At 53.7% G+C, this 59,123-nt stretch overlaps 2 protein-coding genes across 5 annotated transcripts in view; both read left to right on the top strand.

Moving 5' to 3' along the window:
* TOP3B (DNA topoisomerase III beta) overlaps positions 1-8,116 on the top strand; it is a 22,532-nt gene extending 14,416 nt beyond the window's left edge. For 3 of the 4 annotated variants that reach the window (XM_044921151.1, XM_044921148.1, XM_044921150.1), the window contains 9 exons: positions 1,418-1,572; positions 1,704-1,809; positions 2,541-2,687; positions 2,834-3,007; positions 4,282-4,410; positions 4,894-5,043; positions 5,415-5,515; positions 6,323-6,524; positions 7,488-8,053. In XM_044921151.1, the coding sequence (XP_044777086.1) occupies positions 1,418-1,572; positions 1,704-1,809; positions 2,541-2,687; positions 2,834-3,007; positions 4,282-4,410; positions 4,894-5,043; positions 5,415-5,515; positions 6,323-6,524; positions 7,488-7,969 (1,646 nt within the window). In that variant the 3' untranslated portion in view covers positions 7,970-8,053. Of the gene's footprint in view, positions 1-1,417; positions 1,573-1,703; positions 1,810-2,540; positions 2,688-2,833; positions 3,008-4,281; positions 4,411-4,893; positions 5,044-5,414; positions 5,516-6,322; positions 6,525-7,487 lie in introns of all 4 variants that reach the window. The other variant, XM_044921149.1, reaches the window with a different exon arrangement.
* Positions 8,117-13,153: 5,037 nt separating this feature from the next.
* Positions 13,154-36,679, top strand: PPM1F (protein phosphatase, Mg2+/Mn2+ dependent 1F). The gene is made up of 9 exons (XM_021687926.1): positions 13,154-13,187; positions 15,527-15,638; positions 19,872-20,118; positions 25,200-25,351; positions 30,272-30,474; positions 31,095-31,283; positions 33,142-33,285; positions 34,956-35,049; positions 36,212-36,679. Exons 2-9 carry the CDS (start codon positions 15,530-15,532, stop codon positions 36,562-36,564), a joined length of 1,491 nt encoding a protein of 496 aa, XP_021543601.1. The 5' UTR covers positions 13,154-13,187; positions 15,527-15,529; the 3' UTR covers positions 36,565-36,679.
* The last annotated feature ends 22,444 nt before the right edge of the window (positions 36,680-59,123 follow it).

Genomic DNA, 59,123 nt, shown 5'->3' with positions numbered 1-59,123 from the left:
CCCTTGCTCTGTGCTCACCTGTGCCGAGTGCCCCCTGCTCTGTGCTCACCTGTGCCGAGCGCCCCCACTCTTCGCTCACCTGTGACGAGGCCCCTTGCTCTGTGCTCACCTGTGACGAGTAACTCCCTCTGTGCTCACCTGTGCCAAGGAACAGCCTACCTGCAGTGTCTTGTAAGGCTTAGTGAGAATCTGAGCCTCATGCAGCGTTCATTTCTCTTAAATTCCAGAGTGAAAATAACTAATAAACTAACAAACACGCGAGAGGATCCCATTTCAGAGGATAATTGGTTAATATTCAACAGCTTCTTTGAATTTATGTGGGGAAAACTCAGACCATTTTGTATTACTAGACATCCATGCAGCTGCTGCCTGGGCTGTACATGGAAGGCCATGGTCAGGGACCCCCTGTGGGGGCTCAGTGGAGTCCCCTCAGAGGCATTAGACCATGGAGGTCCAGCTCCAGACCCAAACTCTGGTCCGATCTCAGCTTGGCTACTTTCTTTCTTGTCCTGGAGCCTCAGTTTCCTCACAGGAACACAGGGCGACCATCACTGGAGTTGGTTGTTCTGAGGATGAAATGATTGAAATGTGCATCCTCACAAGAGCAGAGGCAATCCACTCCCCGACAGGGGCAGCCTGGCGTTAGCATCCCACAGCAGCTTCCCTGGTGCAGGGAGAGGCCAAGAGTGGGAGGTTGGCGCTCCAGGCCCGTCTCCTGCAGGGGCAAGTGTGACCAGTGTTGACGTAACCTCTCTGAGCCTTGTTTCCACAGTAGTGAGAAGGTGGGGACTGGAAAGTTGGCCTTCTCTGACAGCTGTTGCCCTCAAGGTATTGGTGGCCTCTGCGGCCCCAGGAAGCTGGGCAGTGTCCTCGCAGGGTGTCACCTTCAGGGATCCTCAGAGGACAACGATGACACCGAGTGACCGACAGCTGAGGGCCAGCCTCTGCTGGTCAGGGGAAGCAGGAGGACAAGCCCTCCCTCAGTGGTCCCGGAGTGCCATAAGGACAGAAACACCCAGGGGATTCAGAATGGGGGGGGGCGTGTGCTAATTCTGCTCTCATAGTGGGACATCAGCCAACCCTGAGGCAGACCTCATGCGCACCATGGCCAGAGTGTGTGACATCGGCACTCTGCAGGCCACATTTAATCGGCATAGCCATGTCATGAGGGTGACACTGTGGTGTGTCCCCATCCTGGGTCCACCTCACCGGTTCAGGACCTCGGCCTTGGAGGATGCTGCCCGGGCACAGGTGCCTGGCCAGCAGCTCCGTGCGCTCGCGGTGCCCACCCAGAGCCTTCCTCACCTACCAGGAGGCCCTGGCCGCCTTTGGTGGGGAGCCTGAGTGCCCAGGCCCCTGGGCAGGGACCTGGCCATCCCCAGCATTCTGGTCCAGCTGAGCCTGCCCTCTGTCGCAGGCATGGGGCCACAGCATGCCATGCAGACCGCCGAGCGGCTCTACACACAAGGTTACATCAGCTACCCGCGGACTGAGACCACCCACTACCCCGAGAACTTTGACCTGAAGGGCCCTCTGCGGCAGCAGGCCAACCACCCCTACTGGGCCGACACGGTGAGCAGAGCCACTGGGCACACTTGTTGCCAGGGTCTTGGGACCCAGCCCAGGCTCTTTGGCCAAACCCAAAACTGGTGCTGGCTCCCTCCGCAGACAGGACTCACACCACCTTGTCTTCTCTCCCTCAGGTAAAGCGCTTGTTAGCAGAAGGTATCAATCGGCCACGGAAGGGCCATGACGCTGGCGACCATCCCCCCATCACCCCCATGAGGTCTGCCACAGAGGCCGAATTAGGTATTGGGCACTCCCCCCAACACATACATACACACACACGCACAAGCACACGCACACACACACTCTCTCCAAGCTTCTGGGTGGGAAGCTACATGGCACCTTTGGATGGTGTCAGGCCCCGTTGGCAATATGGAAGCTCCCTCCCTCCCCCACCTGCCCCTGGCTGTGGCAGAGGGGGTCACCTGAAAGTTGTGTTCTGTGGCCGAGGGACAGGACAGAAGTGAAGTGGCGGCAGTTGTGTGGTGGCGTGCCTGAGTGCAGGGTGCAGGAGGCTGCTCGCAGGAGGCGAGTGGGAAGGTGAGACAGATGGGCAAGGACGGAGCAGGACAGGACCAAGCGAGACAGGGAGTGCTAGGGCCCAGCCTGCTTCCCACCTGATTAAGGCTGGGGGAGGAGTCAGGGAAGGGGAGAGGTAGAGACAGGAGCCACTGGGGACAGCCCAAGTTTGAAGTGACGGTGGCAAGTCCCTAGCTGCGGACTGGCCAGGCCCTGAAGAGCAGTCCCACCTCAAAGCAGGGGTGGGAGGTGGGGGGTGGGAGCCGTAGCTGTGAAGGAACTGCCACGGCCCGGGAGACTCACTTTCCCCTCCTCCTCTCTCGAGCTTCGGTGCAGGCCAGCCCTGGCATCCCGTGCCAACAGCTAGGGCCCTGCTGCTGGAGTGAGAGCGCTGGCCGGGGGGCGGTCCTCAGAGCCAGTCCCCGGCCGGTGACCAGCTTCCGTGTCCGTTGCAGGGAGCGAGGCTTGGCGGCTGTATGAGTACATCACCAGACACTTCATCGCCACGGTTAGCTACGACTGCAGGTACCTCCAGAGCACCATTTCCTTCCGAATCGGGCCCGAGCACTTCACCTGCACAGGGAAAACCGTCATGTCTCCAGGTAGAACTGCAGGTCCCAGTGTGGCTCCTCCCACACCTCCACAGACGGACAGAATGTTCTCCATCGGACCTGGGGAGGGGGTCTCGGTGTCTTGGACCTGGGCTGCCTGGGATGGGACCCTGAGTGACAGCACCCTGTGTCTCCAGGCTTCACGGAGATCATGCCCTGGCAGAGCATACCACTGGAGGAGAGCCTGCCCACCTGCCAGAGGGGCGATATCTTTCCCGTGAGTGAGATGAAGATGCTGGAGAAGCAGACGAGCCCGCCCAACTACCTGACGGAGGCTGAGCTCATCACACTCATGGAGAAGCACGGCATCGGTGGGTGCACCCGCCCTCCCGCCTGCCCAGGCCCCGGGCCCAAGGGTCCCCATCCCAGGACCGGGGTCCAGGAGACGGTGCTTCCAGAGCTGCTCTGTGACCCCTCCGTGCCCAGCACCTGGTAATCGGGGCCCAGGGTGTGGCCAGCTCCCCAGGCACTGATCACTCTGATGGGAACTGCCTGTTCCCTGATGTGCTGCACCAGCTGACCAGGCTCTAGAAGGCTGCGAACAGTCCAGGTTGCTGTACCTGGTTTCGGCTCTATCACTAACAGTCGTGACAGGTGATGTCTCACCTGAGGCTAGGCTTCTAGTGACAGTGGTGGCCTCAGCTGGAGAGCTGAGCCTGCTTCTTCCAGGGGCCTGGGTGCCTGCGGTGGGTGCTGCCCTGAGTCCTCAGGTATAGATGCTGTGGGGTGGGGGTGCTGCTCCCCCAGCATCCTCTCTCCTTCCCTGTTGACAAGACATCCATGTCTCCCTAGACCCCATGACCAAAATGAATTTGTGTCCTCAAAGAGGGCTCATGTGACCTTCTGAACATGACAGTGCCGCTGTTGACCGGGCGCCCCCAGGGCTGCGTGAAGACGCTTTCCCCGGGGGAAGGGGGTGCCACTCCAGGGGTGGCAGGAATGCAGTGGGCACGGCGGGTAGTGTGCTGGTTCAGATCCCAGTCCCAGCATCATCCTTCAAGTGTGGTACCTCGGTGGTCCCAGCCTCTGAGCACCTCTAAGGAGGCTCCTCAGCACGGCGAAGCAGTAAGGGCAGCATCCCTAAGGTCTCCGGGGGAGGTGCCGCCCCGGAAACTGACCACGAGGGACCTAGGAGCCAGAAAGTGGGCAATACTGAGCAGGTTTCAGAGGGGACGATTTGGCAGCGAGCATGGGAGTTCCTCCATGTTCAGGGGTCTTGAGCCCTGGTTCTAGAAGGGTCGAGTGTCTCAGCATCGAGGCAGGAGAGGCCGAGGAGGTCACATTTCCCAGGTGTGAGGGGCAGGTAGAATGAGCTCCCATGATGTTGGCAGAGTTCCTTAATCTCTATGAGCCCCTGTTGTCCGTAGAGGGGGATTAAGCACCGAGCGCTGGCGCTGGGAGGACCATTTTTTGATTCATAAGACCATTCTCGAAACACACACTGTGGTGTCCCGCACAGTGCTGGCCAAAAACAGAGGGGAAAGGGCTGAGAACCAGGGCCTGCGTGGTGGGTGGGGGCAGACATGGAGCCTGCAGCGTGACGGGCGCAGCCCGAGGAAGCCCGGGGCCTTGCCATGTGTTTCAGGGACGGACGCCAGCATCCCCGTGCACATCAACAACATCTGTCAGCGCAACTATGTCACTGTGGAGAGTGGGCGCCGGCTCAGACCCACCAACCTGGGCATCGTCCTGGTGCACGGCTACTACAAGATCGGTGAGTCTGGCTGAGCTGTGGCGCTGCGTTTATCGGCCCACAGCCTCTGCCGGGCCAATAAACTCGCACTGCGAGGGTGCTACACGGCCCCTCTGAGGACGTGCCCCAGTAGGGGCTCTGTGTGGTTGATGCATGAATGGTCATGTGCAAAGGATCCAAAAGGGGGGGTGCGGGGGGCTCTTCCCCACAGACCGGCTCCTGGTGGGGCCCAGGTCCTCCTTGTGGAGCTGTCTGCTCTGTCCCCGAGAGGTTCCCAGGGGACCAGGGGAGATGTCAGAGCACAGGCCTGGCCCGAGGACTCCCAGGAACTGTGACACCGTCCTAGAGACAGGATGTCCCTGGCCACTCCACGCAGGATTTTCTGGGTAGGAGATCAGGAAAGGCCTGGGGTCACAGGACTCCAGCCTGCTCTGGCCAGGGGGCGGCCACAGCCCCTCAGTGCGAGTGCTCACAGTGGCACCTAACCCCCCCCTCCCCCCGCAGATGCGGAGCTGGTGCTCCCCACCATCCGCAGTGCGGTCGAGAAGCAGCTGAACCTGATCGCCCAGGGCAAGGCCGACTACCGCCAGGTCCTGGGCCACACACTGGACGTCTTCAAGAGGAAGTTCCACTACTTCGTGGACTCTATCGCCGGTGAGGCCTGCCTCTTCCCTACCCCTGGGCCAGGGCCGCCATGGCCGTGCGGGACCAGCATCCAGATCTGGGCTCCAGGCTCTGGGGCTCCGTTGGGAGGACGAGGCAGTGGCGCCTCACTGCTGGGCCATCCTCATCATCATGGGGGTTAAAGAGTGGGCATCTCAACAACACACGCGAGGTACCTGGCTCAGGTGACCAATGCGGCTGCAGCTCTGCCTTCCCATGATCCCTGCACCCTTGGGGATAGAGACGCGCTCACTCCGATCCTTGCCCACTCACGGGGGCCTCCCCTCCACCCACCTGTCCAAGGTGGAGGTGGGCTGCCGGGCCCGGAGGATGTGACTCTTCCCTGCACTGCTTGCCCTCAGGCATGGACGAGCTGATGGAGGTGTCTTTTTCGCCCCTGGCGGCCACGGGCAAGCCCCTGTCCCGCTGCGGGAAGTGCCACCGGTTCATGAAGTACATTCAGGTAAGTGGGGTGAAGGGCTGTGGCCGCCCCTTCTGGCCTCTGGCACCATTGTGCGCAGGCTTGGGCAAGTCTTGTCACCTCTGGAGGCCTCTGCTTTATCTTCAGTCCTACAGGAATAATAGTCTTGGTCCTGGTGGTCACACACGCTTGAGAGGCCTACCGCAGCCTTGCCCACAAACACCCACAGTGTGCCCCTGACCCCAGGAGCATGTAAGCTGTGAGGCCGCTTAAACGCATTGTCCATTCTTTCCCAACAACACCTTATTTGCTGTCCTGGATGTTCATATACACACGGGGAATTTAGAACTGCTTTTCTTCACGCGTGCAGCAGGTGTCCTGAGACTCGTGGCCAGGGGTCCTTGCCTGAGAGGTTGTTGCCTGGCAGCGCGTTCCACGTTATGCATTATGTATTATGTGTTACGCGTTACAGATTACATGTGACACGTGTATCACATAGGTCTGTATTCTGCCATTATCTGCGGAGGTATACATAGGTATTATGCATTATGCGTTAGTATTTTGTGTTACATAGTATTCGTGTGTTGTATAAACAGTGTATTAGGCTGTGTATATGGTATACATGTGTCATGTATTATGTATTACATGTTACATTTTCTGTATCACATACCATGTTATGCATGACTCGTTACATGTTCCATAGTCTGTGTTGTGTAGCATATGTTACAGGTTACGTGTTACATGCGTTACGTATCACGTTACTGGTTACTTCGGTATTATGAGAGTGAGGGTGGACAGGAGAGTTGGTGGCCTCGGTGACCCCGAACCCCCTCCCTGGTGTTACTGCAGGCCAAGCCGAGCCGCCTGCACTGCTCGCACTGTGACGAGACCTACACCCTCCCCCAGAACGGCACCATCAAGCTCTACAAGGAGCTCCGGTGCCCGCTGGATGACTTCGAGCTGGTCCTGTGGTCATCGGGCTCTCGGGGCAAGAGCTACCCACTGTGCCCCTACTGCTCCAACCACCCGCCCTTCCGAGACATGAAGAAAGGTGAGTGCCGTGTCTCTGGGCCTCGGCTGCTCCCTCCGGAGACAGGCCCTGCCCCTGCCCCACACCATGCTGGCCTCTGAGGGGCCCCTCCCTGGCCCCGGCCCCCTCGCCGGCGTGGGGGTAGGAGACCTGGGGTGGATTTGGGCCCTGCTGAGGCGGAGCCAGCCGTCTGCCCCTCTCCATGCTGGTCAGAATCAAGTGGGCACCTACAGTCAGCTCATTCGGGATCTGGGCAGTAGGCGTGCTGTGCCCCCTCCCAGGCTAGGGTGAGTGAGAGGATGCAGCAGGCTGGGGGACCCCTCCTGGCAAGGGGTGCGCCCTCAGTCAGCGTCCACCACTGTTCTCTCTCCTCACGGTTATTACTGGAGAAAGGAGAGCATGTGTCCAGGTGGGACCGAGAGTCTAGAGGGGGCCCAGGGCCCAGCACACTCACCCTGGCCTGTGCCGTCTCTTTTACACCCCATGCTATAGACAGGAGCGAGGCACAGCGAGAGGCATCTACCCACTTTCATCTGGGGGTCTCGGGAGCCCTCAGGGGTCTCAATTCACCTCTCCTGACTCAAGTCTCACCTGTGAGGCAGGGACAGTCTGCCTTTGAGCTGCTGGGGTCACTGAGGTCCTTCCCTGCCCTCCAGCAGCTTCCAGGGAAGCCGACGGCCCCGTGTGACTCAGTGGCATAATGAGCTGTGGAAACAAAGTGAAGGGGAGATTGAACCTGGCTGGAGGCCACCAGGAAGGCCTTCTGGAAATGATTGGGGGGTTGGCACTCAGAGGTTGAGGAGGTTTTAGATAAGCAGAGAAGCAGGGGCAGTGGCAGCAGGGGAATCCAGAGCCAGGGTGTACAAGGCCGAGAGGAACGCTTTCTGCTGGGATGAGGGGTCTGGACCGTGAGGCCCTGGAGAAGGCCCCTGGGGGCGGTGGGCGGGGCTGGGGGTGCGCATCAGGCTGCCCTTTCCCCACCAGGCATGGGCTGCAATGAGTGCACGCACCCCACCTGCCAGCACTCGCTGAGCATGCTGGGCATCGGCCAGTGTGTGGAATGCGAGAGCGGCGTGCTGGTGCTGGACCCCACCTCAGGCCCCAAGTGGAAGGTGGCCTGCAACAAGTGCAATGTGGTGGCGCACTGCTTCGAGAACGCCTACCGAGTGCGCGTGTCGGCCGACACCTGCGGCAGCTGCGAGGCTGCCCTGCTTGCTGTGGACTTCAACAAGGCCAAGTCCCCGCTCCCGGGCAACGAGACCCAGCACACGGGCTGTGTCTTCTGCGACCCCATCTTCCAGGAGCTCGTGGAGCTGAAGCACGCGGCCTCCTGCCACCCCATGCACCGCGGTGGGCCAGGGAGGAGGCAGGGCCGAGGGCGGGCCCGGGGCCGGCGGCCCCCCGGGAGGCCCAGCGCCAGGCGGCCCAAGGACAAGATGTCAGCCCTGGCTGCCTACTTTGTATGATGGCCCCGCAGTCCCTCACCAGGCTCCACCCAGGTGTCCCATGGGCCATGGAAATCATTAAAATGCATTTTGTCTTCTCCAAAGCAAACAGCTCAGGACCTTTCACTGGAGCCAGAGGGTTATGGTGTCCTCCCTGCCCTTCCCAGTCTCCCTACCCCACCTCTCCCTCCATTCTGCACACACCACCTGAGTGCCCTTGCTCAGCCCACACCACGGTGCTGCCTGTTGGGAGGCCACCAAGTGTAGGAAGGGGGATTGAGCCCTGTCCAAGGCTCACACCTTTCTTCAGTATGTGTGGGACAGCACAGTAGCTGTGTGCGCAAGCAGGAGGCGTCCCGACGTCTGCAAGGCAAGGAAGAAAGGAAGGCCCCAACCGCCTGTCATCCCAGGCAGATGTCATAGGAGGGCGGCCTGTGGGAGGAGGCAGGGCTGAAAGAAGTCTTCACTGGACCTTGGCCATCCCCGCAGCCCACTGCTTGGGGTCAGAGGGCGGCTCTGAGCAGGTCTGTGTGTGGTGCATGCGACTCTGGCGCCCTCCCAGGGCCTGTCCTGATTCCTGTTCTCCCACGAGCCCTTATTGTCCCAGACAGAGGCAGGCCAGCCACTTCCTCGAAGGAGCTGGGCCAGGGTGCCATGCTGAGCCGCAGGGAGCCCCACGGAAGCCGTCTGCATGCCCGATTTAGAAGAGAATCATTCAGCCAGACGGCCCTGTGGGCTGCACTGCACCTGCCACCCTTCCCACTCTGGCCTTCGCGGGCTGGTGGTAAAACAGCTTTCCAAGCAGTGTGGCGCCACACCTCTGTGAGGGGCAGGTCAGAGACGTTTTGCACGAGGACTCCCCATCTGGGTAGCAGGTACTGGAATGTTTGAGGCTCTGAGAAGAGCTTCCATCAATAAATCTGTGACCACCCAGCATTCCAAGCAGGCACAGCACCCTCCAGTCTCCCTCTTCTGGGAGGCCCCAGCAAACCAACCTGGGTGTCCCTGGAACACTGTGGAAGCACTCTAGAAGTTCAAAGAAAATATGCAGTGAGCTGGGGAGGTGACGATGTGACCTGAGGGCAGGCTCCTGGGAAGCTGCTGGGATGGTGTCCCTGGGGAAGGGGGGCCCTCAGATGCTTGTGTTCCTGCCCCCCCCGCCCCTCTCGCTAGGACCAGACTCAGGGGCATTGGCAAGGCCACATCTGCCAGTGAAGAGTGTCCCTGGCACGGGGCTGTGCCTGCTCTGCCACCCCATCCATAGCGAGTGGCCCCAGGGTCTTCTCCATGGGAGGGTGACCCAACTCCATTCTGCTCTGAGATACACACACATGCACACACACGCACACACACATGCAGCCCAGGTGGATGGCCAGAGGGGCTTGGGGGCAGAGACTACCTTAGGCTTTAAATCCAAACTACCTATTCCTTACCAGGATTCTGCACTGAGGTTTCAGCCCCAAGCAGGACTAATCATAAAGGGTTCATTCATTTTTCTCTGCAACTGTCCCTTGTGTATGAATGTCCTTGGCATTCAAAGCTGGAGTCCACCTTCTGGGCCCCTTCATCTCGTATCCCCAACAGCATACAACTCTTCCAACGTGGCTGCCGGAGCCAGGAGGACAGCAAGACACTAGGCCCATTCTGGCCGGAACAGCCTTCCGTGCTCCTTAGGACGTCACCTTCTGCCCTTGAGGTCAGGGAGGTCCGTAGCTTCAGGCTGTCCTGTTCTGGAGGAGCAGGGGACAGAACTCCTGCAGACCAGGCCTTTGTGCGTGACCCACAGAAGCAGGTCCTGGTTGTCCGGCTGAATTGGCTGGACACAGACCATTGCCCTGGACAACGCCTATTCCGGTCACTTCGAGACTCTGGTGCACATCGCCACTAGGTGCCTCATGTGCATTTGCTCGGTTGAGTGTGGCACCCCTTCTGGAGCTGCTAGACAGGAGAAGGCACCGTAGATTTGCAGTTAGGACCCTACTCCCCCTCCACCATGGATCAGTCAGACCCCTGAAGACCTGCAGATACCAGCAGCCAAGGAAGCTCTACGGGCCCCCTTCAAGAAAGCAGCGCAGCCGGCAACAGGAAGCTAAGCGGGAGTCCCGGAAGTCAGGGGTGAGGGTTTCTACCTTCCTTGCAAGGTCACAGCATCGCTGATGGTTTGAAACCCAAGAGCAAGGCTACCCCACCTCTGCAATGAGTCTGGCAATGTGAGAAGGGGTGGGGCGGGAAGATAGGAAGAGGTAGGTGTGACCACCCGCAGACGCAGGAGGTCCTATGGCGGGGGAGTAGAGGGTTGCAGGTGGGGGATCTGGAATAATGGACATGTGGGGACCAGGAGAGGGTTCAGTCAGAGGGGGCAGAGGTGGGAGGGAAACCCAGGTTGAACGCTTTGGGAGTTCCATGAGCTCGGCTCACCAACACCAGGGGCGCAGCCTGGGAAGAGAGGCAGAGCTGGAAGTCAGTGGCTGGGTGGGGTGGATGACGTTGAAAGCTTCCTTTCACGAGGGTGAAAGCCAAGAGCCAGAAGCTGAGGCATGGTGGAATGCAGACGGGGAGGGGTTGACAGAAGCCACAGGGCCCAAGTCATCTCAAAGGCAATGCCTTGGCCTAGTGCCCCTAAGGGGCCAGCTCGTGGCCAAGTGGCAGTGCCTCACTTTGCTGTCATCTCTAAGCCTTGAATGGAATCTTGAGTGCAATCAGTGCTTCAAAGAGTTGAATGTGGGCCCTCACTGAAGAGGCCTACAGGTGTCCCAGCTTTCACAGGCACCCCACTTCATGGTGTGGGAGGCCCTGTGCCAAGCACCGCTTCACCTGTGCCCTGGTTCTCAAACTTCACCCCACGGTCACCCTGATGCCGGCATTCTGGACAGACTTTGAGAAACACTGATGCAGGGTCTCACAACGACCCCATGAGATAGCTTGGTTGCTATAGTCCCCATTTTTCTGGTAAGGAAACAGGCCCAGATGAGCTAAGGAACATGTATGTCCAAGGTAGGACAAGTTATAAGAAGTAACCTGAAGCCGGGCGCCTGGGTGGCTCAGTCGTTAAGCGTCTGCCTTCGGCTCAGGTCATGATCCCAGGGTCCTGGGATCGAGCCCCGCATCGGGCTCCCTGCTCAGCGGGAAGCCTGCTTCTCCCTCTCCCACTCCCCCTGCTTGTGTTCCTGTTCTCGCTGTCTCTCTCTCTGTCAAATAAATAAATAAAATCTTTAAAAAAAAAAAAAAAGTAACCTGAAGCCTTGCTTGGGGTCACCACACTGACAGGGGCCTATAGGATCCAGGAAGGTGTAAGTAGGAGAATGGCATGAGCCAGCGCCCCTCTCCCACCCTGCTTTCTCTGCCTAAATACCTCCTACCCTCCAGGCTCACGTCTACCCAAAATGGTTTCTTTTCATATCAGCCAACTGCTAGTTCTCCAAGGTTTCTTGCTTCACTGAATCCCTCCTATTAGTGAAGCATCCTAGAGACCGTGATTCCTGGAAAGGACAGAGGCCCATATGTGGGCCTGAAAGTCAAGGAGGTGGGGCTGCAGTAAGGCTGTTGAAGGCCCTTCTTCCATAAAAATGTTTTTTAATTTTTTTAAATTATACTGTACAACTGCATTAATATAAAGATGAATATATTAATATATATTAAAACTTTTTTATCTAAAAGTTCATTTATTTCTTCTAGCTTGAAAAGAAAATGTTTGGGCGCCTGGGTGGCTCAGTTGGTTGGGCGGCTGCCTTCGGCTCGGGTCATGATCCTGGAGTCCTGGGATCGAGTCCCGCATCGGGCTCCCTGCTCGGCGGGGAGTCTGCTTCTCCCTCTGGCCCTCCCCCTCTCATGCTCTCTCTCTCTCATTCTCTCTCTCAAATAAATAAATAAAATCTTTAAAAAAAAAAAAAAAAGAGAAAATGTTTTCATGGGCCTCTATAGTGGCAGAAAAATGCCCCCTCCAAAGATGTCCATGTCTTCATACCTGGAACCTGTGTTAGATTACATGGCAAAAGAGAATCAGGGTTGCAGACAGAATGTAGATTTCGCATCTCCCTTTTTTTTTTAAGATTTATCCATTTGAGAGAGAGAGAGAGCCCATGGGTGTGTGGGGGAGGGGCAGAGGAAGCGGGGAGAGAGAGAGAATCTTCAACAGACTCCCTGTGGGGCTGGATCCCAGGACCCCTAGATCATGACCTGAGCCAAAACCAAGAGTCTGCTGCTCAACCCACTGAGCCACTCTGGCACCCCATCATCTAACTTTGTAATACTGAGATTATCCTGTCTCATCCGGGCAGCCCAATGGCATCACAAGAGTTTTTAAAAAATGGAACAGGGAGGGGCGCCTGAGTGGCTCAGTCGTTAAGCGTCTGCCTTCCGCTCAGGTCATGATTCCAGGGTCCTGAGATGGAGCCCGGCGTCAGGCTCTCTGCTCCGCGGGAAGCCTGCTTCTCCCTCTCCCACTCACCCTGCTTGTGTTCCCTCTGTCACTGTGTCTCTCTCTGTCAAATAAATAAAATCTTAAAAAATAAAATAAAATAAAAAGTAACAGGGAATCCGAGGAGGCAGCGCGAGGACTCGTCTGGATGTTCCTGGCTTTGAAGATAGTCTTGAGAGGGTGCAAGCCAAGGAATGGGCAGTCTTTAGGAGTGGGTAAAGCAAGGGAACGGATTCCCTGCTAGAGCACCCTACCGACACTTTAAACTTAGAGCCCATTTGAGACCTTCCGGGCTTCTGACCTCCAGAATTGTAAATAATAAATTTGTGTAAGTTTGTGGTAATTGTCATAGCAGCAATAAGAAACCAACACAACCGCTAAAAGTATGCTGGGCCCCAGGTACTGTGCCTCCTTGCCTGACGGCCCGCGGGCTCTGGGGCAGTCTGGGTCTGCATCCCTGCTCCGCGGCTCACCAGCTCCCTACAGCACATGTTGCTTAATGTCTGGGCGCTGTGAGGTAGGGATTGCTGTCCCCATCTACCAACCACCCAAGGCTCGAGAAGCGAGGCAATTCGCCAGTGATCACGGGTTTTGCTCCAGAACCCAGGATGTGGGCCGCGATGCCGAGCGACCCTTGGGGTGGAGCGCAGCTCTTCTCCACCTGTAATGGAAAGGCCGCGAGGCCGCCAGGGGGCAGCAGAGGCCCGACCCCGCCCGCCCGCGGTCCGACTGCGCCTGCGCGGAGCCCGCGGTGGCGGGGGACGGGAAGTGGGCGGGGCTGGCCGGGAGCGGCTCGAGGGGCCCGGAGTGGCGGAGTAGCAGGTGAGGCCCTGGGGCTCCCGGGGGTGAGGAAGCCCGGGGCATGGGACCGGGGGGCTGACCGCGCTGGAGTGAGGCTCAGGTGGAGACCTGAGGCGTATAGGGGGGAAACGGGGCGCTGAGGAACCGGAGGGTGTGGAAAAGGGGGGCTGGGGAGGCAGGGAGGCCGAGATGGGAAGACCCAAGGGATTCAGGGGCCGAGTGGGGGGCTGAAGAGCGGAGGGGAGCAATTGAAGACCTGAGGAACCCGAGGCAGAGAATTGAAGGGCCAGGGAGGCAAGGGTGCAGACCTGGGGGGCCAGGGGGCGGCGGGGGTGTGGCCAAGCCGAAGGCCAGGTGGGAACGGAGGGCGGTGAAGCAGAATGGATGCTGAGGGGTGACGTGCCCCCATTTGCCCGTGGCCGAGCCCCTGTTCTTAGGAGCATCTGGGCCGGGCCCACTGTCCTGACCCCTACCCCACCAGCCCCTGCACCTTTGCCGGTCCACATCTCTGCCCACGTGCCCTTACCCCATGGCCTGCCCCCATCCGTGGCCCTCGTCCAAGTGATTTAAAGCGAGTGTTTTAGTGAAAGCGAATGCTTGGGCTGCCGCACTTTAAGCCCTAGGTGTGTGAGATAGAAATCTCAGGCAGGGAGGTGATAGACTCCACCACTGGGAGCTGTGTGACTTCGGGCAAGCCTCTTAACCTCTCTGCAGTAGGGAGGGAGAAAAGGCACCTGATGGTAGAGATTTTAATGCAGGGCCTAACACATAGCCAGGACTAGTTGATGGTGATGGACTCCTCCCCCACAGCCTTCCACCCAGCGGGACACATGGCCTGAGTGACACATGTCCTCATGGTATTTCCTGGGGCAAGTCCTGTGGGCTGAGCTGTACTCCCACCATGGGAGATAGAATGTAAGGCCAGCCCTCTGAGGTCACACTTCTGGCCTTTTTTTTTTTTTAAAGATTTATTTATTTCAGAGAGAGAGAGAGAAACCCCAGCAGACTCCCCGCTGAGCATAGAACCCGGCTTGGATCTCACAACCCCCGAGATCACGACCCCAGCCGAAACCAAGAGTCGGTCGCTCGACCGACTGCGCCACAAGGCGCCCCTCACTCCTGGCCTTTATGCCCATATCTGGCCTATTGTCACATCTCAGTCTTTTCCTCCTATAACCAAACTGGAAATGACAAAAGGCATCAGAAGACCTCATGTGAGTCCGGCTTTGCCATTTCCTACCTTTGTGACCCTAGGCGGGTAGCTTACCCTCCCCGAGCCTATTTCTTCATCAGCAATGTGGCCTGACAGCCTGTACTTCTTGGAATTGTTGTGCAAGAGGTAACAAAACAAATGCCACTTTGAATACCACTTTGAAGGCTGTAAAGCTCCATACAAGTTCATTTGTAGAATTCCTTTGAGATATTGCCTGCGGCCATCGCTGTGTTTAAAACCTTTCTTCTCTGATCACTGTTCTCCACAGGCTATCTTAACTTCCTCTTGGAAGGTGCCAGGCCTCAGGCTGCTTATCTCAGCCACACCACCCACTGGCAGGGGCAGAAGGCAGCCCCCGTCTTCCCTCCACCATCTCACTGGCCAGACACCATATGCACAGAGGGCCGGGCTAATGCCTGAGAGGACAGGGGTGGGCTTCCTGACTCGGAGCATCTAGTGAGAAAGTCAAGCCTGTAGACTTGCACCCAACCACAGCAATGTGAATGTACTTAATGCCACAGAACTGGAGATGGAAAAATGGGCAGAACGATAAATGACGTGTCCCATGTATTTTGCCCTATTTTTTTTTTTAAAGAAAAAAGATACGTGTGTAGGAAAAGCTCTGGAAAATTGACGCCATATTCTTCCCAGTGGTTACTTATGAACAAATAAGATTCTCCATTTACAGAGAAGTTTTTAAGAAGGAAGGCAACACTGTTGTAATGATGATGCAGTTTCCTTTCTTAAGGATTACTGTTTTTTGCTGTACTCCTGGGTTCTGAAGTCGAGCAGGACTCTCAACAAGTATTTTGTCCCTACCATCTAGAACAAGGCAGGTGGGGTGCCCAGGTGGCTCAGTCAGTTAAGCAGCCAACTCTGGATTTTGGCTCGGGTCATGATCTCAGTCCTGGGATCTAGCCCTGGGTTGGGCTCTGCACTCAGTGGGGAGACTGCTTGAGGATTCTCTCTCACTCTCTCCCTCTCCCCCTCCACCCGCTCATGCACGTGCTCGCTCTCTCTCAAGTAAATAAATGAATCTTTTTTAAAAAATCAAGAAAAAGGCAGTTGTACAAATGTGCGTTAGTTGAGCTTATGAGTCAAAACTGATAAACTAGAAGAAAATAAATATTTTTTCTTTGGAATCTAGCACATGGAAGACAGTGTGCTGGACCGCAGAGGTGTGACAGCTCAGCAGAGCTTGGATCGGAGTGGGGGGGCCCAAAATGGAATGCCACAAGGCAAGGCACAGGAGCACAGAGGTGAGGAGCAGGAACAGGGTGATGGGTGTAGAGATGAAAGAAGAGGCCACAAGAGACTGAATCCCCAAGCTGGTGACCAGTGGGGGGTGGGCGGTGACTCCCCAGCAGGCGTGAACCCCACCAAGGGACTTTGAACAAGTTGCTTGGTTCTTTTGCTGTTACCCGCCGCCCCCACCTGTCGTGACCACCACGTGGGGATAATGACAACAAGTTGCCGGGAGGTGGAAAGAGAAGCAGCAGGAAGAGTGCCGTGGGCACTGGCAGCCGAGGGCCCCTGGCGGGTATTGCCTGGCAGCTGAGGAGCAGTGCAGAGAGGCAGCATTCCAGGAGCCGGGAGGCCCCGGGCCCTGGGCCACATTTGGCCTGTCTGGTGGAGGCAGGTGACAAGGGGGCTGGCAGCCCAGTGTTCCTCCCCTGCCCACCCCCGGTCCTTGATGACTCACCCAGACTCAACGAGTCCCCCTTCCCAGCACCCCTCAGCACTGCATCCAGCTGGACACCCTGCACCCAGCTCTGCCTCATCTCCCACCGCCTTATCCTGCTTTCTAGCCCTGAGACCCTGTCCGCCCCTAGTGGGCCGGCAAGAGCTCAGGATCACGGCACAGTCCCCTGCCCCTCCTGGCACCGGGGCTGTCTTGTGGGGGGGCCCCTTTTGCCTTGGGAATCCCTCCCTCCTGCCCACTTCCTGCCTTCATCTGTAGGCCCCGGGCTCCTGGGAGCGAGATTGTTTTGCTCCTCTCTGTATGGCCTATATCACAGATTCAGAGTTTGTTGGAAAAAAGAAGGGCAAAGAAGGAACTTACTCTTTTTTTTTTTTTTTTAAGATTTTATTTATTTATTTGAGAGAGAGAGAAAGCACATGAGAGGGGGGAGGATCAGAGAGAGAAGCAGACTCCCTGCTGAGCTGGGAGCTGGATGCGGGACTCAATCCTGGGACTCCAGGATCAAGACCTGAGCCAAAGGCAGTCTCTTACACAACTGAGCCACCTAGGCACCCTGGAAGGAACTTACTCTTGTCTTTTTCCCCAGCTGGGCCCCAGAGAAGGAAAGCCATGACCTGGTTCCTCTCCTTGCCCCTCGCCTCAGCCTGCTGATGTAGAAACCAGCCTGTTTGGTCCTCAGCCGGCAGGATGGCTCTGGGCCACCCGCCTGTCTAGCAGAGGGCGGCTGGCGCAGGCCCTGAGGATAAGGCAGCCCGCACCCGGGCAGATGCAGGCCAAGCATGCACACAAGCACTGTCACGCCCGCGCTGCCTGCCCTCTCCCTTCCCACCCCCGTGCCCCCCTCCCCCGACCCTATTCAGCAGGCATGTCACAGGCTGCCCTCAGGGCCTGTGCCCAATTCTGGGCACGGGTCAGTGGGCACAGGGCAGAGTACCAAGGCAGCAATGCGGAGAGGAGGGGCCCCGACCCCCAGGGAAAGGGGCAGACTTGGGGGTTGGGGGGAGCTCCAGGCACAGAAAACAGCATCCCCCCCCCACAAAAAAACAGCATCCTGAGGAGGTACCCGCATTCCAAAATGCCGAGGAGGTACCCTCATTCCAAAATGCCGAGCAGACGCCACCAGCAAGTGAGGAGGCAGGCGAAGGGTCTCGCATTCTGTGCTTTATGCTGGGGGCCAGGGTTTCTCAAGCAGGGCCCTCCTGTGCACTCTGGGGAGGTCGGTGAGCCAGCCCTCCTCTCATTTAGGTCCTGATCATAGACTGAACATGGGAGCGCGTGCACCGCCGAAGATTTCAGTGCCTGTAGAGCATTGTTTCTGGGCTCAGATGGGCTCAGGACTTGCAGGGAGCCAGGCAGCATTTCCCGACCCCAGGGCGCCGGGTGTTGCTTGAGGGCGGCTCTGCATTATTCACATTTCTCTCCCCTAAGCAACAGGCCGGAGCTGTTCCCTAGCAGAGGAGGTGGCTTGGCCTCTTTCTCTGCCGAAGGGTGTCGGAGCCTGCTGGGAAATTCACACCATCTTCTTCTTTTTCTCTGGCTTGCTTCTTGGGCAGCCTGCCTTCTCCCCAGGTGATCCTTACCACCCCCGGTAAGGCTCCCAGCCTTTTCGGATCTCCCCATTTCACAAAGTCTTACCCTTGTGGTTATGATTCGGTTGTCCAACCTGCTCTTGTCCTAATTTCTGCTTCTTTATTTTACCCTCTTTATCTTTTTACCTGTTCACCTTTTGTAACCTGGGGCTGCGTTGTATTTACTTCTACTGATAAGTAAGCATGGAGGATAGCAGTGATTTTAAATCTGTCCCCATAACCTTCCCTCATAAGTGCCCTAATTTCTGTATTATTTCTGTGTCTGCTTTAAAAAGTCAACTTTTGACAGGGCCCTGAAAGAGAGATTTTGTGGTTTTGTTGTTGTTGTCGTTTTTCATTTACCCTCCTCGTCACTTGCAAGTCCTTCCCAGATTAGACATTTAACTTTCCCTTTCCCCTTCACCCCATGCTCTTCTTGTGTTTTTTTTTTTTTTTTTTTTTCTTTATTCTGCCACAGACTTGTGCTGAGTTAGTGGCTCTGGACAAGGGCAGCCGTGCCCATGGTGTGGGTGCTAGGCCGGCTCTCACCCCTCCTCTCGGAGGCAGGTCCCTTCAGCCTCCAATTGCCAACCCCTGTCCACTGCTGTCCTCCAGTAACATCTGCAGGCATGAGGAATTCCAGAAGAGTCTCTCCCGTGCCTTCTCCCTGCCTGCGCTCATCACAACCGGGAAGGCCTCAGGGAGGGGATGGGCCGTGAAATTGCTCCCCACATTCTCTGCCTGCAACTTGGGATTGGACCCTCGAGTCAAGCTGTTACTGCTCCCAAAGCAAGCTTCCCAGTTGGGTGTTATGGAGGCCCTGGGGGTGCCCCAGCCCTGGGAAGGCTCAGAGAGAACAGGCTCCAGCTGGAGGGGAATGGGCGAGACAAGGGCCTGTGCTCGGTGTTGGTGGCCAGGGGGTGGCACACCTGGGTGTGGGGTAGGAAGTAGGGCCTAGAGAGCGAATGGGGGAGGGTGTATGCTAGAAGAGAGATGCTCTGGGACCGTTTGGGTCTGGAGGGCTGAACAGGAGAGGTGGGAGTCTAGGCGGGTTGTTCAGGAGTCTGACAGACAGGCCTCCGCTGGCCCATGAACCCAGGGAGGCAGGGTGAGGGAAGAGGGTGGGCAGGTGGTGTGTGGAGGTCCTGAGCTGGGGGAGAGGAGCTGGAGGCCCACCTTGGGGAGGAGGATGGGGCGGGAGCCAGGTGTGAGTGAGGCTGTCGTGGGAGAAGAGCTGGGTGGGATGGTGATGAGTATGGGCTCCAGAATCCTTCCTCCACTCTCAAACCGCTGCCCCTCTCCCAGCCTCAGCGTTCCCATCTGTGAAATGGGGGCTCGTCCTGGCTCCCAGGGTTGTTACGGGCAATGCACAGGGCCTGGCAGCTAGTAAGCCCTTAGCCTTCCTGAGGATGGGGGAGGAAGAGCCTGAGAGGTGGGAGCCAGTGCCCAGGGCAGTGGGGTCATTGGCCTAGGCTGTCCCTGGTGCCTCTCCTTCAGCCGGGACTCAGGAGGCCCCGGACTCTTCCTGTTGGAGAGGACACATCACAGGTGTCCCCAACTTTCCTGGCTTCTCTCCTGCCCACGCCCTGGGGTGCCCTGCAGCCTCTGGGGTCCCTTCCTACTCCCCCTCTTGTCCACATCCAAAACATCCCAGGACCAGCGCCGGCACCACCCTGGCCCTTCTTTTTCTTTCCTTGACAGGCATCCCTTCTCCCCACTAGGCTCACAGACGTGATGGCATCACTTCCTCGCCTTCTGGCTGTTGAGGTCCCGGGGTCAGGTTGAACCCCTTTACCTGCTGTGTTTTCCTGCCTCAATTGCCTGGCCCTGGTGTCCCCCCCCCTCCTAACCGCCTTTGTCCACACCAGCCATCCCCTACCGGGAACATGCCTGCCTTCTCTGTCACTTCTCCTTCAGGGCATCCATGTTGCCTCTGATCCTAGCTCTGTCTCCTGAAGCCACTTCTCTTGGGCTTCCGAGTGCCCCCTCTTGGAGCTGTGTCAGGACACTGACCAGGGTTGTTTCTCCCCCTTACTTGGGTCCCCTGAACTCTATGTGAGGCCAGTGGCCCTGCCATTCTGCCTTGAGGCCCTGGGCTTGGCGTGGCACCTGCTGCATGATGCTTCAAGGTGAAGGAGAGAAAGCAAGGCACCGCACACTCAGCACTGTGGGGTGAGGGCACCGATCCCCACGTGTTTTCTGACCCTCGCGTCTCTCCTTAGAGCAAAGACCACCCGGAATCCCAGCAGAGACCTCCCGGGATGCTCTGGGCATGGCCTCTCGAGCCCCCCAGCAGAGCAGCCAGCTGGCACAGGAGATCCCAGGCTTCCTGGACGCCTTCCTCCGCGACTTCCCAGCGCCGCTGAGCCTAGAGAGCCCTGTGCCATGGAAGCTCCCGGGGACAGTGCTGAGCCAGGAGGAGGTGGAGGGCGAGCTGGCCGAGCTGGTGATGGGCTTCCTGAGCAGCAGGTAGGAGGCGGACCTGCCAGGAGGGGACAGCACGGGCCGGGAGCAAGGGGCTTGGCACGTGCCACCAGCTGAACTTGACCGCAACTCCCGCTCACCCCACACACCCTGTCCTGTGCCAGTTATGCTCCCTAATGACATCCCCGTGACAGGGCCGCATCGCTTCCCCAGGGCTGCCGTCACAAAGTAGCCCGGATTGTCTCATAGTTCTGGAGGCCAAAAGTCAGAGATCAGGGTGTCGGCAGGGTCGAGCTCCCTCAAAGGCTGTGGAGAATTGGTTCCAGGCCTTTCTCTCAGCTGCCAGTGTTGCCAGCAGTCCTTGGGGTTCCTTGGCTTGTAGAGGCATCCCTGCAGCCTGGCCTTCTTGTCACATGGCGTCCGCCCTGCACGTCTGTGTCTTCACGTGGCATTCCCTCCCTGTCTAGGTCTCTTCTCTTGTAAGGACACCAGTCCTATGAGATTGAGGGCCAGTATGACCTCATCTTACACCTGCAAAGACCCTAATTCCACATAAGGTCACATTCTGAGCAGGTTAGGACTTTTCAGCATATCTTTTGGGGGGACACAGTCCAACCCATGACAGGCGCAGTCAATCCTGTTTCTGTCTCATTTCACAAATTGGGAGGCAGAGGCCTCAGGGTGGGGGCAGGGCCAGGCCATGTGCCCCTAGTCAAATGACCCAAGAGGTGATGGTGCTGTCCCCTGTTCCCAGGCCAGGCAGCTGAGGCACAGAGTTGAGACTTGAAGGGAGAAAGCAATAGACAGTAAAGGCTAGCGGCCCATGCAGCGTCTGCATGAACCTCATCCCTCCCCAGGGGCCGGGCCCACAGTCCCTAGTCACCGTGTCACCCCTAAAGTTGGACCACGCCCCCAGCCTCAGTATCCTGGCATTTTAGTGTTCCCAAGCGTGCTTCCTTTGTGACAGGCCAGCTCGATCCCTGCACACCCCCCCCCAAGGGTCTGCTTGCTAGGATCCAACAGAGTTAATGACTCTTACCCCGTACAGTATGGGAGCCCAGGTCACTGAGCATGAAGGTCGGTGTGAGCTGGCCTGCTCCATCCTGACAGCCCCACGGCCCCACAGAGCTCAGGAGGACCTGCCCAGTGACCATGTCCCTTTAGGGTGTGGCATGTGCAGAGGGTGTTACTGGCCTGTCTTGTTCTGCGTTGAGGAAATATTTTAGAGGCAGGTGGCATAAGGCGAGTCGGTGGAACAGAATAGGTCAGAGTGGCTGGATGCGGGGGAGGGGAGGGGAGGGCTCCCAGGGCCCGGGGCCGCAGGGTCTGTCCCACCGGCAGCCACTGGGCCTCCCGTGGGGGCTTTAGGGGCAGTGGGAGGAATCGCAGGCCTGGGACGATTGGTGCCTGTCTGCCCCTACGCGCGAGCCCGGAGCCCGGGGAGAGTGAGAGCACCCAGCATAAAGCCTGCTGTGTTGGAGATGACCTGTCCGCGGGGAGAGAGAGGAAGTGACCTGGGGACGGAGGCAGGAGAGCCCCAGGCTGGTGGCTCAGAGTCAGAAGAGGGCAAGCTGGGCGCCTGGGTGGCTCAGATCGTTGGGCATCTGCCTTCGGCTCAGGTCATGATCCCAGGGTGCTGGGATCGAGCCCCGCGTCGGGCTCCCTGCTCGGAAGGGGGCCTGCTTCTCCCTCTCCCTCTGCTGCTCCCCCTGCTTGTGCTCTTTCGCTCTCTCTGTCAAATAAATAAAATCTTAAAAAAAAAAAAAGAACTTGGGCGCCTGGGTGGCTCAGTTGGTTAAGCGACTGCTTTCGGCTCAGGTCATGATCCTGGAGTCCCTGGATCGAGTCCCGCATCGGGCTCCCTGCTCGGCAGGGAGCCTGCTTTGCCCTCTGACCCTATCCCCTCTCATGTGTTCTCTCTCATTCTCTCTCAAATAAATAAATAAAATCTTTAAAAAAAAAAAAAATAAAAAATAAAAAAAAAAAGAACTTAACTACATCATAGCAATAACAATTAAAAAAAAAAAAAAAAGAAGAGGGCAAGCTCTAGGGCCAAGCCTGGGAGGGGGAGGAGAGGGCAGAGGAGGGACATGCCCAGAGGGGCAGGATCCCAGAAGGTGGGGCTGGTTTTGCTCCATGAAAGTGGAGATGGAAGCAGGTGAGGAGGAGGAGGGTGGCCAAGCAGGAGCAGGTGACCGGCCCTCCTGCCCAGGGAGGGCCCTGAGCTTTAGAAGTCGGCGGCCTGGAACGCCTGGGTGGCTCAGTCGGTTAAGCGTCTGCCTTCGGCTCAGGTCATGATCCCAGGGTCCTGGGATCGAGTCCCGCATGGGGCTCTCTGCTCCGCAGGGAGCCTGCTTCTCCCTCTGCCTCTGTCTCTCTCTCTGTCTCTCATGAATAAATAAAAAAAATCTTAAAAAAAAAAAAAAAAAGAAGAAGTCGGCGGCCTGACTAGAGGGGTCTGATGGGTGCAGGGCCTTGGGCGTGAGCGGGTTTTAGTTATGTTGGAGGGCAGGTGTCTAGGCTACGCGTAGGAGAAAAGCAGGACTTGCTTGAGGCGACGGGGCATGCCCATGAGGCCCTGGTGGTAGGCCCTGGGCTCAGGCATTGAATAGGCACCCTGTTAATTAGCAGGATGGTGGAGCAGGCCTGAGACTATTAGCCATGAGGGAGAGACCAAGGGTCATGGCCCCCATCAGCCTCCTAACAAATCCATCTTAAAACACCTTTAAAACATAATATTTTAAAGTCGTGTATTTTCTACTCATCTTGATGGATTTGTTTTCAGTTCCTTTTGTTCTTTTCTTGTATTTCTTCCCTGTGCAGACACAGTGTTCATACGTGTGATCACGTGTTGTCTACTCTGGGTCTGACTGTCAGGAGCACCCTCACAGACGTTCCTCGCAGCTCCCTGGCCGCTCTTGTCCCTGTCCCTCTGCTTCCCATCCCTGCGGCTGGCGTGTAGGCCCCTGGGTGCACGGGGCCCCAAGCATAGCAGTGCACGGTGTTTTCTCAGATAGTAAATGGTGTCCTCCATGAGACCGTTGGGAAGTCAGATCACCAAGTTCAAGGGTGCAGTGATTTACGTCCTGTCTTCCCCCTTGTTGTGAGCGGTTTTGTGTCCCATCTCAGGGCCCTGAGCAATGCACACCTTATGCTATAATTATTCTTCTGCATTTTCATCTCGGCTGCTATGCAGCAAACTTGAAAACCCCAGAGCAGGTGGAACTAGAGTGTTTCTTGGGTACCTGGGCCTTGCACCCACCTTCTGTTCACTGCAGCATCTTCTGGAGTCTTTAAGAGCCCTGACTGCTGCAGGGCCTGAGTGCCTGGAGGGTGTATGGGGGCTGAGGTGGGGGGGAGCCCCTGGATGGGGAGGGAGGGAGCATCCAGGAAGCGAGGCCTATGGCCTGAGGCCAGGCATTGTCTGTGTTCCCCAGGCTGGAAGCTGCTTCCTGGCCCCAGTGACCTTTGCAGGCCTGCAGGAATCTACGGCACCACCTCCCCAGGAGCAAAGAGAACAGTGCCCCTTCTCCCTGCTGTGAAAAAGGAAAACCCAGTGGTTAGCAGGAAATCGCCAAATGGCAGGGGAACTCATTTCTCATGTCTTAGCTGGTTGTTTTTCAAAGGCCAGAGGCCTCTCCCCTGAGTCACCCTCTCATTTTAAAAAATCAAAGATTCATCCCTGTAAATTCCTGAGACCATCTATAGACACACCGTGGATGCCCAGCCCCCAAAGGGAAGTGACCCATTTGCCTGGCTGTTGGGAGGTCCTTGCCCTCAGGGAAAAGCCAGGTGTGTCTGCCCAGTGGAGAATCACTGGCTACCCTGGGCGTGGGCCCTCAGCCCTTGAGGACAGACACATTGTCTGGCCTATGAAGGGTTCCCACTGGTGGGGAGGCAGATTCCGGGGTCCGGATGCATCGAGAGGTATAGGGGCAGCAGAGGAATGGACCCCTTATGCGCAGGGGAGCCAGGGAGGGCTTTCCATGGACGTAGTGTGGGAAGGACTGCAGGCCAAACAGCTTAAACACAAAAATGTGTTGTCTCAGAGTTTTGGAGGCTGGAAGTCCAGGATCAGGGTGGATCTGACGTAGGGCTGGTTACTTCTGGTGATTCCTGGCTCATCACCCCAGCTTCTGCCTTCATCTTCACATACAGTTCCCCCTGTGTGCATCTGTGTCTGAATGTCCCCCTTTAAAAAAAAAAAAAAGATTTATTTATTTGTCAGAGAGAAAGCGCACCCAAGTAGGGAGAGGGGCAGAAGGAAAAGCAGACTCCCCGCTGAGGAGGGAGCCCGATGCAGGGCTCGATCCCAGGACCCTGTGATCATGACCTGAGCCAAAGGCAGGCGCTTAGCCGACTGAGCCACCCAGGTGCCCCCTGAATGTCCCCTTTTTATAAGGACACCGGTGTTGGATTAGGGACCCACCCTCCTCCTGTACGACCTCACTACAACTAATTGCATCTGTTTCTAAATCAGGTCACATTCTGAGACACTGGCAGCTAGAACTTCAACATACGAATTTTGAGGGACACAATTCAACCCATAAGACTCCTGACACTCGGGCGCCTGGGTGGCTCAGTTGGTTAAGCGACTGCCTTCGGCTCAGGTCATGATCCTGGAGTCCCGGGATCGAGTCCCGCATCGGGCTCCCTGCTCGGCAGGGAGTCTGCTTCTCCCTCTGACCCTCCTCCCTCTCATGCTCTCTGTCTCTCATTCTCTCGCAAATAAATAAAATCTTTAAAAAAAAAAAAAAAAAATTTTTAAAAAAGACTCCTGACACTCTAGAGGGCCCCAGCTGGTATTGGTGGCCAGGAGCTGTCATCGGGCTGGACGTTGGGCAGTGTGTGCGGCCCGGCCACGGGGGCCAGCAGACACATCTTCTCCCCACCACCAGCCCCCCACCCACATTTGGTGTAGCTCAGGACCTATCCCATCCAGCTCCCCGAGGCCCAGAGGCCAATCTGCTTGCTGCCGCACGTTGTGGCAGGAGCAGTCATCGCCTCCTCCGGGAGGGCCTCCTTGAACAGAAAGGGGTTCTCCATCTGGAGCATTCGGGGAGGCACTGGGATATTAGCTTCTGCCGAGGTGCCAGCCCCACTTCACTCCTTGTTCCTGTCCCCAGGAGCGCCCCGCCACCACTTGCTTCATCTCTGGCCCACGAGGCAGTTTCCCGGCTGCTACAGACGGACCTTTCTGAGTTCAGGAAGTTGCCAGGGCAGAAGGAGGAGGAAGAGGAGGAAGATGACGACAAGGAAGAGAAGGCCCCTGTGACCTGTGAGTTCTCTTCCCTCTCTGGCCCGGAGGCTTAGCAGGCGACAGACTCACCCGCCAGATGAGGGACAGGGTGGGGGTGAGGGGGTGGTGCCTTTCCTGGTTTGCTGGTGGAAGGGCGGTCGTGGGCAGCATGTGGCTGAGGGCCACGGAAGGGCAGCAGCCACGCGTGCTCCTGACGGTGTGGCGGGGTCAGGATGCAGAAAGAGCGCCCACTCCAGCATCAGGTCGGCAGGGGGAGCGCAGCCGCCGTCTCCCTGAGCTTCCGAACTGCCCAGGAAATGAATAATGCTTTTCCTGTTCTACATGGGAGGAAGCTGAGGTGGCACCTTGGTCGCCCACTTGCTCTTCTGCCTCAGCTGACACTGCTTCAGGGTGGCGTGGGAGTCAGGAGGGTGACGTGTGCACGGCTCCTGGGGGCGGCTTCAGGGTCCAGCTGGTAGAAAATGCCAGCACTTGGGCCTGTTCCCCAGGCTGATCCAACTCGGGACCCCGTCAGATGGGGGCTCCACGGCGTCTGAGGGCTAGCTTGGGGAGGGGCCGAAGGGTCCTGTGGGTCGGCCTCCTCCTGGGATACTGGTTAGCAGGGCGCACCCCAAGCCACCTGGCACAGCCAGGGGAACCCAGGAATGGGCAGTGAACCCCTTCATAAAAAGTCAGGGCTCTTACTTTGCATATCTTTCTTTCACTTTCCTAATACAGTAGCCTCCCCTCATCCGAGGGGGATGCGTTTTAAGACCCCCAGGGGATGCCTGAAACCACAGATGGTTCCAAACCCTATATATACTGCATTTTTTCCTATACATGCGTACCTATGATAAACTTTAATTTATAAACTAAGCACAGTAAGAGATTAACAATAACTGATACTAAAATAGAACTGATACTAAAATAACGATATACTGTAATAAAAGTTATATGAAGGTGGTCCTCTCTATCAATATCTTAGTGTACTGTACTCACCCTTTTTCTGGTGATGATGTGAGATGGTAAAATGCCTGCGTGATGTGATAAGATGAAGTGAGGTGAGTGACGCAGGCGTTACGGTGTAGCGTTGGGCTACTGTTGACCTTCTGACAATACAAATGGGATGACCCCGTTTCCAGACCGCAGTTGACCGCCTTGTGCCCGAAACCCCGGAAAGCGAAATCTTGGATCTGGGGGGACTACTGTATAATTTGTTGATTTGGTCCCTTTATATTTTGCGTATGATTACTTCCATCTTGTCCCATATTTGTTATCTATGTTCCTTTAAGCTTAGCACGAGAGCGAGCGGTGAGGGCAAAGCAAGGAACGGGGTGGGGGTGGGCTGGGAGACAAACCCACGCAGCCCCTCACTTCAGCACATGCTGAGTTCTCGTCCGTGTCCCCGGCCTTTTCCGTGGCTCCCTGCCCACATTCCATTCCAGCACGGCCTCGCATTCCTGCCTGGGAGGTGCGGGAGACTGGCCCACAGGGACAGGCAGCTATTGTCCTTCGCAGAGCCCCACAAAGGGAGCGCGCCGCCCCAGAGTCCCGGCGGGAAACCAGCGCCACCTGCTGGCGGGAAGGCCCCGGGCGGTGGCTGACGCCCGCCGAGCCCTGCCCCTGGGGGCGCCTGCAGGCCAGGGAAGGGGGGAGGAAATCATAGCCTGCCCCCGCCTGCCGTGCAGGCCTGGGCTCGCAGCCTTGATCAGCTGTCCCTGTCACTGGAGCAGAACACAGTAAAGTCTATCATCTCGAAGCCCTTCTTGCAAAATTGGCTTCCCGGCAGGTGATAAAAGCACCACTGCTCAAGGACAGAGATATGACTAAGACCTCTCTGTGGCTGGGTCATGGGGAAACACCAGCTGGCTCCTCTCCAGTAGGCTGGACCTGTGGGCGCCAGGGTGAGGCCCTCAGCCTGGAAAGCAGGCGTCTCCTGCTGGCGGCATCAGGAGTCAGTGAGCGGCCGATTCTCCCGTTGCTTATCCATTGCTTATCATTGTCAGTGGTAATTGCTTTTGCTCAAGCCGAAATTCAAGTTCAAACGTGTTGACGGAAATGGTAGCACAACCTAAGGCAAGAGAGTACGCCGCACCCTGTGCCTCCCTGGGCGTCTCAGGCCTAATAAAAGCAGAGCCCAGGGCGCCTGGGTGGCTCAGTCGGTTAAGCCTCTGCCTTCAGCTCAGGTCGTGATCCTGGGGTCCTGGGATCGAGCCCCGAATCAGGCTCCTTGCTCGGCAGGGAGCCCGCTTCTCCCTCTGCCTGCCGTGCCCCTTGCTTGTGCTTGCTCGCTCGCTCTCTCTGACAAATAAATAAATAAAATCTTAAAAAAAAAAAAAGCGGAGCCCAGCGGCCCAGATGGTCTTCTGAGCACAGCTGTCTACAGCGGAGAGGAGGCTAGGGAGGCAGCACTGTGCCGTCCAGCTGAACGAGGGGTCTCTGACTTGTTGGCACGGGATGCACTGGGCCAAGCTTGTGTGGACCTGTCTTCCCGGAGCTAAGCCTTCCTGTACCCACAGCCCCTCAGGCCAGCCCAGCTGGTCTCCCACTTCTTGCCAAACACCTGCATGGCGCCTGTGTCCTAGGTGTGCTGGCGGTGGCCAATTCTAGACACACACACCTCGCCTTCACGTGTGGAATCCTTCGACATGTCTTCCATGGCCTCCCATGCTCACAGACCCTCTCTGCCTTCCCTGGCCTCTGCCCTTCTTTTTCTTCTGCGGCCTTCACCTTTGGGCAGGAGCTCTTCCTTCTCCAACACCCCCCCCAAGTCCTTCAAGTGTGGCCCGCGACTCTCCTCAGAGTCTGCCCTTGAACACCCCTCCGAGGCGACGGGCCCTGACTCACCTGTGCCAGCTTCATGCACCCTGGTCAGCAAGAGTCCCAGGAGGGTTTTGTGTGTGGAAATGGCCTGAGCCTCTGAGGCACACCACCCGAGGATTCCTTGGGACCTGTCCATTGTTAGTTCCTTGGTTAGCTTTTCTTTAGAAGGCAGGTTTAGGTAGGATTGGGGGGGGGGGGGGCTGTGTGTGTTGTAGGGGCTGTTACCTGTTGTCGTGTAACAAATTCCTCCTGAAATTTAGTGGGTTAAAATGAACATTTATTATCCCATAGTTTCTGTGGGTCTGGAATTCGGGAGCTGCTGAGCTGGTGGTTCTGTCCCAGGGTCTCTCATGGGATCGTGGTCCTGAGCTTGTGGCCAGTGGGGCGGAGGTTCCATTTCCAAGGGGTTCGGTCACTTGGCTGTTAGCAGGAGGCCTCAGTCCCTCCCCGTGTGGACCCTCCATGGGGCCGCTTGGGTGTCCTCACACCGTGGCAGCTGCTTCCCTCCGGGCCAGTGACTCACCAGGAGACGGAGAGAGAGAGAGACAGAGACAGACAGGGAGGGAGAGAGAGCGTGCCAGGTGGGAGCCGCAGTGCCTCTTAGGAAGCAGCTAATGGTCACTTCCAGTCGATTCTGTTTATTAGGAGCAGGTCCCTAAGGCCCATGCTCAAGGGGAGGGAACTGGGCTCCCAATCAGGCATCAAAGAATAGTGGACATATTTTGAAACCATCACCTGGGGCTAACAGTTGTGATGGAAAATTGAGAAAACACCAAAAAAGTATTCTTAAGAAAAAACATCACCCGTGGAGCCCCACCTGCAGACACCCACTGCTGACATTTTGATTGTATGCTTTTCCTGCCTTTAATTTTCTGGTCCAAGCAGTTGAAGGCCTTTTCAGGTCCTCATGATCAAACTGTGTGTGGGATTTTCTGTTCTCCTTTTTTAGTGACATTTTTTTCCTTAATGTTTTTTCCTTAATATTGTGACATAGCATTTTACATGCTCACGCACTCTTTAGAAGCCCATTTTTGTTTTACCCTTTAATTTTTTTCCATTAAGCTTTGAGATAACTGTAGGCTCTCATGCTGTTGCAAGAAATAACACAGAGGAATTCTATGTATCCTTTGCCCAGTTCCCCCAACGGTAATGTCTTAAAAAACTATAGTAAACTATCACGACCAGGATCTTGACATAGTCAAGATATAGAACAGTTTCATCCTACAGGGATCCCTCATGTTATCCTTTGTGGTCACCCTAATGCCCCATGCTCCTGTCCCTAACCCTGACAACCGTTAATCTTTTCTATTTCTATAATTCTGTCATTTCAAGAATGCCTAGAAATGGGATCATAGAGTATGTAACTTTTGGGGATAGGCTTTTTTCACTCCGCATCACTCTAGGGAGATTCATCTGGGTTTCTGTAATGCGCCAGGAGCTCACTTGCTCCTTCCTTCCTTCCTTCCTTCCTTCCTTCCTTCCTTCCTTCCGCGAGTAGTATTCCATGGCATGATATACCGAAGTTTACCCGCTCGCGGGTTGAAAAACATCTGGGCCATTTCCAGTTTTTGCCTATTACAGGTGAAGCTGCTGTGAACCCTGGGGCACGCAGGGTTTTGTGCACGTGCCGTCTTAATTTCTCTGGGATAAATGCCCAGGGGTGCAGTTGCTGGGCAGTGTGGCGGTTGCGTGTTTAGTTGTGAAAATCATGTTTAATAGCAGCTTAATTCTTCATCAAGAGAATAGACCATAATTTACTCTGTCACTGGATACCGATTACTTCTAATTAATGTGCAATTATAAATGATTTTATACTTTGTCCTGAAATTATCTTTGAGTTTCTGGCTCTTTCCTTGGGGGTGGGCTCCCATGAGTGGAGTTGCTCACTGTGGGATGGGAGGCTCCTTCCTGTGCATATTGCCCAAGCAGACATCGCTCGGTGCCCATGACCCAGGCTGTCACGCATAGTTTACCGGGCTGGGGGGCTCAGAATGCCCCTGGGGCTGATGGGTTGGTGGGGCCTGTGCAGGCTTTTGGGGGCGCTGTTGGAGAGCTGCAGGGGCCCCGGGGAAGGGGGGCAGGCAGCTTGAGTGGAGCCCTGCTGCTTCCCTAACAGTTCTCTGTCATGCGCATCAGTGCTGGATGCCAAGGGCCTGGCGCAGAGTTTCTTTAACCTGCTCTGGGAAGTATGCAGCCAGTGGCAGAAGCAGGTGCCCTTGATCGCCCGGCTTCCTCAGCGGCAGTGGCTGGTCTCCATGCACGCCATCCGGAATACGCGCCGCAAGATGGAGGACCGGCACGTGTGCCTTCCCACCTTCAACCAGCTCTTCGGCCTGTTTGTGAGTGCTCCACCTGCAGTGCTCCTCCTCCCGGGCCCCAGTCAGAACAGCCACAGAGGCCTTATGAAGGGCGTGGGTGGGGGCCACCCGGGCTTCCGAGCAGAGCTGCCAGCCAGAGCTGAGGCGGGAGTGATGCCCGTAGTTGTGCTCTGAAGGGGGCAAGGCCAAGCATGTCACAGGGAGGCTCAGAGGACCGAGTCATTGACCCAGCACTTCTGGGCCACTTTGCTTTCCCAGCTGAGGGACTGAGGAAAGGGAATGATCTGCCTGAGCCTGTTAGAAGGGGAGGCCCCAGGAGTCACATTTGCCCCAGACTCACAGTTGCTGAGTCCTGCTTTGTCTCAGGCACCAGGAGCCACCTGGTATCTTCCGTCACTTTATACTCCAGCAACTCATAACAGAAGGTGAACCGAAGCTCTGGAGGCTTGTCCTTTCCTTTTCCAAGTCTTGCCGCTCCTAAGTGCTTGAGTCAGGATGACCTACCTGATGGCCAAGGCCGTGCTGATTCTCAGACCTACCCCAGTCCGCGCCTGGGCTCCAGCCCCAGATGAGAGCCTCCAGCTAGGTGACAGCGTGGGTCAGGGCCAGGTCGGTGTGACTCCCGCTGCACTCCCCTCCAGGACCCCGTGGACCGAGCCTACTTCGCCGTGTTTGATGGTCACGGAGGGGTGGATGCCGCACGGTACGCCGCCGTGCACATGCACACCAACGTTGCCCGCCGGCCCGAGCTGCCCACAGACCCCGCCAGAGCCCTCAGAGAAGCCTTCCGGCGCACCGATGAGATGTTTCTCTGGAAAGCCAAGCGAGAGGTGAGAACCGGTGAATGGGCCTTGCGTGCAGTGTGTGGGCCAACAGCTGTCACATCAGAGAGGCCCGGCCCCGGCCGAGGGAGAGAAATCAGAGCACTTGGTGGTGTCAGAAGGTCCCCACTAAACTCTGCTGGCCATCATGTGACTTCATTCTTATGGTACAGGGACGCTGGTTTTTCATTTGAATAAAGGAGCGTGAAGCTTCCCTGGCCCCGCAGCAGCATGGACCTGCCCCACTCTGGTGGGGGTGCAGGCTTCCCAGGGAAGGCAGCCTGTTGTAAAATGCACCAAGGATTCTGTTTTGCTCAGATATGGCAAGATGACAGGCACAGAAGCCACCTTGAAAGGGGAGTTTGATTACTTCCAGTGCCTTAGAGGAGGCCCCAGGGTTGGTCCGGAGGCAGAGGGAGGGAGCATCATGTGGCGGGGCCTTCAGGTGGCCTCACACCAAGGCCTGGGCGAGGCAGGGTGAGGCGGGGCAGGCACGTCAGGGCAAGTGGAGGATTGGATAGTTTGAATAACCTGGTTGGGCTCTGGGCTACTGGGGCTGCCCCCAGCCATCCAGGCCAGGGGAAAGAGCCTGGCGGGAGAGACAGAGGATGTGGCTGAGGACACGGGTTCAGACCAGCTCGCTCATGCAAGAAGTTTGTGCGCCTGGGGGAGACATTTGCTATCTTTAGGGACCAGCCGTCCTGGGAGGGGCATTCTCTCCACCATTAGCAAGTACCCCAGTTTGTCAGAGCATCCGAAAATAGGGGCGCCTGACTGGCTCCAACGGAAGCGCATGGGACTCTTGATCTCGGGGTTGTGAGTTTGAGCCCCATGTTGTGTGTAGAGATTACTTAAAAATTTTAAAAATCTTTAAAAAATGTTTTTTTTTTTAAAAGAAGAAAATATTGAAAATAAAACCCATGATTAATACACGGCCCCCTCTCCCCTTGCTCACCCGGGCAGGGTCTTGGCAGGCTGCTGGTGCCTGCTGGGTGTGTTCTTTCCTCGGGAATAGTAGCCATGTAGGGATCGGGCACTTGTTTCTGAAAGAACGCATCCAACCCCTCCTCTGTGAACTTCCCACCCACTGAACCTTACCTGCAGAACTTCCGTGGGGCCCTCCCAGCAGCCCTGCCAGGTAGCTACTAAAATTGTGTCCATTTTAGACATCGGGAAACTGAGGCCCAGAGAGCTTAACGGACCTGCCCCAGTTGACATGGCTCATCGGGAGACCTGGAAGGGGGTACAGTGTCATCAGACACTCTGAGCACAGACCCCAGCGGAAATCAGCAAAGCCAGACCTTGTATCTTAACGGAAAACCGTATAGCATCTAGAACTGTCACATGGGAGCCCAGTGAAAAACTGACATGCCTCAGCCCCCGGGCCACCTCCCAGAGTAACAGTTCTCTGAAGCAGGTGTTCAAATTAGGTTACTATTATTTTAAGCTAGCTTTATTAACATATAATCGACACATAACAGATCACATGTATTACAAGCATACAATGTATAGTTGGTTCAATAACATGTAAAGTGTGCAGTTGGATAGGTTTTGACATTTGTCTACAGCTGTGTAACCCTCACCACAGTAACGGACATATCCGCCATCCTTCGTTACCCCACCCTCCTGCCCACGTGCTCCCCGGACACACACTCGTCTGCTTTCCGACATTACAGATGATAGAGCTCGTGCTTTCTAGAGTTGTGTGCAAATGGGACCCCACGGGCTGTGCTCTCCTGTCATGCAGCGGAACCCTCAGGAGACTCCTGGTGTGCTTGTGTGTGCTTCAGCAGTCCGTTCCTTTTACCTGGCTGAGCCCTGTTCCAGGAGTCGGTCAGCCTGGACGGGCGTCCCTCTTTCCCTGCAGCGGCTGCAGAGTGGCACCACGGGGGTGTGCGTGCTCATCGCGGGAAAGACCCTGCACGTCGCCTGGCTCGGGGACTCCCAGGTCATCCTGGTGCAGCAGGGACAGGTGGTGAAGCTGATGGAACCTCACAGACCTGAGCGACAAGTAAGGGCCCCCTCCCTCTGTGCCTGGGACATCCCAGCCCCCATCACGCTGCACCGCGCAGGATAGCGGATGGTCAGGTGGGCAACGAAGTAAGAGGAGCCCTGGACCACCTTCCTGGGGAGCTCCTGGTGTTCCTCAGAGGGAGGGCCCTTGTGACTCGAGTAGCTGGGGTTGGGGGTGAGGGGTCCCCTGAAGCTTGGGGTGTTAGCCATTACGGACTGAGGCTGAGCATCTTCTCAACCACTGAAGATCATTTACATTGCCTTTCTGGAGAGCCCTTCCTTCTTGTCCTTGGCTCATTGGTCTCCTGCTATTGTCCTTATCAATTTGTAGGTCCCTCCTTGTCTGCAGGGCGATTTGCAAATAGCCCGCCGCTTTGTCTATGTTTATGGGCTTTTGCCTTGTAGACACTTTGGTTTTCAGGTAACTGAGTGGAGCTGTCCTTTCGTGGTTTCTGGATTTGGAAAGCACTGCAGGGAGTGTCAGGCAGTGATCACCACAACAGCCGGGAGGGACAGCATTCCTTGGCCTCACCTCCTACATAAGCTCTCCCTGTCGTACAGAGGAAAGGACTGAGGCTCAGAGAGGTCAAGTAACTAGCCCAGAGCACACAGCTGAGAAATGGCAGCTGTCCTGGGTCCCTCCACCGTCACTGCACCACCAGGCCATTTGGCATCTGCTCCCTGGTGGACCATCCTACCCCAGGACTAGATGCGAGCCTCTAGGTTCCTGCCTACCCGCGTCCCCACAAGCTTGCTGTCCCGCGCCACCTCTGTGGCCCGGCAGGGACTTTTCCGGGCAGCCTTTCCCGGAGCCCTGCCATGTGGCACCATGGCAAAGAGCACAGCCAGCCAGCCTGCATATCTGCCTGCCTCTCCCCAGACCCTTCTGAGTCTCTCTCTCCCCTCCACCTGCGCATTCCTTCCTCCTCCTTCCCTGCCCACATTCACGATCCTTTTTGCCTTTTTCTGGCACTGCTCAACACCACGGTGGCTTCTCAGGCCCAGAGGGAGCCGTGCAGACAGGTCAGGGCTGCTGCAAACCTTCCGAGTCCCACTGCTGCCGCCTCTGCAGGGAACCGCATGGGTGGCCCAGCCTTTGGTACGGTGTCCCCCCTCCCTCCCGCCCTGCAGCGGGTCTGTATGTGCACAGAGACTGTCTCCAGGTGGAAGGGTCCACATCCGTGGTCCCAGAGAGAGGGGACTGGCCTATCCAGCAGACACTGTCCCGTGGGGCATGGGAAGCTCCCAGCTGAGGAAGCTGGTACCCTGGGGCCCAACATGGCGTGCTGCTTTCACTTCTGGGAGGAGGGGGAGCAGGGGGACTTTGAGAAAGGACAGGGCCTGCTTGAGGTTTCATCCAGGCCTGCCAGGTGGCCACACACAGCACACAGGCTTGCTCTCGCCCCAGCGGCTTGCAAGGAGGGGACAGTATCCCAGAGTGAAAGGTGAGGCAGCGGGGCTTCGGTGGCCACAGCTGGTCTGAGGTGGCCCTTCCTGCATTCGGAGGAGGATGTGCAGCTTCTTCATGGTTTCTCGCCGTTCTAATGCCTCCTCTGGGTGTCGTTCCCGGGCTGTGGTCACAGCTCGGTGTCGGAAATCAATGCATCTCCGCTCGCGCAGCCTCGCCAGGCACCCTGCCCCAGCCCCCACTCTGGCTGTCCCCCACAGGACGAGAAGGAGCGCATCGAGGCGCTGGGCGGCTTCGTGTCTCACATGGACTGCTGGAGAGTCAACGGGACCCTGGCCGTGTCCAGAGCCATTGGTAAGGAGGCAAGGGGCGGGAGACCAAGGCCTCTTGTCTGCAGCCCGAGGGTCACCCAGCTGTTGGGGACAGCAGCGTCCTGCGCTGATAAAGCACCTGTGGTCTGTGGGGCCGTGTAATCAGACTGTGAAGGACCTCTGGTGAATTTAGATAGCCCACGTGCAAACACCTCAGAGACTTCCATCTCGCCCGAATAATCCCAGTTTAAGTTGTATGCGATTATCTCCTCGTTAAAACAGTTCCCCAGAAAAAACCTACTAGGAGACCCTTGGATAGCTACTATCTGTGCTGGAAGGTCATTTTCAAATATTCCATAAATGAAGATTATCGATTATCCTCCCCCCATTCATGCTGATTCTTTTCTCCATCTAAAAAAAAAAAAAGGAAGACTATTCTTCCACAATCCTATTTTGTCAGCATCCTGCTGCTGCTGGGCCTCAGGCTGGGGCTGGGCAGCCACACCTCTACCCCCAGGTACTTAGACACCACTCTGTTCCTGCTGAGCCCCGCAATGTGGCATCTGTCCCTCCTAACCTCCCGGCACACGCCGGCCTTAGAGCCCTTCTCCCTGCTGCCGCCACTGCCGTTGGGTCTCTGGACACACTGCAGTGGGGAGGTGGCAGCGGGGGGGGGGGGGGGCTCTCCAAGCAGAGACTCCTTCCACAGAGGGGGACACCCCGGGCACGTCCGTGTCAGGAAGCGGCAAGGTATGAGGAGGGGGCGGTGGGTTCCAGTTGCACTTTGAAAGTAAAGTCAACAGGACTGGCTAGCGGATTGGATGTGGGGTCCCACAGAGAGGGTCCTGAGGAGAAGGGAACCTGCAGACCTGAGCATAAGGAAGGAAAAGTGAGGTCCTCCGCCTCAGCTATCCCCCCTCTCCGACTCCAGGCCCTGCTCCACTGGCAGTGGAGAGGTTGTTTGTCGAGCTGACCTCTGGCCTGGCTGGGCCCTAACTCGGCCCTCTGGGACACCAGAATAAGTTGGCCATGTCGCCCTCTCTTGTTTTCTTCATAGCCCTTAGCACTGCGTGAAATTACCAAATTTCACCGGTGAGCATGGGTGCCAGAGGGGAGTGGCCGTGGTGAGGCCCGGGCCTGGCAGGTGGCCCTTGGCAACAGGCAGCCCGGCCCTCTGACGTGAGGCCTTTCTCTCCCGCGTGCAGGGGACGTGTTCCAGAAGCCCTACGTGTCGGGGGAGGCGGACTCGGCCTCTCAGGAGCTGACGGGCTCCGAGGACTACCTGCTGCTGGCCTGTGATGGCTTTTTCGATGTCGTCCCCCACCAGGAGGTCGCTGGCCTTGTCCAGAGCCACCTGGTCAGGCAGCAGGGCAGCGGGCTGCAGGTGGCTGAGGAGCTGGTGGCTGCAGCCCGGGAGCGGGGCTCCCACGACAACATCACGGTCATGGTGGTCTTCCTCAGGGACCCCCGAGACCTACTGACGGGTGGGACCCAGGGGGCAGGGGATGTGCCCTCTGGCCTCTCAGAGCCAGAGACCAATACTCCACAGAGAAGCTAGGAGGTGCAGGCCCCCTGCCCCCACCCCAGGCCCATCCCCCTCGGATGCCTTAGGACCAGACCAGCGGCAGCAGCGGCGGTGGGCGGGCGGGTGTCCCCCTCACAGTGTTTTCCCAGGGCCCCGAGTCCCCTGTGCTCCTTGCATCAGTCCATCCTGGTGGCTGCAGAACTGCACTGGGGGACGGGGGGTTATTTATGCCCTGCTCCTGCAGGCAGTGAGATGGCCCGGATCTCCAAAGAAGGCCTAGGGAGGAGACCTCACCAAAGAGATGACCTGGGAAGTGGATTAGCTCTTCTCCAGGCTCCGCTGGGTAGGGGGCAGGACCAGAGGCCACAGGCGCGGGCCGCAGCCGGACCAAAGACGCTGGGCATGCGCCTGGGGCAGCAGGGCACTGCATGTGAGACCCTGGACAGACCCAGGGGCCATGGACATCTCCAGGTGTGTCCTGGGTATCCGGCCCAGGTTTCTCATTGGCTCCTCACTGGCCACGGCTGGGAGGACTCATCTGTACAGATGCGCCTGGCTGGTCCTGGCCTGCCAAGCCGGCTTCCCAGAGTGGGGAGAACGGCCCCGTTGGGAAGGAGGGAGCACCAGGGATCTGGTCTGCGGTGGGTGCTCCGCGGCCCCCAGCCTCCCTGGTTCCCTCCCAGCCTGCACACACAACCAGGGAGGGGAAGGTCAGAATGATGACACGTGTGTCTTTTGTTTGTGGTCTTTTTTTTTTTTTACCCAGGGAAGTCTAACTCAGAAGCAGTATTTCAGGTTTTTGTCTTTGTTTTGTCAGTGCCAAGTTGACCTGTTGTGTCATATAACTTAAGCAGAGCTTAGCGTTTATTTTATTCTTAGAAAACTTAAGTATTGATTTTTTTTTTAGAAGAAACTTCTTTTGCAGTATTACTGAATTTTTTTTCTCTAAATCAGGATTGAAACAAAAACTTTTCCAGGTGGTGTTAATAAGCCATTCAAGTGCCTTAAACAGCTTTAGGTAAGGCTAGAACCGCCGGGCCTGGACGGATTCTAACAGGCATGTTTCCGTTTTTACAGAAGCAGGATTTACTTTGTTATAGTGGCATGATCTTGGCTAGAATTCTTCCCGGATGAGTTCTTTCCGTATCTTGTGATTCCATTCGCTGCTGACAGCAGAGCAGCCCCGAAGAACATAGGCTGTGCTGTGCGGCCTGGGCCAGACCGCGGGGCTCCGGGAGATCAGGGTGACCTCGGCCCCACCAGCCTCCCTCCACGTCTGGGCCCTACTGCTCATGTCTCTGGCTGGTGCCCAGGCTGAGGAACTGAGCTCCATGAAGCAGACTCCTCGTTTGACTGGAATGTCCTAGAATGTCTTGTGTTAGTAACCAAATTGGTTTCATTGGGAAACACGCTTAGAGGCCCCGGCAAGTCCGGGGGCAGCCTGGGGGCCTTGGGCTCTGTTTGGAGCCTATCCCGCCCACCTGCCCCACAGCCCCCAAAACCCCTCCTCCTGTCTCCCGCCTGCCACGGCTGCACCCTCTGCCATCTTGCTCTGCCCACAGCCTGACCACATCGGGGAGAGCTCTACATTCCCTAGCATGCTCTGGGCAGGTGAGGCTCGGGAGCCACGAAACTTGGGTGACTCGGGCTGCTCACATCCAGTGAGGCAAATATGGCGTGGGTGTCCAGTTGGAAGTGACAGGGCTGGGTGAAGAGTCCAGGCAGAGGTCAAGGGCCCAGAGAGAGGGGTCTCTGGTGGGAGGACCCAGGCCTACAGATCTGGGAACGGCAGTGGGTGGCTTAGCTGAGGTTTCTGGAGAATGTCGCTGGGAGGTGGGCAGCAGGGGGATGCTTGGCACCAGGTCCCCCAGGCTGGGAGGTCTTATGAAGGTACTCAGAATCCACCCGCAGTGGCCAGGCCCCAGCAAGGAGAGTGCAGGGAGGACCCTGATCCCAGTGCACAGAGGGGAGGCTAGGCGCCCCCCCGGACCCTGCAGCAGGAAGGGAGGGAGGCAGTGGGAGATGCCCCCCACAGGCTTAGCCTTTACTGCTCACTCCCACAGCAGGGATGAGGGAGCCCACATGATGCGGCCGATGCCATGCCCCAAGGCTCAAGATTGAAGGCATCTTAAACATGGTCACTGCAATTCAGAGGTTTGGTGGGAGCCAACAGTGACCTAGAATTGTCCCACTTAATCTGAAGGCCCCGCTGCTTTCTGGGGGTCTGAAGCCCCCTCTTCGGCCCTTCCCAGCGCAGGGCTGGTCAGAGGCAGCATGTGGGCCTGCCCTTCACCAGCGGCCTGGCTGCCCCCCTGGGCATGACCTTAGCAGAGGGCGGAAGCGTGGACTTCTGTTGTCCTCCTTTATTTGCCAGTCGGATCCTGTGATTGCCACCAAGAGTGGGGCTTCACACATGGAGCCTGGCTCTCTCTGTGTGGTGGTCTGATTCGCGCCCTGGCTCGAGGCTCCATAAGGAGATCTCTCCAGGCTTGTCCCAGTGACCACCCCCCTCTGGCAGAGGCTTCTGCTGTCTGGTGCGGCTCATCCTTGCCTGGGGGCTGAGGGAGCCCTTCTTCCTCCTGCACAGACGCCAGCTCTGTGCAAGCACCTAGGCATAGAGGCCTCTTCCCTCTTGACTGGGGCTGGACTGGGAGCCACCGGGCGTCTTCAGCCTCTGAAAGCCCTGGCCCCTCTCCTCTCCGGGCCACGGTCCCAAGAGGGCCCCAGGTCTGGAAGCCCCAATCCCCTTCTCAAATCCTCGCTTTGCCACTAGCTCGTTGTATGAGCTGAGTAAGTCATGGAGCCTCCCTGGGCCTCAGTTTCTCCTCTCTAGGGCACAGGGTTGCACCGAAGCTGTGATTCTGGAGGGTCAGGGGCTTCCTGAGGCAAGCCTGGCACGTCCCGGGGAGCTGCTGCCCGTGCCGGGGGAGCCCTCCCTGGCTGCTAGCAGGGAGGAGGGGTGATGAAGTATTATTACCCATCTATTCTTACAGTTAAGTGGGCTGGGAAAGAATGGAGCTGCAGATGCTGGGGTTGGGCCTTATATGGAACACAGAAGCTCAGAGAGCAGGCCCTGCTTTTACAGGTAGAGCTGATTGCAAGCTAGCAGGGGTGGCAGAAGCAGACAGGGTCGGCTCCCTCCCTCCACAGGTGTGAGGCGGAAGGGCATGGAGAGGGGCAGGGTACAGCTGGGCTCTCCCTGACCTCGCTTGCCCTCAGCACCCAGGACGAGGAAAGGGATGTGCTTTAGGGGGAACAGTGACGGGGGCAGGCCCCACTGGAGATGCACAAGCTCTATGAGGTCCCGGGCCAGCCTTTGGCCGCAGCCCTCTCTCCCCCTACCCTCCCCAGCCAGCATGCGGCCCTCACCCCTTCCTGTGTCCCCTTGCGGATGGCCCGGCTACCTCAGCAGTATTCCCGGGTCCTGGGGTACAGCTCCGCCGGTTCCTAGGCCTGACCCTGACAAGGGCTCAATGGAAACCTGCTGGGCCTGTGCAAGATAAGCTGGTTTGGGTTTGATTCTGCCTGTCGCCCAAGGGAGGCGGCCCCAGGAGGCCTGCGCTTTTCGCCGAGGCTCCACAGCTTTGCCAAATGCGCCGAGCTTTGCCGTTCATGCGCCATGCTAGCCTTGCCAAGGGTTCATCTGTGCATGTCTTGGCAGGGCTCCTGGGAGAGGCGTCTCGTCCCGAGACGGGATGGCCATTTTCCCTGTCTGTAGGGATGAGTGCCCGGATGAGGGGGCCAGAAACTCAGTCTCCTCCCAGGGGTCAATAAGTGTCAATAAATCATGAGTTCTGAAACCCTGTTGCCTGAGTCCTGCCTTCTCTCACCCCTGAGCACCTGGTACTCCTGAGTGTCCAGGGTGCGTTTAGAAGCCACCGGGGCGCTGAGGGGGGCCATCTGCCAAAGGCAAAAGCAGCAGACTAATTTAGGAGATTGCGTTGCCTTCTGGCCAGCCAGTCCGGCCTGGTTCTCTTCTCTGGGCTCCAAGCCCACAACTGTCCCTGCAGCATGAGGGCGTGGGCCACTGTGAGCCTGTGCAGGGGCTGACAGGAGAGGGGTGAGGCCCTGGGGGGGGCACCTCACAACATGGGAGCCTGGGGCAGCCGGGAGTGGCCCAGAGACACAGGATGGGGACCTTCCCAGCAAAACACTCAGATGGGAGAGGGCAGGCCAGCAGCTGCCAGGGGCTCTTGTGCTCCTGGCTGAACTCAGACTCCAGGGAAACGGGAAAACATCCAGAATGCCTCCATGCAGGCACTGCTGAGCCATGGCCCCAGAATGCTGCCCGAACTCCCCAGAATGTAAGGGAGGCACCTGTGTTTTGGGTTAGTTGGGGCCAGCTAGCCAGATTGCTGCGTCCCTGCCCCCCTCCCCCCGGAGCCCTGCCCTGGATGCCAAGCCTTTGCCCACGTTTGGGCCTTGCCAGACCAGCTTCTAGTCCCTTCTCAAATCACCCTGAGAGCTTTCCGTGCCCCTCCCACTCCAGGGCTCATTGCAAGGGAGGCAGCTTTATCTGTCTCCAACATGTCACCGAGAGGGGGCTGGGGCTCCCAACCAGGCCCTGAGCACCACCCCCCAGCCCCGCCTACTCACCCATCTGTCTTCCCCCTGCCCGGTCCTCTCCGCCTCCTTGGTGGCTCCCTGCAGAATCTGCCCAGCAGAACCTCGTTCTTAAGTATATGCTGTCTTGATTGTTCACAAACGAATTGCCTCATGTGTGAATCTCATTGCTACAGCCAGATGGTGGCTCCACACTGCCCCCCCCCACCCCACTGTCACTGAGCTTCGAGCCCCAGAGAGCATCCTCTCTGGGGCCATTGGGGAGCGAGAGTGGGGGGAGGCCTGAGGGACCAGGCACCAGGCAGGCAGGGACTGAGTGGTTTCTGGGGCAGCTGGGTGTCACTCACCTGCCAGACCAGCCCACCGTGATGGCAGGTGGGGGCTGGGGATATCAGGCTCTCTGCCAATAGGGAGACAGACCTGCACGCAGAAGCCAAGTCTCACCCTTGCCTTCAGGAAGGGTGAGAGCAGGGTGGTCAGGACTGGGTCTTATGCCCCGGCGGTGGGGGGCGGGTGGCGCTCAGCCTGGGGAAGCAAGCTCAACAGTCAACAGAGCCAGGGAGACAGAGACTGAAAGCAAGCTGGGAGGGCTGATGACTACCTTGCCTCCAGAGTTCCCCCTCAGAGGGTCCCAGAATGCCTAGCTACCTCCCTCTGGTCCTGCGTGGTGCTCCCATTGTTGGCCGGCTGGTCTGGGGCAGAACAAGGTTCTGAACCAGTCAGTGACAGGGCCTCAGGCCCACACACAAAGCCACATTTCATCTGGGGTCTGCTTCTGGGGACTTGGGCCAGTGGAGTTCCAGACATCTGAGTGCCCAAGGCCAAGCAGTGGGCACAACCTCCTCAGAGCAGCCCTGGGGTTGCTCCAACCCGGGTAGAGGGTCCTGGGCAGGTACCAGCTCTGGCCACAGCGCAGGGGGCCTCGGTGGCCCCGCTGCCCATCCCAGGCAGGCCCCTCAGTCATTATGGCTGTGGCGTCCTGCCCCTCCTCCCCCCTTTTTTTCTCCCCCTCGCTGCTCCTTCCTGAAATTATAAAAGTAATAGAACAACATGACAAAACTTGGAAAAAAGAGAAGAGGACGAACAAGATTTGATTTCGGGTGTAGAACAAAATAACCAAGGTAAGTGTTTAGAACTGCAGCTTAAAAAGGAAAACCTCTTGAGGGGCGCCGGGGCGGCTCAGTCCATTAAGCATCTGTCTTCAGCTCAGGTCATGATCTCAGGGTCCTGGGATCGAGCTCCCGAGTCAAGTTGGGCTCCCCGCTTAGTGGGGAGTCTGCTTGTCCCTCTCCCTCTGCCCCTTTCCCCCAGCTCGTGTGCGTGCACTCTCTCTCTTCCTAATAATTAAATAAGCTTTTTTTTTAAAAAAAGGAAAACCTCTTGAAATGAAAGGCACCTTTTTGCCCAGAGAGACGAAAACAATATAAAGTCACTGATGATGAAACATAAAATACAAAAGCTATAAATCGTAGAGTTAGAGCTATATGTACACATACTGCCACGTGCCCCATTTGCTGTCTGTTTTGCAGCATTATGTTCTCGGGGAACAGAGGCCTCCCATCAGGAAGCTGCCACTCAAACCACCCGTCTCTCCATGCCTGATCCTGACAGCGCAGCCCGCCCAGGTGGGTTCTTCCCTGGTCAAAATAAACAATATTCAACCTAAACAGCTCGAGAATCGATGTCCTAGATATAACGCAGAATAATTACAGACCCACCAACCAAACTCAAGAGGGTCTGGCCAACAATGTCGAAGCTCCACGTGCGCCTTTGAGGGCCTACCTCTCTGCATCATCTTTATAAAGGATTTTTTTTTTAAGATATTATTTTTATTATTTTTTAATTATTTTTTTCTTTTTAGATTTTATTTTTCGACAGAGAGAGACAGCAAGAGAGGGAACACAAGCGCGGGGAGTGGGAGAGGGAGAAGCAGGCCTCCCGCGGAGCAGGGAGCCCGATGCGGGGCTCGATCCCAGGACCCTGGGACCATGACCTGAGCCGAAGGCAGACGCTTAACAACTGAGCCACCGAGGCGCCCAAGATTTTATTTTTTTAAAGGTTTATTTACTTACTTTAGAGAGTGAGAGCACAGAAGCTGGGGGAGGAGCAGAGGCAGAGAATCTCAGACTCCCTGCTAAGTGTGGAGCCCGATGTGGGGCTCAGTCTCACAACCCTGAGATCATGACCTGAGCTGAAATCAAGAGCCGGCTGCTTAACTGACTGAGCCACCCAGGCACTCCATGATTTTATTTTGAAATAATCTCTACACCCAACGTGGGGCTCCAACTCACAACCCCGAGATCAAGAGTCAAACGTGCCACTGACCGAGCCAGCCAGGCGCCCACCACAACACTATTCTTTTTGCTTGTCTTTTTAATGAAAATGGGACTTGGCTGTGTGCATTCTTCCCATTTTTGTCACTCAGCGTTCTGTTTCTCCGATTCATCCATGCGGTGTGGGTCTCTGGCCGTTTGCAGAGATGGAGCTGCTCTGAACATCCCTGCTGGGTCTCCTAGTACGTGCATGCAAGTTTCTCTGGGGTGTATACCCAGGAGTGAAACCAAGGGACATCACCTCTCTGAGCCTCTGCTTTCTCATCTGCAAATGGGGATGATGACAGCCCCCTCCCAGGGTTGCAGCGAGGATTAATTTAGATGTGGAAGCCGTGGTTACTCTTTTCACCCCGCCTCTGGAATTCTAGGATGCATCCCCCAGACCCGACCTTGAGGGGTCGCTCTTCTCTCTGGGCATCAGATCTTTCCTCTGTCAGGGAGGGGAGGGGGCCGTCATTGATTCCCCGCCATGGGCCACTGAGTTACAGAGGCAGAGGTTCGAGGTTGGAAAGTAAAGCCGGCCAAGCTAGAGCTCCAGCTGAGACAGCCCCTTTTTTTGGACTGAGGTACAGGTTATAACAATGCTGTATTTCAGTGTCGACCATCTGAGACCTGTGTGTGATAAGCTTAGGGGAAGGTCATGATAAATTGCGGCAACGTCAGTGTCCCATCTCCTCCCCCTCCCCCACTCACTGATGCCCTAACACAGGTGTTGGCGAAGTGCTTGGGATGGCTTCTTCCTTCCACTGAGCTGCTGAGCAATCCATGGAAAGCAAAGTCCACCCCCCACCCACACCGAGTGACCTCTGCTGGGCGAGGAATGGGTCTCCAGCTGCCCCTAGAGAATGTCCTGGAAAGTCTCCTGGACACTTCTGACTCAACCTATCCAAACCTCATCACACCCCCTGCAAGCTCCACCACATCTTAGGGATTGGCATCACCATCCTCCAGCCAGGTGTCCACAACATAACCCAGGAACCACCTCCATCTGCCTCCCCCCACCCTGCCAACCCCTTCTTCCCTGTGGTGCCTCTGAGTCCTCCGAGGGAGGTCCATGTAATCTGTTCCCCACAAGGTGATGTCTCTGACAGTGAGCAAGGGCCCTATTAATGACTGAACTGGAACAAGATGCAAACACTGCCATGTCTGAGTGCCTAACTGTATCACAAGAGGTGAGGACAATGAGTAACATAATTACCAGCGCGCTGCTCCTGTAGCCAACGATGGAACACAGCCTAGATCTCCACCAGCTGGAGTTGCTCATAGGGTGGAATCTTTTTTTTTTAAATTCTTATGTTAATCCCCATACATTACATCATTAGTTTTAGATGAAGTGTTCCATGATTCATTGTTTGTGCATAACACCCAGTGCTCCATGCAGAACGTGCCCTCCTCAATACCCACCACCAGGCTAACCCATCCTCCCACCCCCCTCCCCTCTAGAACCCTCACTTTGTTTTTCAGAGTCATAGGGTGGAATCTTACTCAGCCTTTGAACTGCTGTTCCTGAATTTTAGAAGGCTTACATAGGAAAATAGGAAATTTAAATAATCAGAAAAATAAAAATTAGGAGAAAAATGATGTTAAATGACAAAAGCAAAACACAAAGCATATGAAAGCATGTGCTAATTATATGCATAAATGTACAAATATACAGAGAAATATATATATATAGCCTACAGACACATAGAAAAGGCTCAAAGGAGGGGTGCCTGGCTGGCTCAGTCAGTAGAACATGCCACTCTTGATCTTGGGGTTGTGAGTTGAGTTCAAGCCCCCCGTAGGGTGTAGAGTGAGTTGAGTTCAAGTCCCCTGTAGGGTGTAGAGCTTACTACCCAAAGGAAGGGGCGCCTGGGTGGCTCAGTCAGTTAAGCATCTGCCTTCAGCTCAGGTCTTGATCCCAGGACCCTGCTTCTCCCTCTCCCTCTGCCTGCCGCTCCCCCTGAATGTGCTCTCCCTCTCTCTCTCTCTGTCAAATGAATAAATAAAATCTTAAAAAGAAAAATAAAGACCTAAAGGAATTACCACAATTGGAGTCACAATTACCTCTGGGTGGTTGGATTTCTATTTTGGTTTTGCATTACTATTTTTGTATTTTCCAAAAATTTGGTAAGTAGTTGTACTTTTAAGATCAGAAGGGGGGGAAAAACTTTAATGTTATTTCAGGACACCAAAACAGTTCATTCCTTCACAAGTGCTTGCTTGCTGAGTCCACTCAGACTTCAGAGTGCAGAATCTGGGGACAGAGGCCCCTTCTTCTGGGTGCACACCTTGATAAAAAGTAAAAAGGCTCCAGGGCGCCTGGGTGGCTCAGTCGGTTAAGCCTCTGCCTTCCTCTCAGCTTATGATCCCAGCATCAAGCCCCTGCTCAGTGGGGAGCCTGCTTCTCCCTCTCCTGCTCCCCCTGTTTGTGCTCGCTCGCTCACTCTCTTTCTCTGTCAAATAAATAAGTAAAATCTTTAAAAAAAAAAAGGGGGGGGGCGCCTGGGTGGCTCAGTTGGTTGGGCGACTGCCTTCGGCTCAGGTCATGATCCTGGAGTCCCTGGATCGGGTCCCGCATCGGGCTCCCTGCTCTGCAGGGAGCCTGCTTCTCCCTCTGACCCTCCCCCCTCTCATGTGCTCTCTCTCATTCTCTCTGTCTCAAATAAATAAATAAAATCTTAAAAAAAAAAAAAAAGGCTCAGGCCAGACTTTGGGCTCTCCTGGGGTAGTGTGGTTGGGAGAATCCAGAAAGCTGAGAGGGAAGGCCCTCCCAGGGAGGGAAGTGCTCCAGTAGGGCTGTGCATGGAGCTATAAGGTGGCCACAGGGGCGGTGGTCAGCAACATTCAGTGGGCCAGCAGCCCAGGGTACAATGGTGGTTAGACCATGGTCTGTGTGGAGAGATGACCCCTGGGCCAGGAGAGACAAAGGGAATCCGAGTGAGCCCCTGAGGAGCTTGGGAGGGAGTTAGCACTTGCTGAGCGCCCTGGGCTTGAGAGGCTGTGCTGGCCTCATTCATTCATAACCGTGGCCCTGATGGTCTTCGTGATCCCTGGGGAGAGGCTCCCGGCAGCAGGGAGGCAGCCAACTCAAGGTCATGGCCCAGTATGCAGCAGAACCCAGGCCACCTTCTCCCAGACAGTCGGGACTGAGTTTCCCCACCTGCTGTGGCAGGGGCTGCCAGAGAGCTGTGCGGTGCGCGTGTGTGCCCGCGGGCCTTAGAGACCGAGCCCGCGCTGCGTGGCTGTCCATGTGGCTGAGTCAGAATAGAAGAAACCTGTTAGAATTCTTTGTGTGCTGGCAATTAGCCTCAAACATGCTTTACTGAGATCTGACGTCTCCGGGACCTGTTCCCCCTGTGTGGCGGGAGCAGAGGGTGTGGTATGTGCAGACGCCCGGCGGACCAGGGGCCTCCGGTGCTGCCCCCGAGGGTTTTTGTTCTCTATTCTTCAGCAATAACAAGCCCGGGATTGTCTCTCGGGGTGGGGGCGGGGCAGTAATCGCATGCACATTTTAGCGAGCCCTCGGTGGGTGGAACTGCCTGCCATGGTGTGTGTGAGTGCTTGGCAAACGGTCCCTGAGACCATGCTGTGCTGTCCCCATGTGCAACCGTCCCGCACATGCAAATAAACTAATCTGAGTTTGATAAAGGGACTATTTACTCAAGTGTGGGAAAGGTGGAGGGAAACCACAAAGTACCGGGCAGTGACTGTAGCCCTCCCTGGGCCTGGAGGGATGCGAGGAGGAGCTGTATGGAGAGCGCCCCCTGCGGGAGCTGTGAGGGTCATGGCCGGCCGGGTGCAACCCTGCGGAGAAGCGAGGTAGTAAGCACCCACAACTCACTCTCCTTCCCCTTCCAAATCCCTGCCCGCCTTCCCTAACCAAATCCGGGCAAAAACCCGCCTGCCGATGCTGAACAGGGTTCTGGGGTGGGGTGGGAGGGACAGTGGTTATGAAGGGCATCCGGCACCAGTGAAAGTTACCTTTAAAAACAGTCTGTAGGTCAAAGGATAAATTACTATACATTCTTTTAATGGATTCCAATGTGTCTGTTTAAGATTGTGGCAGATGTGTTATGCTCAGACCCAGAAAACAAGCAATGAAAATATATCAAACTAGCCTATGAATATTTAAAATTGTATAAATATACATGAGTGCTCTTAGAAGCCCAGGAAAGAATTCTGGTTCCCTCTTGGAAGTGGAGTCCGGGGGGCAGCTATACACTTTCATGCCTCACTTTACATGCTTTGCATTATTTGAATTCGTAAAGATGAGCATGAAATGTTTTTGTAATTAAAAAAAAAAATTATAAAGGGGTGCCTGGGTGGCTCAGTCGTTAAGCGTCTGCCTTCGGCTCAGGTCATGATCCCAGAGTCCTGGGATCGAGCCCCGCGTCGGACTCCCTGCTCGGCGGGAAGCCTGCTTCTCCCTCTCCCACTCCCCCTGCTTGTGTTCCCTCTCTCGCTGTGTCTCTCCCTGTCAAATAAATAAATAAAATATTTAAAAAATAAAAAAACCATAAAATGGAAAGAAAGAAACTCTCTCAGGAGCCAGAAGGAGTGAAGGGGCTGAAAAAGAGGCTGAGGCAGAGAGAGCCGAGGACCCCTAGCCACAGAGACCTACTGAAGCAGGGGAAGTAGGGATGGAGTGGAGGGCGAGCTTGCCAAGTGCTTGAAACCCTCCTCCTCTCCCCTCTCCTCCCTCCCTCTCCCTTCCTTTCCCTTGGAGATGGCAACATGGCTGGAAGCCAAGAGGGCAGCTGGTATGGTTGGAAAATCAGTTACACACAGGGGATTGAGCAAATCTATTGAGGATAATGGGAGCCAGGTTTTTCTCATTACTGGAGGAGAATTACAAATGTGGAAAGGGGGCAGGCCTGAGGAATTGGAGCTGCCAGGGTGAATTGTATGTGTGTGTAGGTATTGTATGTATGTATATATATATATATATATACACACAACACACATACATATAACATATTATAATTATATAAATTATATATTATACAAATATATTTGTATATGTGTATGTATATGTATATATGTGTGTTTGTATAGGTGTGTGTATATACATACACATATGTTTGTATGTGTGCACTTTTCCCCTGGCACTGCCCCCTGAGAGGGCCGAGAAACACTGTCATCCCATTAGCAACAAGCACATCAGAACACCCAGATCCTGGTTTCTAAACATCATCCTTCACCAAAAGGAATTAGGTCTTCTTGAAGAAAAGGCTGATTCCAATGTCAGTGGGGCACCCGTAAAATAAGAAAGCATTCAGAGAATTATAGCGACAGGGCGCCTGGATGGCTCAGCCGGTTAAGTGGCCAACTCTTGATCTCAGCTCAGGTCTTGATATCAGGGTTGTGAGTTCAAGTCCCACGTTGGGCTCCATGCTTGGTATGGAGCCTACTTTTAAAAAATAAATAAAAATAAGAGAATAAGGGGTGCCTGGGTGGCTCAGTCGTTAAGCGTCTGCCTTCAGCTCAGGTCATGATCCCAGGGTCCTGGGATCGAGCCCCGCATCGGGCTCCCTGCTCCGCGGGAAGCCTGCTTCTCCCTCTCCCACTCCCCCTGCTTGTGTTCCCTCTCTCGCTGTGTGTCTCTCTGTCAAATAAATAAATAAAATCTTTTTAAAAAAATTAAAAAATAAGAGAATAATAATGAGATGCCAAAAGGACATAAAGGGGCTCCCACCGACCAAGTCTGGGGCAATTAGAGCATCAAAATAAAAATGATGATAACCAACTACAACACATTGTAACTTAGAAATCCAGGAGTCATATTGTTTAAGGAGAAGGGAAACCTCTTCCTTACAGTACAAAGCCAACCAATAAAAATAGAGGGAGTGATGGAAATAGAGAAACCATCATAGTTGTTGATTGATTCAGGCCGGAGACTTCATGGATGCTCTAAGGCTGGTAGGTGAAGATTTGATGAGGAACAGAATACTGCAAAATACAGACTGTATTTTCCAAAACCAAAATTGGTGTCAACAAAATCTCCCCACTCCACATGCTCTTTGGCACACCCCTATCAGAAGGTGAATAGTTTCCCTCTCCTTGAATCTGGGCGGAGCATAGACATTCACCGGTAACCAAAAGAACATGGCAGGAATGACACTGTGAATTCTAAGGCCAGACCAGGAGAACCCTGCAACTTCTGCCCTCGTCCCCTGGAACCTCTTTCTGGTGTTCTTGTGAACTCTCAGAACCACACAGTCATGCTGTAAAAAGCCCAAGCCACAACAAGAAACCACATGTTGGTGACAAGAATCCCCAACGAGCCTATCTGTCAGCACCCCCCAGCCTGGGTGCCATCTTGGAAGTGGATCCTCCAGCCACCAGCCATTTAAGACACTTCCGGTAGTTTAAGTCATTTCAGCTGAGGCCCCAGATCATGGAGGAGCAGAGACAAGGCAGACCTGTGCTTTGTCTGAATTCCTGATCCACAGAATCCAGAAGCACAATGAAATGGTTTTTGTAATGGCAGTAAATTTGAGGGTAGTTTATTAGGCAAATAGAGACAACTGGAGAATTGGCAAAGTCTCAGATATCTCCCCACAAAACTTATCTGGCACAAAGGAGAAAATGTCCAGCAGGCAGCAATTTGACAATGGAACCAAGGTTCCTATGACCAATCAAGGTTCCCATGATGATCAAGTCATCTTGATATGCTGAGAATAACACAGTATCATTTCAGCAGTACTCTGACACGTTCTGGGTCTAGTCTCAAGGAAACATTGAACAGACCCAGACTGAGACGGCGCCAATTTATCCATGATATTTTTAGAGACCCACAAAAATACTTTAGTCTTAATTTATTTTGAAATCAGAAGAAATAAATGAATGTTAATAGTAATGAATCCAGGGGCGCCTGGGTGGCTCGGTCGTTGGGCGTCTGCCTTCGGCTCGGGTCGTGATCCCAGGGTCCTGGGATCGAGCCCCGCATCGGGCTCCCTGCTCCGCGGGAGGCCTGCTTCTCCCTCTCCCACTCCCCCTGCTTGTGTTCCCTCTCTCGCTGTGTCTCTCTCTGTCAAATAAATAAATAAAATCTTTAAAAAAAAAAATAGTAATGAATCCAGCCTGGATTATATTCATCTTTGTACCAAAGCTATATGAAATGTATTTTATTTTTCTTTTACAGAGGAAGGAGCCCACAAATGCAGAAGTGTCTAGGACCTACCAAAGTCATAACACATCCCTGTGTTGAGGACATCCTACAAAATGAAATGTTCCAGATGAGATGGAATCAGCACACTCCACCCTGTCTCTCCCACTGAATGCAGATATAAAACCTGGAGAGAAAAAATAAACCATAATGGGCACATTGGGGAAGAATGCCAGAATTCGAAGTATTACTGGACCAGTAGTGAATTTCCTCCTTTTCCCCCTCAAGTATCCCCTAGTCTAGACTCAACACAGTCTGAAATCTGGAAATGCACACAGCACGAACGGAGAGCTCCAGGAGCTAGAGGAGTGGGAAAGGGCACTCTAAACATGGAGAGAAATATGGGAAGATACCATTCTTCTTTTTGTCTTTTTTTCTGGTCTTTCTTTTCTCACCCCTTAGGCAATTTTGAGTTGATGGTGGCAGCAGCAGGAGCAGTGACAGCAAGGGACCTTCGGGAGCCTAAATTCTGAGTGAGGAGAATCTTCATCTCTGATCAGAGGGGCTGTGATTCCCAAGAGGGCGAGCCTTAATCTCTCTCCCCCACCCCGCCCCCCACCCCTTGACTCCAGATATGGGTCCAGTCATGGGAGAATGTGGCAAAATGGGGGAAATAAAGCCATACCTTTTTGGCCAGAGGACCACAAAAGGGAACCAACCCCAAGGAACTGGAAAGGACTGGGAAGATTACAAAGTGGTTTATTTATTAACCACTGTGGGTTAATACTCTGTGGGTCTGACTCTAAACAGCACACCACAGATTTTGAAAACTAAACTAGGGCAGACACCACCCAGGTTCCAGACTGGCCACTGGATGGTGCATCTGGAGGACAGAGCTGAATAGCACTGCGAAGACTTTGTAAATGGAACCGATACCAATTCACAACCCACAGAAAACTGGATAAAACTTGCAGCCCGAACTCAACCAAGTCAATTGCCTATTTAAACAAGAATAACAACATTCTCATAGGATTTAGACAGAATACCGAGTCCCATGACATAATCAAAATGTCCAGGATACAATCCAGTGATTTTGTAACAATGAACATGCATCACTCAGCCCAAAGAGAGCTAGGAAAATCTCAATTTGCCTGTCAAGAGGAATCCATAGATAGCAACACTGACATGGCATAGAAGTTGGAAATGTCTGACAAAGACTTAGAAGCAGCTGCTATGTCTGTCTGTATGCCAGTATGTGTCTATGTTGTTTTGATTACTGTAGCTTTGTAGTAAGTTTTAAAATCAGGATGCATGAGTCCTACAATTTTTTTTTTTTCTTTTTCAAGGTTGGTTTGAGTAGTTGAGGTACCTTGGAATCCCCTGTGAATTCTAGGATGGATTTATCTATTTCCGCAAAAGACATCATTGGAATTTTGGTAGGGATTGCATTGGATCTGTATATCATTTTGGGTAGCAATGACATCTTCACAATATTGTCTTCCAGACCACAAACTTGGGATGTCTTTACATTTATTTGTGTCTTCTTTACTTTCAGCAATGCTTCATAGTTTTCAGCACACAAACCTTTGGTCTCCTTACTTAAGATTTTCCTAAATATTTCATTTTTTTTTTTTAAAGATTTTTATTTATTTATCTGAGACAGAGAGAATGAGAGACAGAGAGCATGAGAGGGAGGAGGGTCAGAGGGAGAAGCAGACTCCTTGCCGAGCAGGGAGCCCGATGCGGGACTCGATCCAGGGACTCCAGGATCATGACATGAGCCGAAGGCAGTCGCTTAACCAACTGAGCCACCCAGGCGCCCAATATTTCATATTTTTGATACTATTATAGGTGGAATTGTTTCCTTAATTTTCTTTCTGAATCATTCATTTTTAGTGTATAAATATGCGATTGATTTTTGTTGATTTTGTATCCTGCAACTTTACTCAATTTGCTTATTGGTTTTAACAGTATTTTGTACGATCTTTAGGGTCTTGTACTTGTAAGATAATGCCGTGTACAAACAGAAAATAATTTTATTTCTTCCTTTTCAATTTGGATGCCTTTTTATTTCTTTTTCTTGCCTAATTTCTCTGGCCAGAGACCAGAGAATTGATGTTGAATAGAAATGTTGAAAGCTCACATCTTTGTATTGTTTTGATTTTAGAGAAAAAGCTTTTAGTCTTTTACCATAAGTATGAAGTTAGCTGTGAGTTATTGTGTGGCTTTTATTATATTGAGGTAGTTTCTTCTATTCCTAGTTTGTTGAGTATTTTTTAAAAGATTTATTTATTGGGGTGCCTGGGTGGCTCAGTGGTTAAGCATCTGCCTTCAGCTGCAGTCATGATCCCAGGGTCCTGGGATCGAGCCCTACATCGGGCTCCCTGATCAGTGGGGAGCCTGCTTCTCCCTCTTCCTCTGCCCCTTCCCCCCGCTTGTACTCTCTCTCTCTCTGAAATAAATAAATAAAATCTTTAAAAAATATTTATTTATTTGTAAGAGAAAGAGAGAGAGAGAGACAGTGCATGGGGGCAGAGGCAGGGGCAGAGGGAGAGGGAGAGAAGAAGACTCTGCTAAGATGGAGCCTGACATGGGGCTCGATCCCACAACCCCAAGATCATGACCTGAGCCTAAATCAAGAGTTGGATGCTTAACTGACTAAGCTACCCAAGTGCCCTTTGTTGAGTATTTTTATCATGAGGAGTATCAGATGATCATGTAGTTTTTCCTTTCATTATATTAATGTGATGTATTATATTGATTGATTTTCTTGTGTTGAACCACGCTTTCATTTCAGTGATATTCCCACTCACTCATGGTTAATAATCCTTTAAACGCTGTTGGGTTTTATATACTAATATTCTGTTGGTGATTTTTGCCTGTATATTCATAAGGGATTTTGGTCTGTGATTTTCTTTTTTGTGATAACTTTATTTGGCTTTGGTATCAGAATAATGCTGGCCTCATAGAATGAATTAGGAATTGATCCCCCCTCTTCAGTTTTTCTTAAGATTTTATTTATTTATTTGATAGAGAGAGAAGGCATACGCTTAATGACTGAGCCACCCAGGCGCCGCCCCCCCCCCCTTCAATTTTTGGGAAGAGTTTGAGAAGGATTGGTGTTAACTCTTTTTTAAATGTTTGGTAGAGGCAACCCTGTCAGGACCCCTCTCACTCTTGAGAGCTTTTTCTGTATCTTCACTTAATAAACTTCTATCGGTTTACACACACACACACACACACACACACACACACACACACACAAGGTAGAATTCATTTGCAAAGCCATCTGGTTCAGAAGTTTTGTTTATTGGTAGATTTGATTTTTTTGTTTTGTTTTTGTTTTTTTAATTTTAAGTATGCTCCATGCCTAACATGGGGCTTGAACTCAAGACCCTGAGATTAAGAGTTACATGCTCTTGCTCTACCAACTGAGCCAGTCAGCTGTCCCTGTTTATTGGTGGGTTTTGATTACTGATTCAATCTCTTTACCTGTCTTAGGTTTGTTGAGATCTGCTACTTCCTCTTGAGTCAATTTAGGTTATTTGTGCGTTTCAGGGAAATTGTCCATTTCTTCTAGGTTATCTAACCAACCCCGGTTGGTTTTCTTGGACATGCCTGTGGAGGAGACAGAAGGCCCAGGTGTGTTCTTCCGAGTTCACTGGACTCGACTTAGGCTGTCGCTTAACCAACTGAGCCACTCAGGCGCCCCTTTTGTCCTTTTTCATGGTTCCCTTTAGCTCATTGAACATATTTGAGACAGATGATTTAGAATCTTTGACTTATGGGCGCCTGGGTGGCTCAGTTGGTTAAGTGACTGCCTTCGGCTCAGGTCATGATCCCGGAGTCCTGGGATCAAGTCCCGCATCGGGCTCCCTGCTCGGCGGGGAGTCTGCTTCTCCCTCTAACCCTACCCACTCTTGTGCTCTCTCTCTCACTCTCTCTCTCTAATAAATAAATTTTAAAAAATCTTAAAAAAATAAAATAAAATCTTTGACTTATAATACCCATGTCTGGACTTCCTTGGGGATGAGTTCTGTCAAATTATTGTTTTCCTGTGAATAAGCTATTTTCCTATTTCTTTATATGTTTTGTAACTTTTTGTTCAGAACTGGACATTCTGAGTACTGTTTTGTGGTAATTCTGGAGATCTAATTCTCTCACTCTTTAGGGATTGTTGGTTTTGCTTGTTGATAGCTGGAGCCATCCTTTTATGACTTTTCCAAACTATTTTTTCAGTGTGTATTCCTTGTTGTGGTGTCCACTGAAGTTTTTCTTTCATTGTTTCTAAGGTCTGCTAATGATCTGATGAAATTTCCTTAAATGTCTGGCTCCCAAGAGAGGAAAAATAAATAGGTCCTATCTCTTTAAATACTCTCAGAGTTGGGAAGCTGCTTCAGCCTGTGGGGGTTGAAACAATGGCCAAACTCAGTGCTGGCCTCTCAGCAATCAAAAGCAGCAATTAGTAGTCAGACCTCACAATCTCAATTTTTGGAGGACAAGGTTGTCGTTGATCACCTTGGGTCCAAAACGCTGTGCCAGGAATTCAGGCTACAGTCCGTGCAGCTTCCTGCTACCAAGACAAGGGAGAGGGATGGCATCTGCTACCATAGGAAAACTGAAATTGACTGAAATTTACCAGACTTCTTATCAACCCCTCCCCTTGCTACTGCAAGGGTTCTATTAGACTCCAGAGTTCCAAAATAGTTGCTTCAGGCAGTTCTGCCACTTCAGTGTTCTGTAAATAGATGGAGTCCTGAAACTTCCTACTCTGCTATCTTCTCTGATGTCACCTCTTGCCTATTGATTTTGACAAAGCTGCAAAGGCAATTTAATGGCAAAAGGACAGTACTTTCAACAAATGGTATTGGAATAACTAAACTTCCATAGCAAAAAAAAACAAAAACCAAACAAACAAAAAATGAAAAACAAAACAAAAAAACCCTCAATCTAAGCCTCACATGTTATGCCAAAATCAACTCAAAATGGATCATAGATTTAAATGTAAAATGTGAACCTATAAAACTTATAGAATAAAACATAAATGATACTACTATACACCTATAAAAAAAAGATGACACTGTAGTGAAGGAAAATAGATCAGTGGGTTGGAAGGGTAAGGGATGGGAGAGAGTTTGACTATAAATGGATAGCACAAGGGAATTTTGGGGGGCTAATGGAAGTGTCCTATAGCTTTATGGGGGTAATAGATACACAAATCTATATATGTATTAAAATCCATAGAGCTGTACATTTTATTTTTATTTTTTTTAAAGATTTTATTTCTAACTAATCTCTACATCCAACATGGGGCTCGAACCCACAACCCCAAGATCGTGTTCTACTGACTGAGCCAGCCAGGCACCCCAGAGCTGTACATTTTATTTATTTTTTATTTTTTAAAAGATTTTATTTATCTGAGAGAGAGAGAGAGCATGAGCAGGGTGGGGTGGTGTGCAGAGGGAGAAGGAGAAGCAGACTCCCTGCTGAGCAGGAAGCCCAGTGCAGGGCTCAATCCCAGGACCCTGAGATCATGACCTGAGCTGAAGGCAGAGGCTTAACTGACTGCGCCACCCAGGCGCCCCAGAGCTGCACATTTTAAAAGTTAATTTTACTGTATGTCAACTTAAAAGATTACAAAAATTTAAAAAATAGTTCACTAAGCATACAAACAAAACAAAACACATGGTCATGAATGGTAGGGAAAGACCAAGGACTGTTACATACTGAAAACTAAAAAGGCACCACAACTAAATGCAACTTATGGTTCTGGATTGAATCATAAACCAGAAAAATAAGAGACATTGTGCAGCTATCGGTGAAATTTGAATAGAGTCAGGACTGGATGCCAGTGTTGCCTTGGTATTGAGTTCCTGATTCAGATGAGTATACTGTGGCTATGTAGGAACCTTCTTGTTTGGGAAATACACTCAGAGGTATTTAGGAATGATGAGGGCATCAACTCTTTAACTTTCCCTCAAATAGTTCATGAAAGAATTATGGTAGTAATTATATATATTAATAAGTAATATATAAATTATATATCTTTATATATTATATTGTATATATGTTATATGTATTATATATTAATATATATTAGTGTATGTTTATTAAGCTATACATATATTATTATATGCATAAATTATATATATGTATATATGGAGAAAGGAGCAAAGAAAGGGAATATGGAAGTTTTTATACTGTTCTTGTAACTATTAAGTTTGATCTTGTTTCAAAATAAATTATAAAAATCAAATACTGTTAGATGAATCTCCCATGCTGAAAAATTCCAAATAATTTCTATAGATACGCCACCTGCAAGGAGATGGAACATAACTCCCCACTCCTTAAGTATGAGCTGTGCATCATGACTTCCTTCCAAAGTGTACAGTCTGGAAAGGGAAAAAAAAGAATAACTTCACAGGGGAGAAATCTGACAAACACTATCTCAGCCAGGTGATCAAGGTCAACATCAGTAGTGATGTCATGTTGGTAGCATGTAGGCTTGATATTATGTGATGAAAATGGCACTTTAACTCTTGTGGTCTTCCTCCCAAAATGCACATATGAGAAAACCATTAGGCAAATCTCAATTGAGGGAAAGTCTACAAAATACTTGACTAGTACTCCTCAAAACTGTCAAGGTCATCAAAAACATGGAAAGTCTGAGAAACTCTCACAACCACACAATGAATAAATGTCATGTGGGATCCTGGAACAGAAAAAGGACCTTAGGTAAAAACAAGGAAATCTTAATATACTATGGACTTTAGTTAATAACAATGTATCAGTACTGGTTCATTAATTTTACCAAATGTACCACACTAATAAAAGATGTTAATAACAGGAGAAACTCAGTGTGGGATAATGGGAACTCTGTACTATCTTTGCAATTTTTCTGTAAATCTAAAAAAAATAACGTTTACTTAAAAAAACAAGCAATATTGGGGTGCCTGGGTGGCTCAGTCGTTGAGCATCTGCCTTCGGCTCAGGTCATGATTCCAGGGCCCTGGGATCGAGCCCCGAATCAGGATCCCTGCTCCGCGGGAACCCTGCTTCTCTCTCTCCCCCACTCCCCCTGCTTGTGTTCCCTCTCTCGCTGTCTCTCGCTGTGTCTCTCTCTGTCAAATAAATAAATAAAATCTTTAAAAAAACACAAAAAACAAGCAATATTTAGGCAATCCAGTGAGGAGGATTTGGGTATGGATTGGATGTTGGAGTTGGTAAGGAGTAAGGTTGAAGAAGGTGTTTACTTTTTGGCTTGGGGAACTGAAAAAGTAGAGGGGCCCTTGGGTGAGCTGGAAACAGAGAGTGGGCAGGTGGGAAGTTCAAGGAGAGATTTGTAATGAAGACCTGTATGCTTGAATGTGGAACTGGTATGTGTGATTTGCACTAGACAGGGAGACTTAGGTGAAGATGATGGCTACTCTGGGATGAGTACATCATGTGAAAGGAGTGGGATAACCCTTTCGGTGGCCTATCTATTCCCTCTTTCTTGCTGAGTACCCTGATATGATTGGGGTGTCTACCCTTCCCCATGCAACTAGGGGAGAGTCACCCTCTTCTAGGTTCCAAGGGTAAACCTTGATTGGCTTAAGGCACTCATGATAGTCTCCTTATTCTTAAAGATTTATTTATTTATTTTAGAGTGGGGGAGGGGCAGAGAGAGAGAGAGAGTCCCAAGCGGACTCTAAGCTGAGCACAGAGCCACACACAGGGCTTGATCTCACGACCCTGAGGTCACGACCTGAGCCAAAACCAAGAGTTGGATGCTTAACCGACTGCACCACCCAGGCACCCATCCTTCCTCAGGATGATTAGATACGGTGCGCACATAACCCCATCTGTTGATGAGGCATGAGCAGAAGCCTGCTAGGTGGCTCTGTGGTTTCCTCACTTCTAAGGAGACTCCCTAAGACACAATCCCTTTTCTGCCTTTGAATAGTGTAGCACCATGTGCAGTCTGGAAATGCTACAACCATCTCCCTGTTTGCCTGAGGATGATGCCAATGCACAGAATTGGGCAGAGGCTGGAAAAGGGCAGAGAGGAGGAGCAAGAACCTTACCTGTGGGATTCCTGTTAGATGAGAAAGGCCTTACTGTTTGTAACAATTTGGTTTGGCAGGGCCAGGAATAGGGTGAGGCAATTGAGGAACCCAGGAGGCAACATTTAAGGAGGCACCCTCCCTCGGATGCTGCAGCTATATTTGCCTGACCCTGGGAGTGATTGCCTCCTTAAATATTGCACCTTAGGTGCCTCGCAAACCTTATCCTAATCCTGACTCTGTGTGATTCCAAGTTTCCTGAACCTACAACTGAAAGCTTCTATCTGGCAAGCAGAGGATACTGATATTTAAGGAATGGACAGATAAAAGGAACCCAGAAAAGGAGATGAAAAATAGCTGCTCTGTTTGGGCCAGATGATGTTACATAATAATGGTGCCAGTGGCCAGCCCAGCCTTCAGCCTATTATTAAAGAAATTGCCCTCCGGGGCGCCTGGGTGGCTCAGTCGTTAAGCGCCTGCCTTCGGCTCAGGTCATGATCCCCAGAGTCCTGGGATCGAGCCCCGCATCGAGCCCCGCATCGAGCCCCGCATCGAGCCCCG

The sequence above is a fragment of the Neomonachus schauinslandi genome, chromosome 14 (assembly GCF_002201575.2).
Source record: "Neomonachus schauinslandi chromosome 14, ASM220157v2, whole genome shotgun sequence".
Lineage (NCBI taxonomy): Eukaryota > Metazoa > Chordata > Mammalia > Carnivora > Phocidae > Neomonachus > Neomonachus schauinslandi.
Note: the sequence above shows the minus strand (reverse complement) of the source record. Positions and strands in the feature narration are given on the sequence as shown.

Coding starts and splice junctions, on each gene's coding strand:
- PPM1F (XM_021687926.1), top strand. CDS start 15,530: ATGGAAGACAGTGTGCTGGACCGCAGAGGTGTGACAGCTCAGCAGAGC. Junction 20,119..25,199: donor ATGGGCTTCCTGAGCAGCAG/GTAGGAGGCGGA, acceptor TCCTGTCCCCAG/GAGCGCCCCGCCACCACTTG. Junction 33,286..34,955: donor CTCACAGACCTGAGCGACAA/GTAAGGGCCCCC, acceptor TGTCCCCCACAG/GACGAGAAGGAGCGCATCGA.